We start from the raw sequence: 69,794 nt of genomic DNA, 5'->3' as shown, positions 1-69,794 counted from the left end.
TAAGTACTCGCATCGAGCTTCCCTTTCGCCCTAGAGCCTGACAGGATGAGCTCTTACTGGGACTCGTGAAGAACCCTGCTTATTTATAGAAAACTGCTTCTCTTCCACGATCCCTGACTCCAGCGACTAGGGGCCCCACACAAACGGTTTTATGCAGGTAGCTTCAAGGCAGCATGAATGGTGCTTTAAAAAGGAGAATGCAAGGCTTGGGTTATCAGGCCCCCACTTCCAGGCAACACGCTGACTACCGCCTTGTGATTCGTAGCTCGCCAAAAGAGACTCTAGCTACACACAGGTCCCTTCCCTGAATCCACTTTTCTTCACGGGGTGTTCTGCCTGTAGCTAACTCGCTCACCCAAGGAATGCACTAGGGAGGCTATCGGGCCTCAGCCTCTTAGGAAAGCCTGCAGTGTAAGAGGCAGAGCTCTGCCCCAGTGGCAGTAGGAACGCAAGCCGGGTTCCTCCTGCAGGTATGGGGTCTTCAGGTTAGAGTGCCTAGAAGGAATGCCAAGCAGTTTCGGTTTCCCCGTACAGCTCAGTCGAGGACAGTGAGGCAGATTTGCATGGCATGTGGGACGCCAGAGAACAGTTTTCCTGGAGACGTTGGAGCGCTGGGGAAAGCGACCTCTCCCCCGGTAGAGTGCCGTGTGTTGCCCTGCACTCGGCAAACACAGAGTGAGCGGGAAGGGCTTTGGGCCCGGGCACTTTCTTTTCAGGCCGGGTGAGCCTGCCGGTCCTCAGTGTCCTTGTCGGGAACACGGCGCCCCGCGAGGGTCTTACCTGTCTTGAAAAGCGTACGAAGGTGAAATAAAGCAGAACTGCGACTAAGACCTCGTGGAAACCGCTCGAAATTTCCGCCTCAGCAGGGCTATTAGAAAGCCTTACCTGGAGGTAAGTACTCGCATCGAGCTTCCCTTTCGCCCTAGAGCCTGACAGGATGAGCTCTTACTGGGACTCGTGAAGCACCCTGCTTATTTATAGAAAACTGCTTCTCTTCCACGATCCCTGACTCCAGCGACTAGGGGCCCCACACAAACGGTTTTATGCAGGTAGCTTCAAGGCAGCATGAATGGTGCTTTAAAAATGAGAATGCAAGGCTTGGCTTATCAGGTCCCCACTTCCAGGCAACACGCTGACTACCGCCATGTGATTCGTAGCTCGCCAAAAGAGACTCTAGCTACACACAGGTCCCTTCCCTGAATCCACTTTTCTTCACCGGGTGTTCTGCCTGTAGCTAACTCGCTCACCCAAGGGATGCACTAGGGAGGCTATCGGGCCTCAGCCTCTTGGGAAAGCCTGCAGTGTAAGAGGCAGAGCTCTGCTCTAGTGGCAGTAGGAACGCAAGCCCGCTTTCTCCTGCAGGTATGGGGTCTTCAGGTATGAGTGCCTAGAAGGAATGCCAAGCAGTTTCGGTTTCCCCGTACAGCTCAGTCGAGGATAGTGAGGCAGATTTGCATGGCATGTGGGACGCCAGAGAACAGTTTTCCTGGAGACGTTGGAGCGCTGGGGAAAGCGACCTCTCCCCCGGAAGAGTGCCGTGTGTTGCCCTGCACTCGGCAAACACAGTGTGAACGGGAAGGGCTTTGGGCCCCGGCACTTTCTTTTCAGGCCGGGGGAGCCTGCCGGTCCTCAGTGTCCTTGTCGGGAACAGGGCGCCCCGCGAGTGTCTTACCTGTCTTGAAAAGCGTACGAAGGTGAAATAAAGCAGAACTGCGACTAAGACCTCGTGGAAACCGCTCGAAATTTCCGCCTCAGCAGGGCTATTAGAAAGCCTTACCTGGAGGTAAGTACTCGCATCGAGCTTCCCTTTCGCCCTAGAGCGTGACAGGATGAGCTCTTACTGGGACTCGGGAAGCACCCTGCTTATTTATAGAAAACTGCTTCTCTTCCACGATCCCTGACTCCAGCGACTAGGGGCCCCACACAAACGGTTTTACGCAGGTAGCTTCAAGGCAGCATGAATGGTGCTTTAAAAATGAGAATGCAAGGCTTGGGTTATCAGTCCCCCACTTCCAGGCAACACGCTGACTACCGCCTTGTGATTCGTAGCTCGCCAAAAGAGACTCTAGCTACACACAGTTCCCTTCCCTGAATCCACTTTTCTTCACCGGGTGTTCTGCCTGTAGCTAACTCGCTCACCCAAGGAATGCACTAGGGAGGCTATCGGGCCTCAGCCTCTTAGGAAAGCTAACAGTGAAAGAGGCAGAGCTCTGCCCCAGTGGCAGTAGGAACGCAAGCCGGGTTTCTCCTGCAGGTATGGGGTCTTCAGGTTAGAGTGCCTAGAAGGAATGCCAAGCAGTTTCGGTTTCCCCGTACGGCTCAGTCGAGGACAGTGAGGCAGATTTGCATGGCATGTGGGACGCCAGAGAACAGTTTTCCTGGAGACGTTGGAGCGCTGGGGAAAGCGACCTCTCCCCCGGAAGAGTGACGTGTGTTGCCCTGCACTCGGCAAACACAGAGTGAGCGGGAAGGGCTTTGGGCCCGGGCACTTTCTTTTCAGGCCGGGTGAGCCTGCCGGTCCTCAGTGTCCTTGTCGGGAACAGGGCGCCCCGCGAGGGTCTTAAGAGTCTTGAAAAGCGCACGAAGGTGAAAATAAAGCAGAACTGCGAGTAAAGCCTCGTGGAAACCGCTTGAAGCTTCTGCCTTAGCAGGGCTAATAGAAGGCCTTACCTGGAAGTACGTACTCCAATCGAGCTTCCCTTTCGCCCTAGAGCGTGACAGGATGAGCTCTTACCGGGACTCAGGAAGCACCCTGCTTATTTATAGAAAACTGCTTCTCTTCCACGATCCCTGACTCCAGCGACTAGGGGCCCCACACAAACGGTTTTATGCAGGTAGCTTCAAGGCAGCATGAATGGTGCTTTAAAAAGGAGAATGCAAGGCTTGGGTCATCAGGCCCCCACTTCCAGTCAACACGCTGACTACCGCCTTGTGATTCGTAGCTCGTCAAAAGAGACTCTAGCTACACACAGGTCCCTTCCCTGAATCCACTTTTCTTCACGGGATGTTCTGCCTGTAGCTAACTCGCTCACCCAAGGAATGCACTAGGGAGGCTTTCGGGCCTCAGCCTCTTCGGAAAGCCTGCACTGTAACAGGCAGAGCTCTGCTCTATTGACAGTAGGAACGCAAGCCCGCTTTCTCCTGCAGGTATGGGGTCTTCAGGTATGAGTGCCTAGAAGGAATGCCAAGCAGTTTCGGTTTCCCCGTACAGCTCAGTCGAGGGCAGTGAGGCAGATTTGCATGGCATGTGGGACGCCAGAGAACAGTTTTCCTGGAGACGTTGGAGCGCTGGGGAAAGCGAGCTCTCCCCCGGTAGAGTGCCGTGTGTTGCCCTGCACTCGGCAAACACAGAGTGAGCGGGAAGGGCTATGGGCCCGGGCACTTTCTTTTCAGGCCGGGGGAGCCTGCCGGTCCTCAGTGTCCTTGTCGGGAACAGGGCGCCCCGCGAGTGTCTTACCTGTCTTGAAAAGCGTACGAAGGTGAAATAAAGCAGAACTGCGACTAAGACCTCGTGGAAACCGCTCGAAATTTCCGCCTCAGCAGGGCTATTAGAAAGCCTTACCTGGAGGTAAGTACTCGCATCGAGCTTCCCTTTCGCCCTAGAGCGTGACAGGATGAGCTCTTACTGGGACTCGGGAAGCACCCTGCTTATTTATAGAAAACTGCTTCTCTTCCACGATCCCTGACTCCAGCGACTAGGGGCCCCACACAAACGGTTTTACGCAGGTAGCTTCAAGGCAGCATGAATGGTGCTTTAAAAATGAGAATGCAAGGCTTGGGTTATCAGTCCCCCACTTCCAGGCAACACGCTGACTACCGCCTTGTGATTCGTAGCTCGCCAAAAGAGACTCTAGCTACACACAGTTCCCTTCCCTGAATCCACTTTTCTTCACCGGGTGTTCTGCCTGTAGCTAACTCGCTCACCCAAGGAATGCACTAGGGAGGCTATCGGGCCTCAGCCTCTTAGGAAAGCTAACAGTGAAAGAGGCAGAGCTCTGCCCCAGTGGCAGTAGGAACGCAAGCCGGGTTTCTCCTGCAGGTATGGGGTCTTCAGGTTAGAGTGCCTAGAAGGAATGCCAAGCAGTTTCGGTTTCCCCGTACGGCTCAGTCGAGGACAGTGAGGCAGATTTGCATGGCATGTGGGACGCCAGAGAACAGTTTTCCTGGAGACGTTGGAGCGCTGGGGAAAGCGACCTCTCCCCCGGAAGAGTGCCGTGTGTTGCCCTGCACTCGGCAAACACAGAGTGAGCGGGAAGGGCTTTGGGCCCGGGCACTTTCTTTTCAGGCCGGGTGAGCCTGCCGGTCCTCAGTGTCCTTGTCGGGAACAGGGCGCCCCGCGAGGGTCTTAAGAGTCTTGAAAAGCGCACGAAGGTGAAAATAAAGCAGAACTGCGAGTAAAGCCTCGTGGAAACCGCTTGAAGCTTCTGCCTTAGCAGGGCTAATAGAAGGCCTTACCTGGAAGTACGTACTCCAATCGAGCTTCCCTTTCGCCCTAGAGCGTGACAGGATGAGCTCTTACCGGGACTCAGGAAGCACCCTGCTTATTTATAGAAAACTGCTTCTCTTCCACGATCCCTGACTCCAGCGACTAGGGGCCCCACACAAACGGTTTTATGCAGGTAGCTTCAAGGCAGCATGAATGGTGCTTTAAAAAGGAGAATGCAAGGCTTGGGTCATCAGGCCCCCACTTCCAGTCAACACGCTGACTACCGCCTTGTGATTCGTAGCTCGTCAAAAGAGACTCTAGCTACACACAGGTCCCTTCCCTGAATCCACTTTTCTTCACGGGATGTTCTGCCTGTAGCTAACTCGCTCACCCAAGGAATGCACTAGGGAGGCTTTCGGGCCTCAGCCTCTTCGGAAAGCCTGCACTGTAACAGGCAGAGCTCTGCTCTAGTGACAGTAGGAACGCAAGCCCGCTTTCTCCTGCAGGTATGGGGTCTTCAGGTATGAGTGCCTAGAAGGAATGCCAAGCAGTTTCGGTTTCCCCGTACAGCTCAGTCGAGGGCAGTGAGGCAGATTTGCATGGCATGTGGGACGCCAGAGAACAGTTTTCCTGGAGACGTTGGAGCGCTGGGGAAAGCGAGCTCTCCCCCGGGAGAGTGCCGTGTGTTGCCCTGCACTCGGCAAACACAGAGTGAGCGGGAAGGGCTTTGGGCCCGGGCACTTTCTTTTCAGGCCGGGGGAGCCTGCCGGTCCTCAGTGTCCTTGTCGGGAACAGGGCGCCCCGCGAGTGTCTTACCTGTCTTGAAAAGCGTACGAAGGTGAAATAAAGCAGAACTGCGACTAAGACCTCGTGGAAACCGCTCGAAATTTCCGCCTCAGCAGGGCTATTAGAAAGCCTTACCTGGAGGTAAGTACTCGCATCGAGCTTCCCTTTCGCCCTAGAGCGTGACAGGATGAGCTCTTACTGGGACTCGGGAAGCACCCTGCTTATTTATAGAAAACTGCTTCTCTTCCACGATCCCTGACTCCAGCGACTAGGGGCCCCACACAAACGGTTTTACGCAGGTAGCTTCAAGGCAGCATGAATGGTGCTTTAAAAATGAGAATGCAAGGCTTGGGTTATCAGTCCCCCACTTCCAGGCAACACGCTGACTACCGCCTTGTGATTCGTAGCTCGCCAAAAGAGACTCTAGCTACACACAGTTCCCTTCCCTGAATCCACTTTTCTTCACCGGGTGTTCTGCCTGTAGCTAACTCGCTCACCCAAGGAATGCACTAGGGAGGCTATCGGGCCTCAGCCTCTTAGGAAAGCTAACAGTGAAAGAGGCAGAGCTCTGCCCCAGTGGCAGTAGGAACGCAAGCCGGGTTTCTCCTGCAGGTATGGGGTCTTCAGGTTAGAGTGCCTAGAAGGAATGCCAAGCAGTTTCGGTTTCCCCGTACGGCTCAGTCGAGGACAGTGAGGCAGATTTGCATGGCATGTGGGACGCCAGAGAACAGTTTTCCTGGAGACGTTGGAGCGCTGGGGAAAGCGACCTCTCCCCCGGAAGAGTGCCGTGTGTTGCCCTGCACTCGGCAAACACAGAGTGAGCGGGAAGGGCTTTGGGCCCGGGCACTTTCTTTTCAGGCCGGGGGAGCCTGCCGGTCCTCAGTGTCCTTGTCGGGAACAGGGCGCCCCGCGAGGGTCTTAAGAGTCTTGAAAAGCGCACGAAGGTGAAAATAAAGCAGAACTGCGAGTAAAGCCTCGTGGAAACCGCTTGAAGCTTCTGCCTTAGCAGGGCTATTAGAAGGCCTTACCTGGAAGTATGTACTCCAATCGAGCTTCCCTTTCGCCCTAGAGCGTGACAGGATGAGCTCTTACCGGGACTCAGGAAGCACCCTGCTTATTTATAGAAAACTGCTTCTCTTCCACGATCCCTGACTCCAGCGACTAGGGGCCCCACACAAACGGTTTTATGCAGGTAGCTTCAAGGCAGCATGAATGGTGCTTTAAAAAGGAGAATGCAAGGCTTGGGTCATCAGGCCCCACTTCCAGTCAACACGCTGACTACCGCCTTGTGATTCATAGCTCGTCAAAAGAGACTCTAGCTACACACAGGTCCCTTCCCTGAATCCACTTTTCTTCACGGGATGTTCTGCCTGTAGCTAACTCGCTCACCCAAGGAATGCACTAGGGAGGCTTTCGGGCCTCAGCCTCTTCGGAAAGCCTGCACTGTAACAGGCAGAGCTCTGCTCTAGTGACAGTAGGAACGCAAGCCCGCTTTCTCCTGCAGGTATGGGGTCTTCAGGTATGAGTGCCTAGAAGGAATGCCAAGCAGTTTCGGTTTCCCCGTACAGCTCAGTCGAGGGCAGTGAGGCAGATTTGCATGGCATGTGGGACGCCAGAGAACAGTTTTCCTGGAGACGTTGGAGCGCTGGGGAAAGCGACCTCTCCCCCGGAAGAGTGCCGTGTGTTGCCCTGCACTCGGCAAACACAGTGTGAACGGGAAGGGCTTTGGGCCCCGGCACTTTCTTTTCAGGCCGGGGGAGCCTGCCGGTCCTCAGTGTCCTTGTCGGGAACAGGGCGCCCCGCGAGTGTCTTACCTGTCTTGAAAAGCGTACGAAGGTGAAATAAAGCAGAACTGCGACTAAGACCTCGTGGAAACCGCTCGAAATTTCCGCCTCAGCAGGGCTATTAGAAAGCCTTACCTGGAGGTAAGAACTCGCATCGAGCTTCCCTTTCGCCCTAGAGCGTGACAGGATGAGCTCTTACTGGGACTCGGGAAGCACCCTGCTTATTTATAGAAAACTGCTTCTCTTCCACGATCCCTGACTCCAGCGACTAGGGGCCCCACACAAACGGTTTTACGCAGGTAGCTTCAAGGCAGCATGAATGGTGCTTTAAAAATGAGAATGCAAGGCTTGGGTTATCAGGCCCCCACTTCCAGGCAACACGCTGACTACCGCCTTGTGATTCGTAGCTCGCCAAAAGGGACTCTAGCTACACACAGGTCCCTTCCCTGAATCCACTTTTCTTCACGGGGTGTTCTGCCTGTAGCTAACTCGCTCACCCAAGGAATGCACTAGGGAGGCTATCGGGCCTCAGCCTCTTAGGAAAGCCTGCAGTGTAAGAGGCAGAGCTCTGCCCCAGTGGCAGTAGGAACGCAAGCCGGGTTCCTCCTGCAGGTATGGGGTCTTCAGGTTAGAGTGCCTAGAAGGAATGCCAAGCAGTTTCGGTTTCCCCGTACAGCTCAGTCGAGGACAGTGAGGCAGATTTGCATGGCATGTGGGACGCCAGAGAACAGTTTTCCTGGAGACGTTGGAGCGCTGGGGAAAGCGACCTCTCCCCCGGTAGAGTGCCGTGTGTTGCCCTGCACTCGGCAAACACAGAGTGAGCGGGAAGGGCTTTGGGCCCGGGCACTTTCTTTTCAGGCCGGGTGAGCCTGCCGGTCCTCAGTGTCCTTGTCGGGAACACGGCGCCCCGCGAGGGTCTTACCTGTCTTGAAAAGCGTACGAAGGTGAAATAAAGCAGAACTGCGACTAAGACCTCGTGGAAACCGCTCGAAATTTCCGCCTCAGCAGGGCTATTAGAAAGCCTTACCTGGAGGTAAGTACTCGCATCGAGCTTCCCTTTCGCCCTAGAGCCTGACAGGATGAGCTCTTACTGGGACTCGTGAAGCACCCTGCTTATTTATAGAAAACTGCTTCTCTTCCACGATCCCTGACTCCAGCGACTAGGGGCCCCACACAAACGGTTTTATGCAGGTAGCTTCAAGGCAGCATGAATGGTGCTTTAAAAATGAGAATGCAAGGCTTGGGTTATCAGGTCCCCACTTCCAGGCAACACGCTGACTACCGCCATGTGATTCGTAGCTCGCCAAAAGAGACTCTAGCTACACACAGGTCCCTTCCCTGAATCCACTTTTCTTCACCGGGTGTTCTGCCTGTAGCTAACTCGCTCACCCAAGGGATGCACTAGGGAGGCTATCGGGCCTCAGCCTCTTGGGAAAGCCTGCAGTGTAAGAGGCAGAGCTCTGCTCTAGTGGCAGTAGGAACGCAAGCCCGCTTTCTCCTGCAGGTATGGGGTCTTCAGGTATGAGTGCCTAGAAGGAATGCCAAGCAGTTTCGGTTTCCCCGTACAGCTCAGTCGAGGATAGTGAGGCAGATTTGCATGGCATGTGGGACGCCAGAGAACAGTTTTCCTGGAGACGTTGGAGCGCTGGGGAAAGCGACCTCTCCCCCGGAAGAGTGCCGTGTGTTGCCCTGCACTCGGCAAACACAGTGTGAACGGGAAGGGCTTTGGGCCCCGGCACTTTCTTTTCAGGCCGGGGGAGCCTGCCGGTCCTCAGTGTCCTTGTCGGGAACAGGGCGCCCCGCGAGTGTCTTACCTGTCTTGAAAAGCGTACGAAGGTGAAATAAAGCAGAACTGCGACTAAGACCTCGTGGAAACCGCTCGAAATTTCCGCCTCAGCAGGGCTATTAGAAAGCCTTACCTGGAGGTAAGTACTCGCATCGAGCTTCCCTTTCGCCCTAGAGCGTGACAGGATGAGCTCTTACTGGGACTCGGGAAGCACCCTGCTTATTTATAGAAAACTGCTTCTCTTCCACGATCCCTGACTCCAGCGACTAGGGGCCCCACACAAACGGTTTTACGCAGGTAGCTTCAAGGCAGCATGAATGGTGCTTTAAAAATGAGAATGCAAGGCTTGGGTTATCAGTCCCCCACTTCCAGGCAACACGCTGACTACCGCCTTGTGATTCGTAGCTCGCCAAAAGAGACTCTAGCTACACACAGTTCCCTTCCCTGAATCCACTTTTCTTCACCGGGTGTTCTGCCTGTAGCTAACTCGCTCACCCAAGGAATGCACTAGGGAGGCTATCGGGCCTCAGCCTCTTAGGAAAGCTAACAGTGAAAGAGGCAGAGCTCTGCCCCAGTGGCAGTAGGAACGCAAGCCGGGTTTCTCCTGCAGGTATGGGGTCTTCAGGTTAGAGTGCCTAGAAGGAATGCCAAGCAGTTTCGGTTTCCCCGTACGGCTCAGTCGAGGACAGTGAGGCAGATTTGCATGGCATGTGGGACGCCAGAGAACAGTTTTCCTGGAGACGTTGGAGCGCTGGGGAAAGCGACCTCTCCCCCGGAAGAGTGACGTGTGTTGCCCTGCACTCGGCAAACACAGAGTGAGCGGGAAGGGCTTTGGGCCCGGGCACTTTCTTTTCAGGCCGGGTGAGCCTGCCGGTCCTCAGTGTCCTTGTCGGGAACAGGGCGCCCCGCGAGTGTCTTAAGAGTCTTGAAAAGCGCACGAAGGTGAAAATAAAGCAGAACTGCGAGTAAAGCCTCGTGGAAACCGCTTGAAGCTTCTGCCTTAGCAGGGCTAATAGAAGGCCTTACCTGGAAGTACGTACTCCAATCGAGCTTCCCTTTCGCCCTAGAGCGTGACAGGATGAGCTCTTACCGGGACTCAGGAAGCACCCTGCTTATTTATAGAAAACTGCTTCTCTTCCACGATCCCTGACTCCAGCGACTAGGGGCCCCACACAAACGGTTTTATGCAGGTAGCTTCAAGGCAGCATGAATGGTGCTTTAAAAAGGAGAATGCAAGGCTTGGGTCATCAGGCCCCCACTTCCAGTCAACACGCTGACTACCGCCTTGTGATTCGTAGCTCGTCAAAAGAGACTCTAGCTACACACAGGTCCCTTCCCTGAATCCACTTTTCTTCACGGGATGTTCTGCCTGTAGCTAACTCGCTCACCCAAGGAATGCACTAGGGAGGCTTTCGGGCCTCAGCCTCTTCGGAAAGCCTGCACTGTAACAGGCAGAGCTCTGCTCTATTGACAGTAGGAACGCAAGCCCGCTTTCTCCTGCAGGTATGGGGTCTTCAGGTATGAGTGCCTAGAAGGAATGCCAAGCAGTTTCGGTTTCCCCGTACAGCTCAGTCGAGGGCAGTGAGGCAGATTTGCATGGCATGTGGGACGCCAGAGAACAGTTTTCCTGGAGACGTTGGAGCGCTGGGGAAAGCGAGCTCTCCCCCGGGAGAGTGCCGTGTGTTGCCCTGCACTCGGCAAACACAGAGTGAGCGGGAAGGGCTTTGGGCCCGGGCACTTTCTTTTCAGGCCGGGGGAGCCTGCCGGTCCTCAGTGTCCTTGTCGGGAACAGGGCGCCCCGCGAGTGTCTTACCTGTCTTGAAAAGCGTACGAAGGTGAAATAAAGCAGAACTGCGACTAAGACCTCGTGGAAACCGCTCGAAATTTCCGCCTCAGCAGGGCTATTAGAAAGCCTTACCTGGAGGTAAGTACTCGCATCGAGCTTCCCTTTCGCCCTAGAGCGTGACAGGATGAGCTCTTACTGGGACTCGGGAAGCACCCTGCTTATTTATAGAAAACTGCTTCTCTTCCACGATCCCTGACTCCAGCGACTAGGGGCCCCACACAAACGGTTTTACGCAGGTAGCTTCAAGGCAGCATGAATGGTGCTTTAAAAATGAGAATGCAAGGCTTGGGTTATCAGTCCCCCACTTCCAGGCAACACGCTGACTACCGCCTTGTGATTCGTAGCTCGCCAAAAGAGACTCTAGCTACACACAGTTCCCTTCCCTGAATCCACTTTTCTTCACCGGGTGTTCTGCCTGTAGCTAACTCGCTCACCCAAGGAATGCACTAGGGAGGCTATCGGGCCTCAGCCTCTTAGGAAAGCTAACAGTGAAAGAGGCAGAGCTCTGCCCCAGTGGCAGTAGGAACGCAAGCCGGGTTTCTCCTGCAGGTATGGGGTCTTCAGGTATGAGTGCCTAGAAGGAATGCCAAGCAGTTTCGGTTTCCCCGTACAGCTCAGTCGAGGGCAGTGAGGCAGATTTGCATGGCATGTGGGACGCCAGAGAACAGTTTTCCTGGAGACGTTGGAGCGCTGGGGAAAGCGAGCTCTCCCCCGGGAGAGTGCCGTGTGTTGCCCTGCACTCGGCAAACACAGAGTGAGCGGGAAGGGCTTTGGGCCCGGGCACTTTCTTTTCAGGCCGGGGGAGCCTGCCGGTCCTCAGTGTCCTTGTCGGGAACAGGGCGCCCCGCGAGTGTCTTACCTGTCTTGAAAAGCGTACGAAGGTGAAATAAAGCAGAACTGCGACTAAGACCTCGTGGAAACCGCTCGAAATTTCCGCCTCAGCAGGGCTATTAGAAAGCCTTACCTGGAGGTAAGTACTCGCATCGAGCTTCCCTTTCGCCCTAGAGCGTGACAGGATGAGCTCTTACTGGGACTCGGGAAGCACCCTGCTTATTTATAGAAAACTGCTTCTCTTCCACGATCCCTGACTCCAGCGACTAGGGGCCCCACACAAACGGTTTTACGCAGGTAGCTTCAAGGCAGCATGAATGGTGCTTTAAAAATGAGAATGCAAGGCTTGGGTTATCAGTCCCCCACTTCCAGGCAACACGCTGACTACCGCCTTGTGATTCGTAGCTCGCCAAAAGAGACTCTAGCTACACACAGTTCCCTTCCCTGAATCCACTTTTCTTCACCGGGTGTTCTGCCTGTAGCTAACTCGCTCACCCAAGGAATGCACTAGGGAGGCTATCGGGCCTCAGCCTCTTAGGAAAGCTAACAGTGAAAGAGGCAGAGCTCTGCCCCAGTGGCAGTAGGAACGCAAGCCGGGTTTCTCCTGCAGGTATGGGGTCTTCAGGTTAGAGTGCCTAGAAGGAATGCCAAGCAGTTTCGGTTTCCCCGTACGGCTCAGTCGAGGACAGTGAGGCAGATTTGCATGGCATGTGGGACGCCAGAGAACAGTTTTCCTGGAGACGTTGGAGCGCTGGGGAAAGCGACCTCTCCCCCGGAAGAGTGCCGTGTGTTGCCCTGCACTCGGCAAACACAGAGTGAGCGGGAAGGGCTTTGGGCCCGGGCACTTTCTTTTCAGGCCGGGTGAGCCTGCCGGTCCTCAGTGTCCTTGTCGGGAACAGGGCGCCCCGCGAGGGTCTTAAGAGTCTTGAAAAGCGCACGAAGGTGAAAATAAAGCAGAACTGCGAGTAAAGCCTCGTGGAAACCGCTTGAAGCTTCTGCCTTAGCAGGGCTAATAGAAGGCCTTACCTGGAAGTACGTACTCCAATCGAGCTTCCCTTTCGCCCTAGAGCGTGACAGGATGAGCTCTTACCGGGACTCAGGAAGCACCCTGCTTATTTATAGAAAACTGCTTCTCTTCCACGATCCCTGACTCCAGCGACTAGGGGCCCCACACAAACGGTTTTATGCAGGTAGCTTCAAGGCAGCATGAATGGTGCTTTAAAAAGGAGAATGCAAGGCTTGGGTCATCAGGCCCCCACTTCCAGTCAACACGCTGACTACCGCCTTGTGATTCGTAGCTCGTCAAAAGAGACTCTAGCTACACACAGGTCCCTTCCCTGAATCCACTTTTCTTCACGGGATGTTCTGCCTGTAGCTAACTCGCTCACCCAAGGAATGCACTAGGGAGGCTTTCGGGCCTCAGCCTCTTCGGAAAGCCTGCACTGTAACAGGCAGAGCTCTGCTCTAGTGACAGTAGGAACGCAAGCCCGCTTTCTCCTGCAGGTATGGGGTCTTCAGGTATGAGTGCCTAGAAGGAATGCCAAGCAGTTTCGGTTTCCCCGTACAGCTCAGTCGAGGGCAGTGAGGCAGATTTGCATGGCATGTGGGACGCCAGAGAACAGTTTTCCTGGAGACGTTGGAGCGCTGGGGAAAGCGAGCTCTCCCCCGGGAGAGTGCCGTGTGTTGCCCTGCACTCGGCAAACACAGAGTGAGCGGGAAGGGCTTTGGGCCCGGGCACTTTCTTTTCAGGCCGGGGGAGCCTGCCGGTCCTCAGTGTCCTTGTCGGGAACAGGGCGCCCCGCGAGTGTCTTACCTGTCTTGAAAAGCGTACGAAGGTGAAATAAAGCAGAACTGCGACTAAGACCTCGTGGAAACCGCTCGAAATTTCCGCCTCAGCAGGGCTATTAGAAAGCCTTACCTGGAGGTAAGTACTCGCATCGAGCTTCCCTTTCGCCCTAGAGCGTGACAGGATGAGCTCTTACTGGGACTCGGGAAGCACCCTGCTTATTTATAGAAAACTGCTTCTCTTCCACGATCCCTGACTCCAGCGACTAGGGGCCCCACACAAACGGTTTTACGCAGGTAGCTTCAAGGCAGCATGAATGGTGCTTTAAAAATGAGAATGCAAGGCTTGGGTTATCAGTCCCCCACTTCCAGGCAACACGCTGACTACCGCCTTGTGATTCGTAGCTCGCCAAAAGAGACTCTAGCTACACACAGTTCCCTTCCCTGAATCCACTTTTCTTCACCGGGTGTTCTGCCTGTAGCTAACTCGCTCACCCAAGGAATGCACTAGGGAGGCTATCGGGCCTCAGCCTCTTAGGAAAGCTAACAGTGAAAGAGGCAGAGCTCTGCCCCAGTGGCAGTAGGAACGCAAGCCGGGTTTCTCCTGCAGGTATGGGGTCTTCAGGTTAGAGTGCCTAGAAGGAATGCCAAGCAGTTTCGGTTTCCCCGTACGGCTCAGTCGAGGACAGTGAGGCAGATTTGCATGGCATGTGGGACGCCAGAGAACAGTTTTCCTGGAGACGTTGGAGCGCTGGGGAAAGCGACCTCTCCCCCGGAAGAGTGCCGTGTGTTGCCCTGCACTCGGCAAACACAGAGTGAGCGGGAAGGGCTTTGGGCCCGGGCACTTTCTTTTCAGGCCGGGTGAGCCTGCCGGTCCTCAGTGTCCTTGTCGGGAACAGGGCGCCCCGCGAGGGTCTTAAGAGTCTTGAAAAGCGCACGAAGGTGAAAATAAAGCAGAACTGCGAGTAAAGCCTCGTGGAAACCGCTTGAAGCTTCTGCCTTAGCAGGGCTATTAGAAGGCCTTACCTGGAAGTATGTACTCCAATCGAGCTTCCCTTTCGCCCTAGAGCGTGACAGGATGAGCTCTTACCGGGACTCAGGAAGCACCCTGCTTATTTATAGAAAACTGCTTCTCTTCCACGATCCCTGACTCCAGCGACTAGGGGCCCCACACAAACGGTTTTATGCAGGTAGCTTCAAGGCAGCATGAATGGTGCTTTAAAAAGGAGAATGCAAGGCTTGGGTCATCAGGCCCCACTTCCAGTCAACACGCTGACTACCGCCTTGTGATTCATAGCTCGTCAAAAGAGACTCTAGCTACACACAGGTCCCTTCCCTGAATCCACTTTTCTTCACGGGATGTTCTGCCTGTAGCTAACTCGCTCACCCAAGGAATGCACTAGGGAGGCTTTCGGGCCTCAGCCTCTTCGGAAAGCCTGCACTGTAACAGGCAGAGCTCTGCTCTAGTGACAGTAGGAACGCAAGCCCGCTTTCTCCTGCAGGTATGGGGTCTTCAGGTATGAGTGCCTAGAAGGAATGCCAAGCAGTTTCGGTTTCCCCGTACAGCTCAGTCGAGGGCAGTGAGGCAGATTTGCATGGCATGTGGGACGCCAGAGAACAGTTTTCCTGGAGACGTTGGAGCGCTGGGGAAAGCGACCTCTCCCCCGGAAGAGTGCCGTGTGTTGCCCTGCACTCGGCAAACACAGTGTGAACGGGAAGGGCTTTGGGCCCCGGCACTTTCTTTTCAGGCCGGGGGAGCCTGCCGGTCCTCAGTGTCCTTGTCGGGAACAGGGCGCCCCGCGAGTGTCTTACCTGTCTTGAAAAGCGTACGAAGGTGAAATAAAGCAGAACTGCGACTAAGACCTCGTGGAAACCGCTCGAAATTTCCGCCTCAGCAGGGCTATTAGAAAGCCTTACCTGGAGGTAAGAACTCGCATCGAGCTTCCCTTTCGCCCTAGAGCGTGACAGGATGAGCTCTTACTGGGACTCGGGAAGCACCCTGCTTATTTATAGAAAACTGCTTCTCTTCCACGATCCCTGACTCCAGCGACTAGGGGCCCCACACAAACGGTTTTACGCAGGTAGCTTCAAGGCAGCATGAATGGTGCTTTAAAAATGAGAATGCAAGGCTTGGGTTATCAGGCCCCCACTTCCAGGCAACACGCTGACTACCGCCTTGTGATTCGTAGCTCGCCAAAAGGGACTCTAGCTACACACAGGTCCCTTCCCTGAATCCACTTTTCTTCACGGGGTGTTCTGCCTGTAGCTAACTCGCTCACCCAAGGAATGCACTAGGGAGGCTATCGGGCCTCAGCCTCTTAGGAAAGCCTGCAGTGTAAGAGGCAGAGCTCTGCCCCAGTGGCAGTAGGAACGCAAGCCGGGTTTCTCCTGCAGGTATGGGGTCTTCAGGTTAGCGTGCATAGAAGGAATGCCAAGCAGTTTCGGTTTCCCCGTACAGCTCAGTCGAGGACAGTGAGGCAGATTTGCATGGCATGTGGGACGCCAGAGAACAGTTTTCCTGGAGACGTTGGAGCGCTGGGGAAAGCGACCTCTCCCCCGGAAGAGTGCCGTGTGTTGCCCTGCACTCGGCAAACACAGAGTGAGCGGGAAGGGCTTTGGGCCCGGGCACTTTCTTTTCAGGCCGGGTGAGCCTGCCGGTCCTCAGTGTCCTTGTCGGGAACAGGGCGCCCCGCGAGGGTCTTACCTGTCTTGAAAAGCGTACGAAGGTGAAATAAAGCAGAACTGCGACTAAGACCTCGTGGAAACCGCTCGAAATTTCCGCCTCAGCAGGGCTATTAGAAAGCCTTACCTGGAGGTAAGTACTCGCATCGAGCTTCCCTTTCGCCCTAGAGCCTGACAGGATGAGCTCTTACTGGGACTCGTGAAGAACCCTGCTTATTTATAGAAAACTGCTTCTCTTCCACGATCCCTGACTCCAGCGACTAGGGGCCCCACACAAACGGTTTTATGCAGGTAGCTTCAAGGCAGCATGAATGGTGCTTTAAAAAGGAGAATGCAAGGCTTGGGTTATCAGGCCCCCACTTCCAGGCAACACGCTGACTACCGCCTTGTGATTCGTAGCTCGCCAAAAGAGACTCTAGCTACACACAGGTCCCTTCCCTGAATCCACTTTTCTTCACGGGGTGTTCTGCCTGTAGCTAACTCGCTCACCCAAGGAATGCACTAGGGAGGCTATCGGGCCTCAGCCTCTTAGGAAAGCCTGCAGTGTAAGAGGCAGAGCTCTGCCCCAGTGGCAGTAGGAACGCAAGCCGGGTTCCTCCTGCAGGTATGGGGTCTTCAGGTTAGAGTGCCTAGAAGGAATGCCAAGCAGTTTCGGTTTCCCCGTACAGCTCAGTCGAGGACAGTGAGGCAGATTTGCATGGCATGTGGGACGCCAGAGAACAGTTTTCCTGGAGACGTTGGAGCGCTGGGGAAAGCGACCTCTCCCCCGGTAGAGTGCCGTGTGTTGCCCTGCACTCGGCAAACACAGAGTGAGCGGGAAGGGCTTTGGGCCCGGGCACTTTGTTTTCAGGCCGGTTGAGCCTGCCGGTCCTCAGTGTCCTTGTCGGGAACAGGGCGCCCCGCGAGGGTCTTACCTGTCTTGAAAAGCGTACGAAGGTGAAATAAAGCAGAACTGCGACTAAGACCTCGTGGAAACCGCTCGAAATTTCCGCCTCAGCAGGGCTATTAGAAAGCCTTACCTGGAGGTAAGTACTCGCTTCGAGCTTCCCTTTCGCCCTAGAGCGGGACAGGATGAGCTCTTACTGGGACTCGTGAAGCACCCTGCTTATTTATAGAAAACTGCTTCTCTTCCACGATCCCTGACTCCAGCGACTAGGGGCCCCACACAAACGGTTTTATGCAGGTAGCTTCAAGGCAGCATGAATGGTGCTTTAAAAATGAGAATGCAAGGCTTGGGTTATCAGGCCCCCACTTCCAGGCAACACGCTGACTACCGCCTTGTGATTCGTAGCTCGCCAAAAGAGACTCTAGCTACACACAGGTCCCTTCCCTGAATCCACTTTTCTTCACGGGGTGTTCTGCCTGTAGCTAACTCGCTCACCCAAGGAATGCACTAGGGAGGCTATCGGGCCTCAGCCTCTTAGGAAAGCCTGCAGTGTAAGAGGCAGAGCTCTGCCCTAGTGGCAGTAGGAAGGCAAGCCGGGTTTCTCCTGCAGGTATGGGGTCTTCAGGTTAGCGTGCCTAGAAGGAATGCCAAGCAGTTTCGGTTTCCCCGTACAGCTCAGTCGAGGACAGTGAGGCAGATTTGCATGGCATGTGGGACGCCAGAGAACAGTTTTCCTGGAGACGTTGGAGCGCTGGGGAAAGCGACCTCTCCCCCGGAAGAGTGCCGTGTGTTGCCCTGCACTCGGCAAACACAGAGTGAGCGGGAAGGGCTTTGGGCCCGGGCACTTTCTTTTCAGGCCGGGTGAGCCTGCCGGTCCTCAGTGTCCTTGTCGGGAACACGGCGCCCCGCGAGGGTCTTACCTGTCTTGAAAAGCGTACGAAGGTGAAATAAAGCAGAACTGCGACTAAGACCTCGTGGAAACCGCTCGAAATTTCCGCCTCAGCAGGGCTATTAGAAAGCCTTACCTGGAGGTAAGTACTCGCATCGAGCTTCCCTTTCGCCCTAGAGCCTGACAGGATGAGCTCTTACTGGGACTCGTGAAGCACCCTGCTTATTTATAGAAAACTGCTTCTCTTCCACGATCCCTGACTCCAGCGACTAGGGGCCCCACACAAACGGTTTTATGCAGGTAGCTTCAAGGCAGCATGAATGGTGCTTTAAAAATGAGAATGCAAGGCTTGGGTTATCAGGTCCCCACTTCCAGGCAACACGCTGACTACCGCCATGTGATTCGTAGCTCGCCAAAAGAGACTCTAGCTACACACAGGTCCCTTCCCTGAATCCACTTTTCTTCACCGGGTGTTCTGCCTGTAGCTAACTCGCTCACCCAAGGGATGCACTAGGGAGGCTATCGGGCCTCAGCCTCTTGGGAAAGCCTGCAGTGTAAGAGGCAGAGCTCTGCTCTAGTGGCAGTAGGAACGCAAGCCCGCTTTCTCCTGCAGGTATGGGGTCTTCAGGTATGAGTGCCTAGAAGGAATGCCAAGCAGTTTCGGTTTCCCCGTACAGCTCAGTCGAGGATAGTGAGGCAGATTTGCATGGCATGTGGGACGCCAGAGAACAGTTTTCCTGGAGACGTTGGAGCGCTGGGGAAAGCGACCTCTCCCCTGGAAGAGTGCCGTGTGTTGCCGTGCACTCGGCAAACACAGAGTGAGCGGGAAGGGCTTTCGGCCCGGGCACTTTCTTTTCAGGCCGGGGGAGCCTGCCGGTCCTCAGTGTCCTTGTCGGGAACAGGGCGCCCCGCGAGGGTCTTACCTGTCTTGAAAAGCGTACGAAGGTGAAATAAAGCAGAACTGCGACTAAGACCTCGTGGAAACCGCTCGAAATTTCCGCCTCAGCAGGGCTATTAGAAAGCCTTACCTGGAGGTAAGTACTCGCATCGAGCTTCCCTTTCGCCCTAGAGCGTGACAGGATGAGCTCTTACTGGGACTCGGGAAGCACCCTGCTTATTTATAGAAAACTGCTTCTCTTCCACGATCCCTGACTCCAGCGACTAGGGGCCCCACACAAACGGTTTTATGCAGGTAGCTTCAAGGCAGCATGAATGGTGCTTTAAAAGTGAGAATGCAAGGCTTGGGTTATCAGGCCCCCACTTCCAGGCAACACGCTGACTACCGCCTTGTGATTCGTAGCTCGCCAAAAGAGACTCTAGCTACACACAGGTCCCCACTTCCAGGCAACACGCTGACTACCGCCTTGTGATTCGTAGCTCGCCAAAAGAGACTCTAGCTACACACAGGTCCCTTCCCTGAATCCACTTTTCTTCACCGAGTGTTCTGCCTGTAGCTAACTCGCTCACCCAAGGAATGCACTAGGGATGCTATCGGGCCTCAGCCTCTTAGGAAAGCCTGCAGTGTAAGAGGCAGAGCTCTGCCCTAGTGGCAGTAGGAACGCAAGCCGGGTTTCTCCTGCAGGTATGGGGTCTTCAGGTATGAGTGCCTAGAAGGAATGCCAAGCAGTTTCGGTTTCCCCGTACAGCTCAGTCGAGGACAGTGAGGCAGATTTGCATGGCATGTGGGACGCCAGAGAACAGTTTTCCTGGAGACGTTGGAGCGCTGGGGAAAGCGACCTCTCCCCCGGAAGAGTGCCGTGTGTTGCCCTGCACTCGGCAAACACAGTGTGAGCGGGAAGGGCTTTCGGCCCCGGCCCTTTCTTTTCAGGCAGGGGGAGCCTGCCGGTCCTCAGTGTCCTTGTCGGGAACAGGGCGCCCCGCGAGGGTCTTACCTGTCTTGAAAAGCGTACGAAGGTGAAATAAAGCAGAACTGCGACTAAGACCTCGTGGAAACCGCTCGAAATTTCCGCCTCAGCAGGGTTATTAGAAAGCCTTACCTGGAGGTAAGTACTAGCATCGAGCTTCCCTTTCGCCCTAGAGCGTGACAGGATGAGCTCTTACTGGGACTCGGGAAGCACCCTGCTTATTTATAGAAAACTGCTTCTCTTCCACGATCCCTGACTCCAGCGACTAGGGGCCCCACACAAACGGTTTTATGCAGGTAGCTTCAAGGCAGCATGAATGGTGCTTTAAAAATGAGAATGCAAGGCTTGGGTTATCAGGCCCCCACTTCCAGGCAACACGCTGACTACCGCCTTGTGATTCGTAGCTCGCCAAAAGAGACTCTAGCTACACACAGGTCCCTTCCCTTTATCCACTTTTCTTCACGGGGTGTTCTGCCTGTAGCTAACACGCTCAACCAAGGAATGCACTAGGGAGGCTATCGGGCCTCAGCCTCTTAGGAAAGCCTGCAGTGTAAGAGGCAGAGCTCTGCCCTAGTGGCAGTAGGAACGCAAGCCGGGTTTCTCCTGCAGGTATGGGGTCTTCAGGTTAGAGTGCCTAGAAGGAATGCCAAGCAGTTTCGGTTTCCCCGTACAGCTCAGTCGAGGACAGTGAGGCAGATTTGCATGGCATGTGGGACGCCAGAGAACAGTTTTCCTGGAGACGTTGGAGCGCTGGGGAAAGCGACCTCTCCCCCGGAAGAGTGCCGTGTGTTGCCCTGCAGTCGGCAAACTCAGTGTGAGCGGGAAGGGCTTTCGGCCCCGGCACTTTCTTTTCAGGCCGGGGGAGCCTGCCGGTCCTCAGTGTCCTTGTCGGGAACAGGGCGCCCCGCGAGGGTCTTAAGAGTCTTGAAAAGCGCACGAAGGTGAAAATAAAGCAGAACTGCGAGTAAAGCCTCGTGGAAACCGCTTGAAGCTTCTGCCTTAGCAGGGCTATTAGAAGGCCTTTCCTGGAGGTATGTACTCCAATCGAGCTTCCCTTTCGCCCTAGAGCGTGACAGGATGAGCTCTTACCGGGACTCAGGAAGCACCCTGCTTATTTATAGAAAACTGCTTCTCTTCCACGATCCCTGACTCCAGCGACTAGGGACCCGTCACAAACGGTTTTATGCAGGTAGCTTCAAGGCAGCATGAATGGTGCTTTAAAAAGGAGAATGCAAGGCTTGGGTCATCAGGCCCCCACTTCCAGTCAACACGCTGACTACCGGCTTGTGATTCGTAGCTGGTCAAAAGAGACTCTAGCTACACACAGGTCCCTTCCCTGAATCCACTTTTCTTCACGGGGTGTTCTGCCTGTAGCTAACTCGCTCACCCAAGGAATGCACTAGGGAGGCTTTCGGGCCTCAGCCTCTTCGGAAAGCCTGCACTGTAACAGGCAGAGCTCTGCTCTAGTGAGAGTAGGAACGCAAGGCCGCTTTCTCCTGCAGGTATGGGGTCTTCAGGTATGAGTGCCTAGAAGGAATGCCAAGCAGTTTCGGTTTCCCCGTACAGCTCAGTCGAGGGCAGTGAGGCAGATTTGCATGGCATGTGGGACGCCAGAGAACAGTTTTCCTGGAGACGTTGGAGCGCTGGGGAAAGCGACCTCTCCCCCGGAAGAGTGCCGTGTGTTGCCCTGCACTCGGCAAACAGAGTGTGAAAGGGAAGGGCTTTGGGCCCCGGCACTTTCTTTTCAGGCCGGGGGAGCCTGCCGGTCCTCAGTGTCCTTGTCGGGAACAGGGCGCCCCGCGAGTGTCTTACCTGTCTTGAAAAGCGTACGAAGGTGAAATAAAGCAGAACTGCGACTAAGACCTCGTGGAAACCTCTCGAAATTTCCGCCTCAGCAGGGCTATTAGAAAGCCTTACCTGGAGGTAAGAACTCGCATCGAGCTTCCCTTTCGCCCTAGAGCGTGACAGGATGAGCTCTTACTGGGACTCGTGAAGCACCCTGCTTATTTATAGAAAACTGCTTCTCTTCCACGATCCCTGACTCCAGCGACTAGGGGCCCCACACAAACGCTTTTACGCAGGTAGCTTCAAGGCAGCATGAATGGTGCTTTAAAAATGAGAATGCAAGGCTTGGGTTATCAGGCCCCCACTTCCAGGCAACACGCTGACTACCGCCTTGTGATTCGTAGCTCGCCAAAAGGGACTCTAGCTACACACAGGTCCCTTCCCTGAATCCACTTTTCTTCACCGGGTGTTCTGCCTGTAGCTAACTCGCTCACCCAAGGAATGCACTAGGGAGGCTATCGGGCCTCAGCCTCTTAGGAAAGCCTGCAGTGTAAGAGGCAGAGCTCTGCCCCAGTGGCAGTAGGAACGCAAGCCGGGTTTCTCCTGCAGGTATGGGGTCTTCAGGTTAGAGTGCCTAGAAGGAATGCCAAGCAGTTTCGGTTTCCCCGTACAGCTCAGTCGAGGACAGTGAGGCAGATTTGCATGGCATGTGGGACGCCAGAGAAGAGTTTTCCTGGAGACGTTGGAGCGCTGGGGAAAGCGACCTCTCCCCCGGAAGAGTGCCGTGTGTTGCCCTGCACTCGGCAAACACAGAGTGAGCGGGAAGGGCTTTGGGCCCGGGCACTTTCTTTTCAGGCCGGGTGAGCCTGCCGATCCTCAGTGTCCTTGTGGGGAACAGGGCGCCCCGCGAGGGTCTTAAGAGTCTTGAAAAGCGCACGAAGGTGAAAATAAAGCAGAACTGCGAGTAAAGCCTCGTGGAAACCGCTTGAAGCTTCTGCCTTAGCAGGGCTAATAGAAGGCCTTACCTGGAAGTACGTACTCCAATCGAGCTTCCCTTTCGCCCTAGAGCGTGACAGGATGAGCTCTTACCGGGACTCAGGAAGCACCCTGCTTATTTATAGAAAACTGCTTCTCTTCCACGATCCCTGACTCCAGCGACTAGGGGCCCCACACAAACGGTTTTATGCAGGTAGCTTCAAGGCAGCATGAATGGTGCTTTAAAAAGGAGAATGCAAGGCTTGGGTCATCAGGCCCCCACTTCCAGTCAACACGCTGACTACCGCCTTGTGATTCGTAGCTCGTCAAAAGAGACTCTAGCTACACACAGGTCCCTTCCCTGAATCCACTTTTCTTCACGGGATGTTCTGCCTGTAGCTAACTCGCTCACCCAAGGAATGCACTAGGGAGGCTTTCGGGCCTCAGCCTCTTCGGAAAGCCTGCACTGTAACAGGCAGAGCTCTGCTCTAGTGACAGTAGGAACGCAAGCCCGCTTTCTCCTGCAGGTATGGGGTCTTCAGGTATGAGTGCCTAGAAGGAATGCCAAGCAGTTTCGGTTTCCCCATACAGCTCAGTCGAGGGCAGTGAGGCAGATTTGCATGGCATGTGGGACGCCAGAGAACAGTTTTCCTGGAGACGTTGGAGCGCTGGGGAAAGCGACCTCTCCCCCGGAAGAGTGCCGTGTGTTGCCCTGCACTCGGAAACACAGAGTGAGCGGGAAGGGCTTTGGGCCCGGGCACTTTCTTTTCAGGCCGGGGGAGCCTGCCGGTCCTCAGTGTCCTTGTCGGGAACAGGGCGCCCCGCGAGGGTCTTAAGAGTCTTGAAAAGCGCACGAAGGTGAAAATAAAGCAGAACTGCGAGTAAAGCCTCGTGGAAACCGCTTGAAGCTTCTGCCTTAGCAGGGCTATTAGAAGGCCTTACCTGGAAGTATGTACTCCAATCGAGCTTCCCTTTCGCCCTAGAGCGTGACAGGATGAGCTCTTACCGGGACTCAGGAACCACCCTGCTTATTTATAGAAAACTGCTTCTCTTCCACGATCCCTGACTCCAGCGACTAGGGGCCCCACACAAACGGTTTTATGCAGGTAGCTTCAAGGCAGCATGAATGGTGCTTTAAAAATGAGAATGCAAGGCTTGGGTCATCAGGCCCCACTTCCAGTCAACACGCTGACTACCGCCTTGTGATTCGTAGCTCGTCAAAAGAGACTCTAGCTACACACAGGTCCCTTCCCTGAATCCACTTTTCTTCACGGGATGTTCTGCCTGTAGCTAACTCGCTCACCCAAGGAATGCACTAGGGAGGCTTTCGGGCCTCAGCCTCTTCGGAAAGCCTGCACTGTAACAGGCAGAGCTCTGCTCTAGTGACAGTAGGAACGCAAGCCCGCTTTCTCCTGCAGGTATGGGGTCTTCAGGTATGAGTGCCTAGAAGGAATGCCAAGCAGTTTCGGTTTCCCCGTACAGCTCAGTCGAGGGCAGTGAGGCAGATTTGCATGGCATGTGGGACGCCAGAGAACAGTTTTCCTGGAGACGTTGGAGCGCTGGGGAAAGCGACCTCTCCCCCGGAAGAGTGCCGTGTGTTGCCCTGCACTCGGCAAACACAGTGTGAACGGGAAGGGCTTTGGGCCCCGGCACTTTCTTTTCAGGCCGGGGGAGCCTGCCGGTCCTCAGTGTCCTTGTCGGGAACAGGGCGCCCCGCGAGTGTCTTACCTGTCTTGAAAAGCGTACGAAGGTGAAATAAAGCAGAACTGCGACTAAGACCTCGTGGAAACCGCTCGAAATTTCCGCCTCAGCAGGGCTATTAGAAAGCCTTACCTGGAGGTAAGTACTCGCATCGAGCTTCCCTTTCGCCCTAGAGCGTGACAGGATGAGCTCTTACTGGGACTCGGGAAGCACCCTGCTTATTTATAGAAAACTGCTTCTCTTCCACGATCCCTGACTCCAGCGACTAGGGGCCCCACACAAACGGTTTTACGCAGGTAGCTTCAAGGCAGCATGAATGGTGCTTTAAAAATGAGAATGCAAGGCTTGGGTTATCAGTCCCCCACTTCCAGGCAACACGCTGACTACCGCCTTGTGATTCGTAGCTCGCCAAAAGAGACTCTAGCTACACACAGTTCCCTTCCCTGAATCCACTTTTCTTCACCGGGTGTTCTGCCTGTAGCTAACTCGCTCACCCAAGGAATGCACTAGGGAGGCTATCGGGCCTCAGCCTCTTAGGAAAGCTAACAGTGAAAGAGGCAGAGCTCTGCCCCAGTGGCAGTAGGAACGCAAGCCGGGTTTCTCCTGCAGGTATGGGGTCTTCAGGTTAGAGTGCCTAGAAGGAATGCCAAGCAGTTTCGGTTTCCCCGTACGGCTCAGTCGAGGACAGTGAGGCAGATTTGCATGGCATGTGGGACGCCAGAGAACAGTTTTCCTGGAGACGTTGGAGCGCTGGGGAAAGCGACCTCTCCCCCGGAAGAGTGCCGTGTGTTGCCCTGCACTCGGCAAACACAGAGTGAGCGGGAAGGGCTTTGGGCCCGGGCACTTTCTTTTCAGGCCGGGTGAGCCTGCCGGTCCTCAGTGTCCTTGTCGGGAACAGGGCGCCCCGCGAGGGTCTTAAGAGTCTTGAAAAGCGCACGAAGGTGAAAATAAAGCAGAACTGCGAGTAAAGCCTCGTGGAAACCGCTTGAAGCTTCTGCCTTAGCAGGGCTAATAGAAGGCCTTACCTGGAAGTACGTACTCCAATCGAGCTTCCCTTTCGCCCTAGAGCGTGACAGGATGAGCTCTTACCGGGACTCAGGAAGCACCCTGCTTATTTATAGAAAACTGCTTCTCTTCCACGATCCCTGACTCCAGCGACTAGGGGCCCCACACAAACGGTTTTATGCAGGTAGCTTCAAGGCAGCATGAATGGTGCTTTAAAAAGGAGAATGCAAGGCTTGGGTCATCAGGCCCCCACTTCCAGTCAACACGCTGACTACCGCCTTGTGATTCGTAGCTCGTCAAAAGAGACTCTAGCTACACACAGGTCCCTTCCCTGAATCCACTTTTCTTCACGGGATGTTCTGCCTGTAGCTAACTCGCTCACCCAAGGAATGCACTAGGGAGGCTTTCGGGCCTCAGCCTCTTCGGAAAGCCTGCACTGTAACAGGCAGAGCTCTGCTCTAGTGACAGTAGGAACGCAAGCCCGCTTTCTCCTGCAGGTATGGGGTCTTCAGGTATGAGTGCCTAGAAGGAATGCCAAGCAGTTTCGGTTTCCCCATACAGCTCAGTCGAGGGCAGTGAGGCAGATTTGCATGGCATGTGGGACGCCAGAGAACAGTTTTCCTGGAGACGTTGGAGCGCTGGGGAAAGCGACCTCTCCCCCGGAAGAGTGCCGTGTGTTGCCCTGCATTCGGCAAACACAGAGTGAGCGGGAAGGGCTTTGGGCCCGGGCACTTTCTTTTCAGGCCGGGGGAGCCTGCCGGTCCTCAGTGTCCTTGTCGGGAACAGGGCGCCCCGCGAGGGTCTTAAGAGTCTTGAAAAGCGCACGAAGGTGAAAATAAAGCAGAACTGCGAGTAAAGCCTCGTGGAAACCGCTTGAAGCTTCTGCCTTAGCAGGGCTATTAGAAGGCCTTACCTGGAAGTATGTACTCCAATCGAGCTTCCCTTTCGCCCTAGAGCGTGACAGGATGAGCTCTTACCGGGACTCAGGAACCACCCTGCTTATTTATAGAAAACTGCTTCTCTTCCACGATCCCTGACTCCAGCGACTAGGGGCCCCACACAAACGGTTTTATGCAGGTAGCTTCAAGGCAGCATGAATGGTGCTTTAAAAATGAGAATGAAAGGCTTGGGTCATCAGGCCCCACTTCCAGTCAACACGCTGACTACCGCCTTGTGATTCGTAGCTCGTCAAAAGAGACTCTAGCTACACACAGGTCCCTTCCCTGAATCCACTTTTCTTCACGGGATGTTCTGCCTGTAGCTAACTCGCTCACCCAAGGAATGCACTAGGGAGGCTTTCGGGCCTCAGCCTCTTCGGAAAGCCTGCACTGTAACAGGCAGAGCTCTGCTCTAGTGACAGTAGGAACGCAAGCCCGCTTTCTCCTGCAGGTATGGGGTCTTCAGGTATGAGTGCCTAGAAGGAATGCCAAGCAGTTTCGGTTTCCCCGTACAGCTCAGTCGAGGGCAGTGAGGCAGATTTGCATGGCATGTGGGACGCCAGAGAACAGTTTTCCTGGAGACGTTGGAGCGCTGGGGAAAGCGACCTCTCCCCCGGAAGAGTGCCGTGTGTTGCCCTGCACTCGGCAAACACAGTGTGAACGGGAAGGGCTTTGGGCCCCGGCACTTTCTTTTCAGGCCGGGGGAGCCTGCCGGTCCTCAGTGTCCTTGTCGGGAACAGGGCGCCCCGCGAGTGTCTTACCTGTCTTGAAAAGCGTACGAAGGTGAAATAAAGCAGAACTGCGACTAAGACCTCGTGGAAACCGCTCGAAATTTCCGCCTCAGCAGGGCTATTAGAAAGCCTTACCTGGAGGTAAGTACTCGCATCGAGCTTCCCTTTCGCCCTAGAGCGTGACAGGATGAGCTCTTACTGGGACTCGGGAAGCACCCTGCTTATTTATAGAAAACTGCTTCTCTTCCACGATCCCTGACTCCAGCGACTAGGGGCCCCACACAAACGGTTTTACGCAGGTAGCTTCAAGGCAGCATGAATGGTGCTTTAAAAATGAGAATGCAAGGCTTGGGTTATCAGTCCCCCACTTCCAGGCAACACGCTGACTACCGCCTTGTGATTCGTAGCTCGCCAAAAGAGACTCTAGCTACACACAGTTCCCTTCCCTGAATCCACTTTTCTTCACCGGGTGTTCTGCCTGTAGCTAACTCGCTCACCCAAGGAATGCACTAGGGAGGCTATCGGGCCTCAGCCTCTTAGGAAAGCTAACAGTGAAAGAGGCAGAGCTCTGCCCCAGTGGCAGTAGGAACGCAAGCCGGGTTTCTCCTGCAGGTATGGGGTCTTCAGGTTAGAGTGCCTAGAAGGAATGCCAAGCAGTTTCGGTTTCCCCGTACGGCTCAGTCGAGGACAGTGAGGCAGATTTGCATGGCATGTGGGACGCCAGAGAACAGTTTTCCTGGAGACGTTGGAGCGCTGGGGAAAGCGACCTCTCCCCCGGAAGAGTGCCGTGTGTTGCCCTGCACTCGGCAAACACAGAGTGAGCGGGAAGGGCTTTGGGCCCGGGCACTTTCTTTTCAGGCCGGGGGAGCCTGCCGGTCCTCAGTGTCCTTGTCGGGAACAGGGCGCCCCGCGAGGGTCTTAAGAGTCTTGAAAAGCGCACGAAGGTGAAAATAAAGCAGAACTGCGAGTAAAGCCTCGTGGAAACCGCTTGAAGCTTCTGCCTTAGCAGGGCTATTAGAAGGCCTTACCTGGAAGTATGTACTCCAATCGAGCTTCCCTTTCGCCCTAGAGCGTGACAGGATGAGCTCTTACCGGGACTCAGGAAGCACCCTGCTTATTTATAGAAAACTGCTTCTCTTCCACGATCCCTGACTCCAGCGACTAGGGGCCCCACACAAACGGTTTTATGCAGGTAGCTTCAAGGCAGCATGAATGGTGCTATAAAAAGGAGAATGCAAGGCTTGGGTCATCAGGCCCCACTTCCAGTCAACACGCTGACTACCGCCTTGTGATTCATAGCTCGTCAAAAGAGACTCTAGCTACACACATGTCCCTTCCCTGAATCCACTTTTCTTCACGGGATGTTCTGCCTGTAGCTAACTCGCTCACCCAAGGAATGCACTAGGGAGGCTTTCGGGCCTCAGCCTCTTCGGAAAGCCTGCACTGTAACAGGCAGAGCTCTGCTCTAGTGACAGTAGGAACGCAAGCCCGCTTTCTCCTGCAGGTATGGGGTCTTCAGGTATGAGTGCCTAGAAGGAATGCCAAGCAGTTTCGGTTTCCCCGTACAGCTCAGTCGAGGACAGTGAGGCAGATTTGCATGGCATGTGGGACGCCAGAGAACAGTTTTCCTGGAGACGTTGGAGCGCTGGGGAAAGCGACCTCTCCCCCGGAAGAGTGCCGTGTGTTGCCCTGCACTCGGCAAACACAGTGTGAACGGGAAGGGCTTTGGGCCCCGGCACTTTCTTTTCAGGCCGGGGGAGCCTGCCGGTCCTCAGTGTCCTTGTCGGGAACAGGGCGCCCCGCGAGGGTCTTACCTGTCTTGAAAAGCGTACGAAGGTGAAATAAAGCAGAACTGCGACTAAGACCTCGTGGAAACCGCTCGAAATTTCCGCCTCAGCAGGGCTATTAGAAAGCCTTACCTGGAGGTAAGAACTCGCATCGAGCTTCCCTTTCGCCCTAGAGCGTGACAGGATGAGCTCTTACTGGGACTCGGGAAGCACCCTGCTTATTTATAGAAAACTGCTTCTCTTCCACGATCCCTGACTCCAGCGACTAGGGGCCCCACACAAACGCTTTTACGCAGGTAGCTTCAAGGCAGCATGAATGGTGCTTTAAAAATGAGAATGCAAGGCTTGGGTTATCAGGCCCCCACTTCCAGGCAACACGCTGACTACCGCCTTGTGATTCGTAGCTCGCCAAAAGGGACTCTAGCTACACACAGGTCCCTTCCCTGAATCCACTTTTCTTCACCGGGTGTTCTGCCTGTAGCTAACTCGCTCACCCAAGGAATGCACTAGGGAGGCTATCGGGCCTCAGCCTCTTAGGAAAGCCTGCAGTGTAAGAGGCAGAGCTCTGCCCCAGTGGCAGTAGGAACGCAAGCCGGGTTTCTCCTGCAGGTATGGGGTCTTCAGGTTAGAGTGCCTAGAAGGAATGCCAAGCAGTTTCGGTTTCCCCGTACAGCTCAGTCGAGGACAGTGAGGCAGATTTGCATGGCATGTGGGACGCCAGAGAAGAGTTTTCCTGGAGACGTTGGAGCGCTGGGGAAAGCGACCTCTCCCCCGGAAGAGTGCCGTGTGTTGCCCTGCATTCGGCAAACACAGAGTGAGCGGGAAGGGCTTTGGGCCCGGGCACTTTCTTTTCAGGCCGGGGGAGCCTGCCGATCCTCAGTGTCCTTGTGGGGATCAGGGCGCCCCGCGAGGGTCTTAAGAGTCTTGAAAAGCGCACGAAGGTGAAAATAAAGCAGAACTGCGAGTAAAGCCTCGTGGAAACCGCTTGAAGCTTCTGCCTTAGCAGGGCTATTAGAAGGCCTTACCTGGAAGTACGTACTCCAATCGAGCTTCCCTTTCGCCCTAGAGCGTGACAGGATGAGCTCTTACCGGGACTCAGGAAGCACCCTGCTTATTTATAGAAAACTGCTTCTCTTCCACGATCCCTGACTCCAGCGACTAGGGGCCCCACACAAACGGTTTTATGCAGGTAGCTTCAAGGCAGCATGAATGGTGCTTTAAAAAGGAGAATGCAAGGCTTGGGTCATCAGGCCCCCACTTCCAGTCAACACGCTGACTACCGCCTTGTGATTCGTAGCTCGTCAAAAGAGACTCTAGCTACACACAGGTCCCTTCCCTGAATCCACTTTTCTTCACGGGATGTTCTGCCTGTAGCTAACTCGCTCACCCAAGGAATGCACTAGGGAGGCTTTCGGGCCTCAGCCTCTTCGGAAAGCCTGCACTGTAACAGGCAGAGCTCTGCTCTAGTGACAGTAGGAACGCAAGCCCGCTTTCTCCTGCAGGTATGGGGTCTTCAGGTATGAGTGCCTAGAAGGAATGCCAAGCAGTTTCGGTTTCCCCGTACAGCTCAATCGAGGGCAGTGAGGCAGATTTGCATGGCATGTGGGACGCCAGAGAACAGTTTTCCTGGAGACGTTGGAGCGCTGGGGAAAGCGACCTCTCCCCCGGAAGAGTGCCGTGTGTTGCCCTGCACTCGGCAAACACAGTGTGAACGGGAAGGGCTTTGGGCCCCGGCACTTTCTTTTCAGGCCGGGGGAGCCTGCCGGTCCTCAGTGTCCTTGTCGGGAACAGGGCGCCCCGCGAGTGTCTTACCTGTCTTGAAAAGCGTACGAAGGTGAAATAAAGCAGAACTGCGACTAAGACCTCGTGGAAACCGCTCGAAATTTCCGCCTCAGCAGGGCTATTAGAAAGCCTTACCTGGAGGTAAGAACTCGCATCGAGCTTCCCTTTCGCCCTAGAGCGTGACAGGATGAGCTCTTACTGGGACTCGGGAAGCACCCTGCTTATTTATAGAAAACTGCTTCTCTTCCACGATCCCTGACTCCAGCGACTAGGGGCCCCACACAAACGGTTTTACGCAGGTAGCTTCAAGGCAGCATGAATGGTGCTTTAAAAATGAGAATGCAAGGCTTGGGTTATCAGGCCCCCACTTCCAGGCAACACGCTGACTACCGCCTTGTGATTCGTAGCTCGCCAAAAGGGACTCTAGCTACACACAGGTCCCTTCCCTGAATCCACTTTTCTTCACGGGGTGTTCTGCCTGTAGCTAACTCGCTCACCCAAGGAATGCACTAGGGAGGCTATCGGGCCTCAGCCTCTTAGGAAAGCCTGCAGTGTAAGAGGCAGAGCTCTGCCCCAGTGGCAGTAGGAACGCAAGCCGGGTTTCTCCTGCAGGTATGGGGTCTTCAGGTTAGCGTGCCTAGAAGGAATGCCAAGCAGTTTCGGTTTCCCCGTACAGCTCAGTCGAGGACAGTGAGGCAGATTTGCATGGCATGTGGGACGCCAGAGAAGAGTTTTCCTGGAGACGTTGGAGCGCTGGGGAAAGCGACCTCTCCCCCGGAAGAGTGCCGTGTGTTGCCCTGCACTCGGCAAACACAGAGTGAGCGGGAAGGGCTTTGGGCCCGGGCACTTTCTTTTCAGGCCGGGTGAGCCTGCCGGTCCTCAGTGTCCTTGTCGGGAACAGGGCGCCCCGCGAGGGTCTTACCTGTCTTGAAAAGCGTACGAAGGTGAAATAAAGCAGAACTGCGACTAAGACGTCGTGGAAACCGCTCGAAATTTCCGCCTCAGCAGGGCTATTAGAAAGCCTTACCTGGAGGTAAGTACTCGCATCGAGCTTCCCTTTCGCCCTAGAGCCTGACAGGATGAGCTCTTACTGGGACTCGTGAAGAACCCTGCTTATTTATAGAAAACTGCTTCTCTTCCACGATCCCTGACTCCAGCGACTAGGGGCCCCTCACAAACGGTTTTATGCAGGTAGCTTCAAGGCAGCATGAATGGTGCTTTAAAAAGGAGAATGCAAGGCTTGGGTTATCAGGCCCCCACTTCCAGGCAACACGCTGACTACCGCCTTGTGATTCGTAGCTCGCCAAAAGAGACTCTAGCTACACACAGGTCCCTTCCCTGAATCCACTTTTCTTCACGGGGTGTTCTGCCTGTAGCTAACTCGCTCACCCAAGGAATGCACTAGGGAGGCTATCGGGCCTCAGCCTCTTAGGAAAGCCTGCAGTGTAAGAGGCAGAGCTCTGCCCCAGTGGCAGTAGGAACGCAAGCCGGGTTCCTCCTGCAGGTATGGGGTCTTCAGGTTAGAGTGCCTAGAAGGAATGCCAAGCAGTTTCGGTTTCCCCGTACAGCTCAGTCGAGGACAGTGAGGCAGATTTGCATGGCATGTGGGACGCCAGAGAACAGTTTTCCTGGAGACGTTGGAGCGCTGGGGAAAGCGACCTCTCCCCCGGTAGAGTGCCGTGTGTTGCCCTGCACTCGGCAAACACAGAGTGAGCGGGAAGGGCTTTCGGCCCGGGCACTTTCTTTTCAGGCCGGGGGAGCCTGCCGGTCCTCAGTGTCCTTGTCGGGAACAGGGCGCCCCGCGAGGGTCTTACCTGTCTTGAAAAGCGTACGAAGGTGAAATAAAGCAGAACTGCGACTAAGACCTCGTGGAAACCGCTCGAAATTTCCGCCTCAGCAGGGCTATTAGAAAGCCTTACCTGGAGGTAAGTACTCGCATCGAGCTTCCCTTTCGCCCTAGAGCGTGACAGGATGAGCTCTTACTGGGACTCGGGAAGCACCCTGCTTATTTATAGAAAACTGCTTCTCTTCCACGATCCCTGACTCCAGCGACTAGGGGCCCCACACAAACGGTTTTATGCAGGTAGCTTCAAGGCAGCATGAATGGTGCTTTAAAAGTGAGAATGCAAGGCTTGGGTTATCAGGCCCCCACTTCCAGGCAACACGCTGACTACCGCCTTGTGATTCGTAGCTCGCCAAAAGAGACTCTAGCTACACACAGGTCCCCACTTCCAGGCAACACGCTGACTACCGCCTTGTGATTCGTAGCTCGCCAAAAGAGACTCTAGCTACACACAGGTCCCTTCCCTGAATCCACTTTTCTTCACCGAGTGTTCTGCCTGTAGCTAACTCGCTCACCCAAGGAATGCACTAGGGATGCTATCGGGCCTCAGCCTCTTAGGAAAGCCTGCAGTGTAAGAGGCAGAGCTCTGCCCTAGTGGCAGTAGGAACGCAAGCCGGGTTTCTCCTGCAGGTATGGGGTCTTCAGGTATGAGTGCCTAGAAGGAATGCCAAGCAGTTTCGGTTTCCCCGTACAGCTCAGTCGAGGACAGTGAGGCAGATTTGCATGGCATGTGGGACGCCAGAGAACAGTTTTCCTGGAGACGTTGGAGCGCTGGGGAAAGCGACCTCTCCCCCGGAAGAGTGCCGTGTGTTGCCCTGCACTCGGCAAACACAGTGTGAGCGGGAAGGGCTTTCGGCCCCGGCCCTTTCTTTTCAGGCAGGGGGAGCCTGCCGGTCCTCAGTGTCCTTGTCGGGAACAGGGCGCCCCGCGAGGGTCTTACCTGTCTTGAAAAGCGTACGAAGGTGAAATAAAGCAGAACTGCGACTAAGACCTCGTGGAAACCGCTCGAAATTTCCGCCTCAGCAGGGTTATTAGAAAGCCTTACCTGGAGGTAAGTACTAGCATCGAGCTTCCCTTTCGCCCTAGAGCGTGACAGGATGAGCTCTTACTGGGACTCGGGAAGCACCCTGCTTATTTATAGAAAACTGCTTCTCTTCCACGATCCCTGACTCCAGCGACTAGGGGCCCCACACAAACGGTTTTATGCAGGTAGCTTCAAGGCAGCATGAATGGTGCTTTAAAAATGAGAATGCAAGGCTTGGGTTATCAGGCCCCCACTTCCAGGCAACACGCTGACTACCGCCTTGTGATTCGTAGCTCGCCAAAAGAGACTCTAGCTACACACAGGTCCCTTCCCTTTATCCACTTTTCTTCACGGGGTGTTCTGCCTGTAGCTAACACGCTCAACCAAGGAATGCACTAGGGAGGCTATCGGGCCTCAGCCTCTTAGGAAAGCCTGCAGTGTAAGAGGCAGAGCTCTGCCCTAGTGGCAGTAGGAACGCAAGCCGGGTTTCTCCTGCAGGTATGGGGTCTTCAGGTTAGAGTGCCTAGAAGGAATGCCAAGCAGTTTCGGTTTCCCCGTACAGCTCAGTCGAGGACAGTGAGGCAGATTTGCATGGCATGTGGGACGCCAGAGAACAGTTTTCCTGGAGACGTTGGAGCGCTGGGGAAAGCGACCTCTCCCCCGGAAGAGTGCCGTGTGTTGCCCTGCACTCGGAAACACAGAGTGAGCGGGAAGGGCTTTGGGCCCGGGCACTTTCTTTTCAGGCCGGGGGAGCCTGCCGGTCCTCAGTGTCCTTGTCGGGAACACGGCGCCCCGCGAGGGTCTTACCTGTCTTGAAAAGCGTACGAAGGTGAAATAAACAGAACTGCGACTAAGACCTCGTGGAAACCGCTCGAAATTTCCGCCTCAGAAGGGCTATTAGAAAGCCTTACCTGGAGGTAAGTACTCGCATCGAGCTTCCCTTTCGCCCTAGAGCCTGACAGGATGAGCTCTTCCTGGGACTCGTGAAGCACCCTGCTTATTTATAGAAAACTGCTTCTCTTCCACGATCCCTGACTCCAGCGACTAGGGGCCCCACACAAACGGTTTTATGCAGGTAGCTTCAAGGCAGCATGAATGGTGCTTTAAAAATGAGAATGCAAGGCTTGGGTTATCAGGCCCCCACTTCCAGGCAACATGCTGACTACCGCCTTGTGATTCGTAGCTCGCCAAAAGAGACTCTAGCTACACACAGGTCCCTTCCCTGAATCCACTTTTCTTCACGGGGTGTTCTGCCTGTAGCTAACACGCTCACCCAAGGAATGCACTAGGGAGGCTATCGGGCCTCAGCCTCTTAGGAGAGCCTGCAGTGTAAGAGGCAGAGCTCTGCCCTAGTGGCAGTAGGAACGCAAGCCGGGTTTCTCCTGCAGGTATGGGGTCTTCAGGTTAGAGTGCCTAGAAGGAATGCCAAGCAGTTTCGGTTTTCCCGAACAGCTCATTCGAGGACAGTGAGGCAGATTTGCATGGCATGTGGGACGCCAGAGAACAGTTTTCCTGGAGACGTTGGAGCGCTGGGGAAAGCGACCTCTCCCCCGGAAGAGTGCCGTGTGTTGCCCTGCAGTCGGCAAACTCAGTGTGAGCGGGAAGGGCTTTCGGCCCCGGCACTTTCTTTTCAGGCCGGGGGAGCCTGCCGGTCCTCAGTTTCCTTGTCGGGAACAGGGCGCCCCGCGAGGGTCTTAAGAGTCTTGAAAAGCGCACGAAGGTGAAAATAAAGCAGAACTGCGAGTAAAGCCTCGTGGAAACCGCTTGAAGCTTCTGCCTTAGCAGGGCTATTAGAAGGCCTTTCCTGGAGGTATGTACTCCAATCGAGCTTCCCTTTCGCCCTAGAGCGTGACAGGATGAGCTCTTACCGGGACTCAGGAAGCACCCTGCTTATTTATAGAAAACTGCTTCTCTTCCACGATCCCTGACTCCAGCGACTAGGGACCCGTCACAAACGGTTTTATGCAGGTAGCTTCAAGGCAGCATGAATGGTGCTTTAAAAAGGAGAATGCAAGGCTTGGGTCATCAGGCCCCCACTTCCAGTCAACACGCTGACTACCGGCTTGTGATTCGTAGCTGGTCAAAAGAGACTCTAGCTACACACAGGTCCCTTCCCTGAATCCACTTTTCTTCACGGGGTGTTCTGCCTGTAGCTAACTCGCTCACCCAAGGAATGCACTAGGGAGGCTTTCGGGCCTCAGCCTCTTCGGAAAGCCTGCACTGTAACAGGCAGAGCTCTGCTCTAGTGACAGTAGGAACGCAAGCCCGCTTTCTCCTGCAGGTATGGGGTCTTCAGGTATGAGTGCCTAGAAGGAATGCCAAGCAGTTTCGGTTTCCCCATACAGCTCAGTCGAGGGCAGTGAGGCAGATTTGCATGGCATGTGGGACGCCAGAGAACAGTTTTCCTGGAGACGTTGGAGCGCTGGGGAAAGCGACCTCTCCCCCGGAAGAGTGCCGTGTGTTGCCCTGCACTCGGCAAACACAGAGTGAGCGGGAAGGGCTTTGGGCCCGGGCACTTTCTTTTCAGGCCGGGGGAGCCTGCCGGTCCTCAGTGTCCTTGTCGGGAACAGGGCGCCCCGCGAGGGTCTTAAGAGTCTTGAAAAGCGCACGAAGGTGAAAATAAAGCAGAACTGCGAGTAAAGCCTCGTGGAAACCGCTTGAAGCTTCTGCCTTAGCAGGGCTATTAGAAGGCCTTACCTGGAAGTATGTACTCCAATCGAGCTTCCCTTTCGCCCTAGAGCGTGACAGGATGAGCTCTTACCGGGACTCAGGAAGCACCCTGCTTATTTATAGAAAACTGCTTCTCTTCCACGATCCCTGACTCCAGCGACTAGGGGCCCCACACAAACGGTTTTATGCAGGTAGCTTCAAGGCAGCATGAATGGTGCTTTAAAAAGGAGAATGCAAGGCTTGGGTCATCAGGCCCCACTTCCAGTCAACACGCTGACTACCGCCTTGTGATTCATAGCTCGTCAAAAGAGACTCTAGCTACACACAGGTCCCTTCCCTGAATCCACTTTTCTTCACGGGATGTTCTGCCTGTAGCTAACTCGCTCACCCAAGGAATGCACTAGGGAGGCTTTCGGGCCTCAGCCTCTTCGGAAAGCCTGCACTGTAACAGGCAGAGCTCTGCTCTAGTGACAGTAGGAACGCAAGCCCGCTTTCTCCTGCAGGTATGGGGTCTTCAGGTATGAGTGCCTAGAAGGAATGCCAAGCAGTTTCGGTTTCCCCGTACAGCTCAGTCGAGGACAGTGAGGCAGATTTGCATGGCATGTGGGACGCCAGAGAACAGTTTTCCTGGAGACGTTGGAGCGCTGGGGAAAGCGACCTCTCCCCCGGAAGAGTGCCGTGTGTTGCCCTGCACTCGGCAAACACAGTGTGAACGGGAAGGGCTTTGGGCCCCGGCACTTTCTTTTCAGGCCGGGGGAGCCTGCCGGTCCTCAGTGTCCTTGTTGGGAACAGGGCGCCCCGCGAGGGTCTTACCTGTCTTGAAAAGCGTACGAAGGTGAAATAAAGCAGAACTGCGACTAAGACCTCGTGGAAACCGCTCGAAATTTCCGCCTCAGCAGGGCTATTAGAAAGCCTTACCTGGAGGTAAGAACTCGCATCGAGCTTCCCTTTCGCCCTAGAGCGTGACAGGATGAGCTCTTACTGGGACTCGGGAAGCACCCTGCTTATTTATAGAAAACTGCTTCTCTTCCACGATCCCTGACTCCAGCGACTAGGGGCCCCACACAAACGCTTTTACGCAGGTAGCTTCAAGGCAGCATGAATGGTGCTTTAAAAATGAGAATGCAAGGCTTGGGTTATCAGGCCCCCACTTCCAGGCAACACGCTGACTACCGCCTTGTGATTCGTAGCTCGCCAAAAGGGACTCTAGCTACACACAGGTCCCTTCCCTGAATCCACTTTTCTTCACCGGGTGTTCTGCCTGTAGCTAACTCGCTCACCCAAGGAATGCACTAGGGAGGCTATCGGGCCTCAGCCTCTTAGGAAAGCCTGCAGTGTAAGAGGCAGAGCTCTGCCCCAGTGGCAGTAGGAACGCAAGCCGGGTTTCTCCTGCAGGTATGGGGTCTTCAGGTTAGAGTGCCTAGAAGGAATGCCAAGCAGTTTCGGTTTCCCCGTACAGCTCAGTCGAGGACAGTGAGGCAGATTTGCATGGCATGTGGGACGCCAGAGAACAGTTTTCCTGGAGACGTTGGAGCGCTGGGGAAAGCGACCTCTCCCCCGGAAGAGTGCCGTGTGTTGCCCTGCACTCGGCAAACACAGAGTGAGCGGGAAGGGCTTTGGGCCCGGGCACTTTCTTTTCAGGCCGGGGGAGCCTGCCGATCCTCAGTGTCCTTGTGGGGATCAGGGCGCCCTGCGAGGGTCTTAAGAGTCTTGAAAAGCGCACGAAGGTGAAAATAAAGCAGAACTGCGAGTAAAGCCTCGTGGAAACCGCTTGAAGCTTCTGCCTTAGCAGGGCTATTAGAAGGCCTTACCTGGAAGTACGTACTCCAATCGAGCTTCCCTTTCGCCCTAGAGCGTGACAGGATGAGCTCTTACCGGGACTCAGGAAGCACCCTGCTTATTTATAGAAAACTGCTTCTCTTCCACGATCCCTGACTCCAGCGACTAGGGGCCCCACACAAACGGTTTTATGCAGGTAGCTTCAAGGCAGCATGAATGGTGCTTTAAAAAGGAGAATGCAAGGCTTGGGTCATCAGGCCCCCACTTCCAGTCAACACGCTGACTACCGCCTTGTGATTCGTAGCTCGTCAAAAGAGACTCTAGCTACACACAGGTCCCTTCCCTGAATCCACTTTTCTTCACGGGATGTTCTGCCTGTAGCTAACTCGCTCACCCAAGGAATGCACTAGGGAGGCTTTCGGGCCTCAGCCTCTTCGGAAAGCCTGCACTGTAACAGGCAGAGCTCTGCTCTAGTGACAGTAGGAACGCAAGCCCGCTTTCTCCTGCAGGTATGGGGTCTTCAGGTATGAGTGCCTAGAAGGAATGCCAAGCAGTTTCGGTTTCCCCGTACAGCTCAGTCGAGGGCAGTGAGGCAGATTTGCATGGCATGTGGGACGCCAGAGAACAGTTTTCCTGGAGACGTTGGAGCGCTGGGGAAAGCGACCTCTCCCCCGGAAGAGTGCCGTGTGTTGCCCTGCACTCGGAAAACACAGTGTGAACGGGAAGGGCTTTGGGCCCCGGCACTTTCTTTTCAGGCCGGGGGAGCCTGCCGGTCCTCAGTGTCCTTGTCGGGAACAGGGCGCCCCGCGAGTGTCTTACCTGTCTTGAAAAGCGTACGAAGGTGAAATAAAGCAGAACTGCGACTAAGACCTCGTGGAAACCGCTCGAAATTTCCGCCTCAGCAGGGCTATTAGAAAGCCTTACCTGGAGGTAAGAACTCGCATCGAGCTTCCCTTTCGCCCTAGAGCGTGACAGGATGAGCTCTTACTGGGACTCGGGAAGCACCCTGCTTATTTATAGAAAACTGCTTCTCTTCCACGATCCCTGACTCCAGCGACTAGGGGCCCCACACAAACGGTTTTACGCAGGTAGCTTCAAGGCAGCATGAATGGTGCTTTAAAAATGAGAATGCAAGGCTTGGGTTATCAGTCCCCCACTTCCAGTCAACACGCTGACTACCGCCTTGTGATTCGTAGCTCGCCAAAAGGGACTCTAGCTACACACAGGTCCCTTCCCTGAATCCACTTTTCTTCACCGGGTGTTCTGCCTGTAGCTAACTCGCTCACCCAAGGAATGCACTAGGGAGGCTATCGGGCCTCAGCCTCTTAGGAAAGCCTGCAGTGTAAGAGGCAGAGCTCTGCCCCAGTGGCAGTAGGAACGCAAGCCGGGTTTCTCCTGCAGGTATGGGGTCTTCAGGTTAGAGTGCCTAGAAGGAATGCCAAGCAGTTTCGGTTTCCCCGTACAGCTCAGTCGAGGACAGTGAGGCAGATTTGCATGGCATGTGGGACGCCAGAGAAGAGTTTTCCTGGAGACGTTGGAGCGCTGGGGAAAGCGACCTCTCCCCCGGAAGAGTGCCGTGTGTTGCCCTGCACTCGGCAAACACAGAGTGAGCGGGAAGGGCTTTGGGCCCGGGCACTTTCTTTTCAGGCCGGGTGAGCCTGCCGGTCCTCAGTGTCCTTGTCGGGAACAGGGCGCCCCGCGAGGGTCTTAAGAGTCTTGAAAAGCGTACGAAGGTGAAATAAAGCAGAACTGCGACTAAGACCTCGTGGAAACCGCTCGAAATTTCCGCCTCAGCAGGGCTATTAGAAGGCCTTACCTGGAAGTACGTACTCCAATCGAGCTTCCCTTTCGCCCTAGAGCGTGACAGGATGAGCTCTTACCGGGACTCGGGAAGCACCCTGCTTATTTATAGAAAACTGCTTCTCTTCCACGATCCCTGACTCCAGCGACTAGGGGCCCCACACAAACGCTTTTACGCAGGTAGCTTCAAGGCAGCATGAATGGTGCTTTAAAAATGAGAATGCAAGGCTTGGGTCATCAGGCCCCCACTTCCAGGCAACACGCTGACTACCGCCTTGTGATTCGTAGCTCGACAAAAGGGACTCTAGCTACACACAGGTCCCTTCCCTGAATCCACTTTTCTTCACCGGGTGTTCTGCCTGTAGCTAACTCGCTCACCCAAGGAATGCACTAGGGAGGCTTTCGGGCCTCAGCCTCTTAGGAAAGCCTGCAGTGTAAGAGGCAGAGCTCTGCTCTAGTGACAGTAGGAACACAAGCCGGGTTTCTCCTGCAGGTATGGGGTCTTCAGGTTAGAGTGCCTAGAAGGAATGCCAAGCAGTTTCGGTTTCCCCGTACAGCTCAGTCGAGGACAGTGAGGCAGATTTGCATGGCATGTGGGACGCCAGAGAAGAGTTTTCCTGGAGACGTTGGAGCGCTGGGGAAAGCGACCTCTCCCCCGGAAGAGTGCCGTGTGTTGCCCTGCACTCGTCAAACACAGAGTGAGCGGGAAGGGCTTTGGGCCTGGGCACTTTCTTTTCAGGCCGGGGGAGCCTGCCGGTCCTCAGTGTCCTTGTCGGGAACAGGGCGCCCCGCGAGTGTCTTACCTGTCTTGAAAAACGTACGAAGGTGAAATAAAGCAGAACTGCGACTAAGACCTCGTGGAAACCGCTCGAAATTTCCGCCTCAGCAGGGCTATTAGAAAGCCTTACCTGGAGGTAAGAACTCGCATCGAGCTTCCCTTTCGCCCTAGAGCGTGACAGGATGAGCTCTTACTGGGACTCGGGAAGCACCCTGCTTATTTATAGAAAACTGCTTCTCTTCCACGATCCCTGACTCCAGCGACTAGGGGCCCCACACAAACGGTTTTACGCAGGTAGCTTCAAGGCAGCATGAATGGTGCTTTAAAAATGAGAATGCAAGGCTTGGGTTATCAGTCCCCCACTTCCAGGCAACACGCTGACTACCGCCTTGTGATTCGTAGCTCGCCAAAAGGGACTCTAGCTACACACAGGTCCCTTCCCTGAATCCACTTTTCTTCACCGGGTGTTCTGCCTGTAGCTAACTCGCTCACCCAAGGAATGCACTAGGGAGGCTATCGGGCCTCAGCCTCTTAGGAAAGCCTGCAGTGTAAGAGGCAGAGCTCTGCCCCAGTGGCAGTAGGAACGCAAGCAGGGTTTCTCCTGCAGGTATGGGGTCTTCAGGTATGAGTGCCTAGAAGGAATGCCAAGCAGTTTCGGTTTCCCCGTACAGCTCAGTCGAGGACAGTGAGGCAGATTTGCATGGCATGTGGGACGCCAGAGAAGAGTTTTCCTGGAGACGTTGGAGCGCTGGGGAAAGCGACCTCTCCCCCGGAAGAGTGCCGTGTGTTGCCCTGCACTCGGCAAACAAAGAGTGAGCGGGAAGGGCTTTGGGCCCGGGCACTTTCTTTTCAGGCCGGGTGAGCCTGCCGATCCTCAGTGTCCTTGTGGGGAACAGGGCGCCCCGCGAGGGTCTTAAGAGTCTTGAAAAGCGCACGAAGGTGAAAATAAAGCAGAACTGCGAGTAAAGCCTCGTGGAAACCGCTTGAAGCTTCTGCCTCAGCAGGGCTATTAGAAGGCCTTACCTGGAAGTACGTACTCCAATCGAGCTTCCCTTTCGCCCTAGAGCGTGACAGGATGAGCTCTTACCGGGACTCAGGAAGCACCCTGCTTATTTATAGAAAACTGCTTCTCTTCCACGATCCCTGACTCCAGCGACTAGGGGCCCCACACAAACGGTTTTATGCAGGTAGCTTCAAGGCAGCATGAATGGTGCTTTAAAAAGGAGAATGCAAGGCTTGGGTCATCAGGCCCCCACTTCCAGTCAACACGCTGACTACCGCCTTGTGATTCGTAGCTCGTCAAAAGAGACTCTAGCTACACACAGGTCCCTTCCCTGAATCCACTTTTCTTCACGGGATGTTCTGCCTGTAGCTAACTCGCTCACCCAAGGAATGCACTAGGGAGGCTTTCGGGCCTCAGCCTCTTCGGAAAGCCTGCACTGTAACAGGCAGAGCTCTGTTCTAGTGACAGTAGGAACGCAAGCCCGCTTTCTCCTGCAGGTATGGGGTCTTCAGGTATGAGTGCCTAGAAGGAATGCCAAGCAGTTTCGGTTTCCCCGTACAGCTCAGTCGAGGACTGTGAGGCAGATTTGCATGGCATGTTCCTACTGCCACTAGAGCAGAGCTCTGCCTGTTACATTGCAGGCTTTCCCAAGAGGCTGAGGCCCGATAGCCTCCCTAGTGCATTCCTTGGGTGAGCGAGTTAGCTACAGGCAGAACACCCGGTGAAGAAAAGTGGATTCAGGGAAGGGACCTGTGTGTAGCTAGAGTCTCTTTTGACGAGCTATGAATCACAAGGCGGTAGTCAGCGTGTTGACTGGAAGTGGGGCCTGATGACCCAAGCCTTGCATTCTCCTTTTTAAAGCACCATTCATGCTGCCTTGAAGCTACCTGCATAAAACCGTTTGTGTGGGGCCCCTAGTCGCTGGAGTCAGGGATCGTGGAAGAGAAGCAGTTTTCTATAAATAAGCAGGGTGCTTCCCGAGTCCCAGTAAGAGCTCATCCTATCACGCTGTAGGGCGAAAGGGAAGCTCGATGCGAGTACTTACCTCCAGGTAAGGCTTTCTAATATCCCTGCTGAGGCGGAAATTTCGAGCGGTTTCCACGAGGTCTTAGTCGCAGTTCTGCTTTATTTCACCTTCGTACGCTTTTCAATACAGGTAAGACCCTCGCGGGGCGCCCTGTTCCCGACAAGGACACTGAGGACCGGCAGGCTCCCCCGGCCTGAAAAGAAAGTGCCCGGGCCGAAAGCCCTTCCCGCTCACTCTGTGTTTGCCGAGTGCAGGGCAACACACAGCACTCTTCCGGGGGAGAGGTCGCTTTCCCCAGCGCTCCAACGTCTCCAGGAAAACTCTTCTCTGGCGTCCCACATGCCATGCAAATCTGCCTCACTGTCCTCGACTGAGCTGTACGGGGAAACCGAAACTGCTTGGCATTCCTTCTAGGCACTCTAACCTGAAGACCCAATACCTGCAGGAGAAACCCGGCTTGCGTTCCTACTGCCACTAGGGCAGAGCTCTGCCTCTTACACTGCAGGCTTTCCTAAGAGGCTGAGGCCCGATAGCCTCCCTAGTGCATTCCTTGGGTGAGCGAGTTAGCTACAGGCAGAACACTCGGTGAAGAAAAGTGGATTCACGGAAGGGACCTGTGTGTAGCTAGAGTCTCTTTTGGCGAGCTACGAATCACAAGGCGGTAGTCAGCGTGTTGCCTGGAAGTGGGGGCCTGATAACCCAAGCCTTGCATTCTCATTTTTAAAGCACCATTCATGCTGCCTTGAAGCTACCTGCATAAAACCGTTTGTGTGGGGCCCCTAGTCGCTGGAGTCAGGGATCGTGGAAGAGAAGCAGTTTTCTATAAATAAGCAGGGTGCTTCCCGAGTCCCAGTAAGAGCTCAGCCTGTCACGCTCTAGGGCGAAAGGGAAGCTCGATGCGAGTTCTTACCTCCAGGTAAGGCTTTCTAATAGCCCTGCTGAGGCGGAAATTTCGAGCGGTTTCCACGAGGTCTTAGTCGCAGTTCTGCTTTATTTCACCTTCGTACGCTTTTCAAGACAGGTAAGACCCTCGCGGGGCGCCCTGTTCCCGACAAGGACACTGAGGACCGGCAGGCTCACCCGGCCTGAAAAGAAAGTGCCCGGGCCCAAAGCCCTTCCCGCTTACTCTGTGGTTGCCGAGTGCAGGGCAACACACGGCACTCTTCCGGGGGAGAGGTCGCTTTCCCCAGCGCTCCAACGTCTCCAGGAAAACTGTTCTCTGGCGTCCCACATGCCATGCAAATCTGCCTCACTGTCCTCGACTGAGCCTTACGGGGAAACCGAAACTGCTTGGCATTCCTTCTAGGCACTCTAACCTGAAGACCCCATACCTGCAGGAGAAACCCGGCTTGCATTCCTACTGCCAATGGGGCAGAGCTCTGCCTCTTACACTGCAGGCTTTCCTAAGAGGCTGAGGCCCGATAGCCTCCCAAGTGCATTCCTTGGGTGAGCGAGTTAGCTACAGGCAGAACACCCCGTGAAGAAAAGTGGATTCAGGGAAGGGACCTGTGTGTAGCTAGAGTCTCTTTTGGCGAGCTACGAATCACAAGGCGGTAGTCAGCGTGTTGCCTGGAAGTGGGGGCCTGATAACCCAAGCCTTGCATTCTCATTTTTAAAGCACCATTCATGCTGCCTTGAAGCTACCTGCATAAAACCGTTTGTGTGTGGCCCCTAGTCGCTGGAGTCAGGGAATGTGAAAGAGAAGCAGTTTTCTATAAATAAGCAGGGTGCTTCCCGAGTCCCAGTAAGAGCTCAGCCTGTCACGCTCTAGGGCGAAAGGGAAGCTCGATGCGAGTTCTTACCTCAAGGTAAGGCTTTCTAATAGCCCTGCTGAGGCGGAAATTTCGAGCGGTTTCCACGAGGTCTTAGTCGCAGTTCTGCTTTATTTCACCTTCGTACGCTTTTCAAGACAGGTAAGACCCTCGCGGGGCGCCCTGTTCCCGACAAGGACACTGAGGACCGGCAGGCTACCCCGGCCTGAAAAGAAAGTGCCCGGGCCCAAAGCCCTTCCCGCTCACTCTGTGTTTGCCGAGTGCAGGGCAACACACGGCACTCTTCCGGGGGAGAGGTCGCTTTCCCCAGCGCTCCAACGTCTCCAAGAAAACTCTTCTCTGGCGTCCCACATGCCATGCAAATCTGCCTCACTGTCCTCGACTGAGCTGTACGGGGAAACCGAAACTGCTTGGCATTCCTTCTAGGCACTCTAACCTGAAGACCCCATACCTGCAGGAGAAACCCGGCTTGCGTTCCTACTGCCACTAGGGCAGAGCTCTGCCTCTTACACTGCAGGCTTTCCTAAGAGGCTGAGGCCCGATAGCCTCCCTAGTGCATTCCTTGGGTGAGCGAGTTAGCTACAGGCAGATCACTCGGTGAAGAAAAGTGGATTCACGGAAGGGACCTGTGTGTAGCTAGAGTCTCTTTTGGCGAGCTACGAATCACAAGGCGGTAGTCAGCGTGTTGCCTGGAAGTGGGGGCCTGATAACCCAAGCCTTGCATTCTCATTTTTAAAGCACCATTCATGCTGCCTTGAAGCTACCTGCATAAAACCGTTTGTGTGGGGCCCCTAGTCGCTGGAGTCAGGGATCGTGGAAGAGAAGCAGTTTTCTATAAATAAGCAGGGTGCTTCCCGAGTCCCAGTAAGAGCTCATCCTGTCACGCTCTAGGGCGAAAGGGAAGCTCGATGCGAGTTCTTACCTCCAGGTAAGGCTTTCTAATAGCCCTGCTGAGGCGGAAATTTCGAGCGGTTTCCACGAGGTCTTAGTCGCAGTTCTGCTTTATTTCACCTTCGTACGCTTTTCAAGACAGGTAAGACCCTCGCGGGGCGCCCTGTTCCCGACAAGGACACTGAGGACCGGCAGGCTCTCCCGGCCTGAAAAGAAAGTGCCCGGGCCCAAAGCCCTTCCCGCTTACTCTGTGTTTGCCGAGTGCAGGGCAACACACGGCACTCTTCCGGGGGAGAGGTCGCTTTCCCCAGCGCTCCAACGTCTCCAGGAAAACTGTTCTCTGGCGTCCCACATGCCATGCAAATCTGCCTCACTGTCCTCGACTGAGCCTTACGGGGAAACCGAAACTGCTTGGCATTCCTTCTAGGCACTCTAACCTGAAGACCCCATACCTGCAGGAGAAACCCGGCTTGCATTCCTACTGCCAATGGGGCAGAGCTCTGCCTCTTACACTGCAGGCTTTCCTAAGAGGCTGAGGCCCGATAGCCTCCCAAGTGCATTCCTTGGGTGAGCGAGTTAGCTACAGGCAGAACACCCCGTGAAGAAAAGTGGATTCAGGGAAGGGACCTGTGTGTAGCTAGAGTCTCTTTTGGCGAGCTACGAATCACAAGGCGGTAGTCAGCGTGTTGCCTGGAAGTGGGGGCCTGATAACCCAAGCCTTGCATTCTCATTTTTAAAGCACCATTCATGCGGCCTTGAAGCTACCTGCATAAAACCGTTTGTGTGGGGCCCCTAGTCGCTGGAGTCAGGGATCGTGGAAGAGAAGCAGTTTTCTGTAAATAAGCAGGGTGTTTCCCGAGTCCCAGTAAGAGCTCATCCTGTCACGCTCTAGGGCGAAAGGGAAGCTCGATGCGAGTTCTTACCTCCAGGTAAGGCTTTCTAATAGCCCTGCTGAGGCGGAAATTTCGAGCGGTTTCCACGAGGTCTTAGTCGCAGTTCTGCTTTATTTCACCTTCGTACGCTTTTCAAGACAGGTAAGACCCTCGCGGGGCGCCCTGTTCCCGACAAGGACACTGAGGACCGGCAGGCTCCCCCGGCCTGAAAAGAAAGTGCCGGGGCCCAAAGCCCTTCCCGCTCACACTGTGTTTGCCGAGTGCAGGGCAACACAGGGCACTCTTCCGGGGGAGAGGTCGCTTTCCCCAGCGCTCCAACGTCTCCAGGAAAACTGTTCTCTGGCGTCCCACATGCCATGCAAATCTGCCTCACTGTCCTCGACTGAGCTGTACGGGGAAACCGAAACTGCTTGGCATTCCTTCTAGGCACTCTAACCTGAAGACCCCATACCTGGAGGAGAAACCCGGCTTGCGTTCCTACTGCCACTGGAGCAGAGCTCTGCCTCTTACACTGCAGGCTTTCCCAAGAGGCTGAGGCCCGATAGCCTCCCTAGTGCATTCCTTGGGTGAGCGAGTTAGCTACAGGCAGAACACCCGGTGAAGAAAAGTGGATTCAGGGAAGGGACCTGTGTGTAGCTAGAGTCTCTTTTGATGAGCTACGAATCACAAGGCGGTAGTCAGCGTGTTGCCTGGAAGTGGGGGCCTGATAACCCAAGCCTTGCATTCTCATTTTTAAAGCACCATTCATGCTGCCTTGAAGCTACGTGCATAAAACGGTTTGTGTGGGGCCCCTAGTCGCTGGAGTCAGGGATCGTGGAAGAGAAGCAGTTTTCTATAAATAAGCAGGGTGCTTCACGAGTCCCAGTAAGAGCTCAGCCTGTCACGCTCTAGGGCGAAAGGGAAGCTCGATGCGAGTACTTACCTCCAGGTAAGGCTTTCTAATAGCCCTGCTGAGGCGGAAATTTCGAGCGGTTTCCACGAGGTCTTAGTCGCAGTTCTGCTTTATTTCACCTTCGTACGCTTTTCAAGACAGGTAAGACCCTCGCGGGGCGCCCTGTTCCCGACAAGGACACTGAGGACCGGCAGGCTCCCCCGGCCTGAAAAGAAAGTGCCGGGGCCCAAAGCCCTTCCCGCTCACACTGTGTTTGCCGAGTGCAGGGCAACACACGGCACTCTTCCGGGGGAGAGGTCGCTTTCCCCAGCGCTCCAACGTCTCCAGGAAAACTGTTCTCTGGCGTCCCACATGCCATGCAAATCTGCCTCACTGTCCTCGACTGAGCTGTACGGGGAAACCGAAACTGCTTGGCATTCCTTCTAGGCACTCTAACCTGAAGACCCCATACCTGGAGGAGAAACCCGGCTTGCGTTCCTACTGCCACTAGAGCAGAGCTGTGCCTCTTACACTGCAGGCTTTCCCAAGAGGCTGAGGCCCGATAGCCTCCCTAGTGCATTCCTTGGGTGAGCGAGTTAGCTACAGGCAGAACACCCGGTGAAGAAAAGTGGATTCAGGGAAGGGACCTGTGTGTAGCTAGAGTCTCTTTTGATGAGCTACGAATCACAAGGCGGTAGTCAGCGTGTTGCCTGGAAGTGGGGGCCTGATAACCCAAGCCTTGCATTCTCCGTTTTAAAGCACCATTCATGCTGCCTTGAAGCTACCTGCATAAAACCGTTTGTGTGGGGCCCCTAGTCGCTGGAGTCAGGGATCGTGGAAGAGAAGCAGTTTTCTGTAAATAAGCAGGGTGCTTCACGAGTCCCAGTAAGAGCTCATCCTGTCACGCTCTAGGGCGAAAGGGAAGCTCGATGCGAGTACTTACCTCCAGGTAAGGCTTTCTAATAGCCCTGCTGAGGCGGAAATTTCGAGCGGTTTCCACGAGGTCTTAGTCGCAGTTCTGCTTTATTTCACCTTCGTACGCTTTTCAAGACAGGTAAGACCCTCGCGGGGCGCCCTGTTCCCGACAAGGACACTGAGGACCGGCAGGCTCAACCGGCCTGAAAAGAAAGTGCCCGGGCCCAAAGCCCTTCCCGCTCACTCTGTGTTTGCCGAGTGCAGGGCAACACACGGCACTCTTCCGGGGGAGAGGTCGCTTTCCCCAGCGCTCCAACGTCTCCAGGAAAACTCTTCTCTGGCGTCCCACATGCCATGCAAATCTGCCTCACTGTCCTCGACTGAGCTGTACGGGGAAACCGAAACTGCTTGGCATTCCTTCTAGGCACTCTAACCTGAAGACCCCATACCTGCAGGAGAAACCCGGCTTGCGTTCCTACTGCCACTAGGGCAGAGCTCTGCCTCTTACACTGCAGGCTTTCCTAAGAGGCTGAGGCCCGATAGCCTCCCTAGTGCATTCCTTGGGTGAGCGAGTTAGCTACAGGCAGAACACCCCGTGAAGAAAAGTGGATTCAGGGAAGGGACCTGTGTGTAGCTAGAGTCTCTTTTGGCGAGCTACGAATCACGAGGCGGTAGTCAGCGTGTTGCCTGGAAGGGGGGGCCTGATAACCCAAGCCTTGCCTTCTCATTTTTAAAGCACCATTCATGCTGCCTTGAAGCTACCTGCATAAAACCGTTTGTGTGGGTCCCCTAGTCGCTGGAGTCAGGGATCGTGGAAGAGAAGCAGTTTTCTATAAATAAGCAGGGTGCTTCCTGAGTCCCGGTAAGAGCTCATCCTGTCACGCTCTAGGGCGAAAGTGAAGCTCGATTGGAGTACATACCTCCAGGTAAGGCCTTCTAATAGCCCTGCTAAGGCAGAAGCTTCAAGCGGTTTCCACGAGGCTTTACTCGCAGTTCTGCTTTATTTTCACCTTCGTGCGCTTTTCAAGACTCTTAAGACCCTCGCGGGGCGCCCTGTTCCCGACAAGGACACTGAGGATCGGCAGGCTCCGCCGGCCTGAAAAGAAAGTGCCCGGGCCCAAAGCCCTTCCCGCTCACTCTGTGTTTGCCGAGTGCAGGGCAACACACGGCACTCTACCGGGGGAGAGGTCGCTTTCCCCAGCGCTCCAACGTCTCCAGGAAAACTGTTCTCTGGCGTCCCACATGCCATGCAAATCTGCCTCACTGTCCTCGACTGAGCTGTACGGGGAAACTGAAACTGCTTGGCATTCCTTCTAGGCACTCTAACCTGAAGACCCCATACCTGCAGGAGAAACCCGGCTTGCGTTCCTACTGCCACTAGGGCAGAGCTCTGCCTCTTACACTGCAGGCTTTCCTAAGAGGCTGAGGCCCGATAGCCTCCCTAGTGCATTCCTTGGGTGAGCGAGTTAGCTACAGGCAGAACACCCCGTGAAGAAAAGTGGATTCAGGGAAGGGACCTGTGTGTAGCTAGAGTCTCTTTTGGCGAGCTACGAATCACAAGGCGGTAGTCAGCGTGTTGCCTGGAAGTGGGGGCCTGATAACCCAAGCCTTGCATTCTCATTTTTAAAGCACCATTCATGCTGCCTTGAAGCTACCTGCATAAAACCGTTTGTGTGGGGCCCCTAGTCGCTGGAGTCAGGGATCGTGGAAGAGAAGCAGTTTTCTATAAATAAGCAGGGTGCTTCCCGAGTCCCAGTAAGAGCTCATCCTGTCACGCTCTAGGGCGAAAGGGAAGCTCGATGCGAGTACTTACCTCCAGGTAAGGCTTTCTAATAGCCCTGCTGAGGCGGAAATTTCGAGCGGTTTCCACGAGGTCTTAGTCGCAGTTCTGCTTTATTTCACCTTCGTACGCTTTTCAAGACAGGTAAGACCCTCGCGGGGCGCCCTGTTCCCGACAAGGACACTGAGGACCGGCAGGCTCACCCGGCCTGAAAAGAAAGTGCCGGGGCCCAAAGCCCTTCCCGCTCACTCTGTGTTTGCCGATTGCAGGGCAACACACGGCACTCTTCCGGGGGAGAGGTCGCTTTCCCCAGCGCTCCAACGTCTCCAGGAAAACTGTTCTCTGGCGTCCCACATGCCATGCAAATCTGCCTCACTGTCCTCGACTGAGCTGTACGGGGAAACCGAAACTGCTTGGCATTCCTTCTAGGCACTCTAACCTGAAGACCCCATACCTGCAGGAGAAACCCGGCTTGCGTTCCTACTGCCACTGGGGCAGAGCTCTGCCTCTTACACTGCAGGCTTTCCTAAGAGGCTGAGGCCCGATAGCCTCCCTAGTGCATTCCTTGGGTGAGCGAGTTAGCTACAGGCAGAACACCCCGTGAAGAAAAGTGGATTCAGGGAAGGGACCTGTGTGTAGCTAGAGTCTCTTTTGGCGAGCTACGAATCACAAGGCGGTAGTCAGCGTGTTGCCTGGAAGTGGGGGCCTGATAACCCAAGCCTTGCATTCTCCTTTTTAAAGCACCATTCATGCTGCCTTGAAGCTACCTGCATAAAACCGTTTGTGTGGGGCCCCTAGTCGCTGGAGTCAGGGATCGTAGAAGAGAAGCAGTTTTCTATAAATAAGCAGGGTGCTTCCCGAGTCCCAGTAAGAGCTCATCCTGTCACGCTCTAGGGCGAAAGGGAAGCTCGATGCGAGTACTTACCTCCAGGTAAGGCTTTCTAATAGCCCTGCTGAGGCGGAAATTTCGAGCGGTTTCCACGAGGTCTTAGTCGCAGTTCTGCTTTATTTCACCTTCGTACGCTTTTCAAGACAGGTAAGACCCTCGCGGGGCGCCCTGTTCCCGACAAGGACACTGAGGACCGGCAGGCTCAACCGGCCTGAAAAGAAAGTGCCGGGGCCGAAAGCCCTTCCCGCTCACACTGTGTTTGCCGAGTGCAGGGCAACACACGGCACTCTACCGGGGGAGAGGTCGCTTTCCCCAGCGCTCCAACGTCTCCAGGAAAACTGTTCTCTGGCGTCCCACATGCCATGCAAATCTGCCTCACTGTCCTCGACTGAGCTGTACGGGGAAACCGAAACTGCTTGGCATTCCTTCTAGGCACTCTAACCTGAAGACCCAATACCTGCAGGAGAAACCCGGCTTGCGGTCCTACTGCCACTAGGGCAGATCTCTGCCTCTTACACTGCAGGCTTTCCTAAGAGGCTGAGGCCCGATAGCCTCCCTAGTGCATTCCTTGGGTGAGCGAGTTAGCTACAGGCAGAACACCCGGTGAAGAAAAGTGGATTCAGGGAAGGGACCTGTGTGTAGCTAGAGTCTCTTTTGGCGAGCTACGAATCACAAGGCGGTAGTCAGCGTGTTGCCTGGAAGGGGGGGCCTGATAACCCAAGCCTTGCATTCTCATTTTTAAAGCACCATTCATGCTGCCTTGAAGCTACGTGCATAAAACGGTTTGTGTGGGGCCCCTAGTCGCTGGAGTCAGGGATCGTGGAAGAGAAGCAGTTTTCTATAAATAAGCAGGGTGCTTCACGAGTCCCAGTAAGAGCTCATCCTGTCAGGCTCTTGGGCGAAAGGGAAGCTCGATGCAAGTTCTTACCTCCAGGTAAGGCTTTCTAATAGCCCTGCTGAGGCGGAAATTTCGAGCGGTTTCCACGAGGTCTTAGTCGCAGTTCTGCTTTATTTCACCTTCGTACGCTTTTCAAGACAGGTAAGACCCTCGCGGGGCGCCCTGTTCCCGACAAGGACACTGAGGACCGGCAGGCTCCCCCGGCCTGAAAAGAAAGTGCCGGGGCCGAAAGCCCTTCCCGCTCACACTGTGTTTGCCGAGTGCAGGGCAACACACGGCACTCTTCCGGGGGAGAGGTCGCTTTCCCCAGCGCTCCAACGTCTCCAGGAAAACTGTTCTCTGGCGTCCCACATGCCATGCAAATCTGCCTCACTGTCCTCGACTGAGCTGTACGGGGAAACCGAAACTGCTTGGCATTCCTTCTAGGCACTCTAACCTGAAGACCCCATACCTGGAGGAGAAACCCGGCTTGCGTTCCTACTGCCACTGGAGCAGAGCTCTGCCTCTTACACTGCAGGCTTTCCCAAGAGGCTGAGGCCCGATAGCCTCCCTAGTGCATTCCTTGGGTGAGCGAGTTAGCTACAGGCAGAACACCCGGTGAAGAAAAGTGGATTCAGGGAAGGGACCTGTGTGTAGCTAGAGTCTCTTTTGATGAGCTACGAATCACAAGGCGGTAGTCAGCGTGTTGCCTGGAAGTGGGGGCCTGATAACCCAAGCCTTGCATTCTCATTTTTAAAGCACCATTCATGCTGCCTTGAAGCTACGTGCATAAAACGGTTTGTGTGGGGCCCCTAGTCGCTGGAGTCAGGGATCGTGGAAGAGAAGCAGTTTTCTATAAATAAGCAGGGTGCTTCACGAGTCCCAGTAAGAGCTCAGCCTGTCACGCTCTAGGGCGAAAGGGAAGCTCGATGCGAGTACTTACCTCCAGGTAAGGCTTTCTAATAGCCCTGCTGAGGCGGAAATTTCGAGCGGTTTCCACGAGGTCTTAGTCGCAGTTCTGCTTTATTTCACCTTCGTACGCTTTTCAAGACAGGTAAGACCCTCGCGGGGCGCCCTGTTCCCGACAAGGACACTGAGGACCGGCAGGCTCCCCAGGCCTGAAAAGAAAGTGCCGGGGCCCAAAGCCCTTCCCGCTCACACTGTGTTTGCCGAGTGCAGGGCAACACACGGCACTCTTCCGGGGGAGAGGTCGCTTTCCCCAGCGCTCCAACGTCTCCAGGAAAACTGTTCTCTGGCGTCCCACATGCCATGCAAATCTGCCTCACTGTCGTCGACTGAGCTGTACGGGGAAACCGAAACTGCTTGGCATTCCTTCTAGGCACTCTAACCTGAAGACCCCATACCTGGAGGAGAAACCCGGCTTGCGTTCCTACTGCCACTAGAGCAGAGCTGTGCCTCTTACACTGCAGGCTTTCCCAAGAGGCTGAGGCCCGATAGCCTCCCTAGTGCATTCCTTGGGTGAGCGAGTTAGCTACAGGCAGAACACCCGGTGAAGAAAAGTGGATTCAGGGAAGGGACCTGTGTGTAGCTAGAGTCTCTTTTGATGAGCTACGAATCACAAGGCGGTAGTCAGCGTGTTGCCTGGAAGAGGGGGCCTGATAACCCAAGCCTTGCATTCTCCTTTTTAAAGCACCATTCATGCTGCCTTGAAGCTACCTGCATAAAACCGTTTGTGTGGGGCCCCTAGTCGCTGGAGTCAGGGATCGTGGAAGAGAAGCAGTTTTCTGTAAATAAGCAGGGTGCTTCACGAGTCCCAGTAAGAGCTCATCCTGTCACGCTCTAGGGCGAAAGGGAAGCTCGATGCGAGTACTTACCTCCAGGTAAGGCTTTCTAATAGCCCTGCTGAGGCGGAAATTTCGAGCGGTTTCCACGAGGTCTTAGTCGCAGTTCTGCTTTATTTCACCTTCGTACGCTTTTCAAGACAGGTAAGACCCTCGCGGGGCGCCCTGTTCCCGACAAGGACACTGAGGACCGGCAGGCTCAACCGGCCTGAAAAGAAAGTGCCCGGGCCCAAAGCCCTTCCCGCTCACTCTGTGTTTGCCGAGTGCAGGGCAACACACGGCACTCTTCCGGGGGAGAGGTCGCTTTCCCCAGCGCTCCAACGTCTCCAGGAAAACTCTTCTCTGGCGTCCCACATGCCATGCAAATCTGCCTCACTGTCCTCGACTGAGCTGTACGGGGAAACCGAAACTGCTTGGCATTCCTTCTAGGCACTCTAACCTGAAGACCCCATACCTGCAGGAGAAACCCGGCTTGCGTTCCTACTGCCACTAAGGCAGAGCTCTGCCTCTTACACTGCAGGCTTTCCTAAGAGGCTGAGGCCCGATAGCCTCCCTAGCGCATTCCTTGGGTGAGCGAGTTAGCTACAGGCAGAACACCCCGTGAAGAAAAGTGGATTCAGGGAAGGGACCTGTGTGTAGCTAGAGTCTCTTTTGGCGAGCTACGAATCACGAGGCGGTAGTCAGCGTGTTGCCTGGAAGGGGGGGCCTGATAACCCAAGCCTTGCCTTCTCATTTTTAAAGCACCATTCATGCTGCCTTGAAGCTACCTGCATAAAACCGTTTGTGTGGGTCCCCTAGTCGCTGGAGTCAGGGATAGTGGAAGAGAAGCAGTTTTCTATAAATAAGCAGGGTGCTTCCTGAGTCCCGGTAAGAGCTCATCCTGTCACGCTCTAGGGCGAAAGGGAAGCTCGATTGGAGTACATACCTCCAGGTAAGGCCTTCTAATAGCCCTGCTAAGGCAGAAGCTTCAAGCGGTTTCCACGAGGCTTTACTCGCAGTTCTGCTTTATTTTCACCTTCGTGCGCTTTTCAAGACTCTTAAGACCCTCGCGGGGCGCCCTGTTCCCGAAAAGGACACTGAGGATCGGCAGGCTCCCCCGGCCTGAAAAGAAAGTGCCCGGGCCCAAAGCCCTTCCCGCTCACTCTGTGTTTGCCGAGTGCAGGGCAACACACGGCACTCTACCGGGGGAGAGGTCGCTTTCCCCAGCGCTCCAACGTCTCCAGGAAAACTGTTCTCTGGCGTCCCACATGCCATGCAAATCTGCCTCACTGTCCTCGACTGAGCTGTACGGGGAAACTGAAACTGCTTGGCATTCCTTCTAGGCACTCTAACCTGAAGACCCCATACCTGCAGGAGAAACCCGGCTTGCGTTCCTACTGCCACTAGGGCAGAGCTCTGCCTCTTACACTGCAGGCTTTCCTAAGAGGCTGAGGCCCGATAGCCTCCCTAGTGCATTCCTTGGGTGAGCGAGTTAGCTACAGGCAGAACACCCCGTGAAGAAAAGTGGATTCAGGGAAGGGACCTGTGTGTAGCTAGAGTCTCTTTTGGCGAGCTACGAATCACAAGGCGGTAGTCAGCGTGTTGCCTGGAAGTGGGGGCCTGATAACCCAAGCCTTGCATTCTCATTTTTAAAGCACCATTCATGCTGCCTTGAAGCTACCTGCATAAAACCGTTTGTGTGGGGCCCCTAGTCGCTGGAGTCAGGGATCGTGGAAGAGAAGCAGTTTTCTATAAATAAGCAGGGTGCTTCCCGAGTCCCAGTAAGAGCTCATCCTGTCACGCTCTAGGGCGAAAGGGAAGCTCGATGCGAGTACTTACCTCCAGGTAAGGCTTTCTAATAGCCCTGCTGAGGCGGAAATTTCGAGCGGTTTCCACGAGGTCTTAGTCGCAGTTCTGCTTTATTTCACCTTCGTACGCTTTTCAAGACAGGTAAGACCCTCGCGGGGCGCCCTGTTCCCGACAAGGACACTGAGGACCGGCAGGCTCACCCGGCCTGAAAAGAAAGTGCCCGGGCCCAAAGCCCTTCCCGCTCACTCTGTGTTTGCCGATTGCAGGGCAACACACGGCACTCTTCCGGGGGAGAGGTCGCTTTCCCCAGCGCTCCAACGTCTCCAGGAAAACTGTTCTCTGGCGTCCCACATGCCATGCAAATCTGCCTCACTGTCCTCGACTGAGCTGTACGGGGAAACCGAAACTGCTTGGCATTCCTTCTAGGCACTCTAACCTGAAGACCCCATACCTGCAGGAGAAACCCGGCTTGCGTTCTTACTGCCACTGGGGCAGAGCTCTGCCTCTTACACTGCAGGCTTTCCTAAGAGGCTGAGGCCCGATAGCCTCCCTAGTGCATTCCTTGGGTGAGCGACTTAGCTACAGGCAGAACACCCCGTGAAGAAAAGTGGATTCAGGGAAGGGACCTGTGTGTAGCTAGAGTCTCTTTTGGCGAGCTACGAATCACAAGGCGGTAGTCAGCGTGTTGCCTGGAAGTGGGGGCCTGATAACCCAAGCCTTGCATTCTCCTTTTTAAAGCACCATTCATGCTGCCTTGAAGCTACCTGCATAAAACCGTTTGTGTGGGGCCCCTAGTCGCTGGAGTCAGGGATCGTAGAAGAGAAGCAGTTTTCTATAAATAAGCAGGGTGCTTCCCGAGTCCCAGTAAGAGCTCATCCTGTCACGCTCTAGGGCGAAAGGGAAGCTCGATGCGAGTACTTACCTCCAGGTAAGGCTTTCTAATAGCCCTGCTGAGGCGGAAATTTCGAGCGGTTTCCACGAGGTCTTAGTCGCAGTTCTGCTTTATTTCACCTTCGTACGCTTTTCAAGACAGGTAAGACCCTCGCCGGGCGCCCTGTTCCCGACAAGGACACTGAGGACCGGCAGGCTCAACCGGCCTGAAAAGAAAGTGCCGGGGCCGAAAGCCCTTCCCGCTCACACTGTGTTTGCCGAGTGCAGGGCAACACACGGCACTCTACCGGTGGAGAGGTCGCTTTCCCCAGCGCTCCAACGTCTCCAGGAAAACTGTTCTCTGGCGTCCCACATGCCATGCAAATCTGCCTCACTGTCCTCGACTGAGCTGTACGGGGAAACCGAAACTGCTTGGCATTCCTTCTAGGCACTCTAACCTGAAGACCCAATACCTGCAGGAGAAACCCGGCTTGCGTTCCTACTGCCACTAGGGCAGATCTCTGCCTCTTACACTGCAGGCTTTCCTAAGAGGCTGAGGCCCGATAGCCTCCCTAGTGCATTCCTTGGGTGAGCGAGTTAGCTACAGGCAGAACACCCGGTGAAGAAAAGTGGATTCAGGGAAGGGACCTGTGTGTAGCTAGAGTCTCTTTTGGCGAGCTACGAATCACAAGGCGGTAGTCAGCGTGTTGCCTGGAAGGGGGGGCCTGATAACCCAAGCCTTGCATTCTCATTTTTAAAGCACCATTCATGCTGCCTTGAAGCTACCTGCATAAAACCGTTTGTGTGGGGCCCCTAGTCGCTGGAGTCAGGGATCGTGGAAGAGAAGCAGTTTTCTATAAATAAGCAGGGTGCTTCCCGAGTCCCAGTAAGAGCTCATCCTGTCACGCTCTAGGGCGAAAGGGAAGCTCGATGCGAGTACTTACCTCCAGGTAAGGCTTTCTAATAGCCCTGCTGAGGCGGAAATTTCGAGCGGTTTCCACGAGGTCTTAGTCGCAGTTCTGCTTTATTTCACCTTCGTACGCTTTTCAAGACAGGTAAGACCCTCGCGGGGCGCCCTGTTCCCGACAAGGACACTGAGGACCGGCAGGCTCAACCGGCCTGAAAAGAAAGTGCCCGGGCCCAAAGCCCTTCCCGCTCACTCTGTGTTTGCCGAGTGCAGGGCAACACACGGCACTCTTCCGGGGGAGAGGTCGCTTTCCCCAGCGCTCCAACGTCTCCAGGAAAACTGTTCTCTGGTGTCCCACATGCCATGCAAATCTGCCTCACTGTCCTCGACTGAGCTGTACGGGGAAACCGAAACTGCTTGGCATTCCTTCTAGGCACTCTAACCTGAAGACCCCATACCTGCAGGAGAAACCCGGCTTGCGTTCCTACTGCCACTGGGGCAGAGCTCTGCCTCTTACACTGCAGGCTTTCCTAAGAGGCTGAGGCCCGATAGCCTCCCTAGTGCATTCCTTGGGTGAGCGAGTTAGCTACAGGCAGAACACTCGGTGAAGAAAAGAGGATTCAGGGAAGGGACCTGTGTGTAGCTAGAGTCTCTTTTGGCGAGCTACGAATCACAAGGCGGTAGTCAGTGTGTTGCCTGGAAGTGGGGGCCTGATAACCCAAGCCTTGCATTCTCATTTTTAAAGCACCATTCATGCTGCCTTGAAGCTACCTGCATAAAACCGTTTGTGTGGGTCCCCTAGTTGCTGGAGTCAGGGATCGTGGAAGAGAAGCAGTTTTCTATAAATGAGCATGGTGCTTCCTGAGTCCCGGTAAGAGCTCATCCTGTCACGCTCTAGGGCGAAAGGGAAGCTCGATTGGAGTACATACCTCCAGGTAAGGCCTTCTAATAGCCCTGCTAAGGCAGAAGCTTCAAGCGGTTTCCACGAGGCTTTACTCGCAGTTCTGCTTTATTTTCACCTTCGTGCGCTTTTCAAGACTCTTAAGACCCTCGCGGTGCGCCCTGTTCCCGACAAGGACACTGAGGACCGGCAGGCTCCCCCGGCCTGAAAAGAAAGTGCCCGGGCCCAAAGCCCTTCCCGCTCACTCTGTGTTTGCCGAGTGCAGGGCAACACACGGCACTCTACCGGGGAAGAGGTCGCTTTCCCCAGCGCTCCAACGTCTCCAGGAAAACTGTTCTCTGGCGTCCCACATGCCATGCAAATCTGCCTCACTGTCCTCGACTGAGCTGTACGGGGAAACTGAAACTGCTTGGCATTCCTTCTAGGCACTCTAACCTGAAGACCCCATACCTGCAGGAGAAACCCGGCTTGCGTTCCTACTGCCACTAGGGCAGAGCTCTGCCTCTTACACTGCAGGCTTTCCTAAGAGGCTGAGGCCCGATAGCCTCCCTAGTGCATTCCTTGGGTGAGCGAGTTAGCTACAGGCAGAACACCCGGTGAAGAAAAGTGGATTCAGGGAAGGGACCTGTGTGTAGCTAGAGTCTCTTTTGGCGAGCTACGAATCACAAGGCGGTAGTCAGCGTGTTGCCTGGAAGTGGGGGCCTGATGACCCAAGCCTTGCATTCTCATTTTTAAAGCACCATTCATGCTGCCTTGAAGCTACCTGCATAAAACCGTTTGTGTGGGGCCCCTAGTCGCTGGAGTCAGGGATCGTGGAAGAGAAGCAGTTTTCTATAAATAAGCAGGGTGCTTCCCGAGTCCCAGTAAGAGCTGATCCTGTCCCGCTCTAGGGCGAAAGGGAAGCTCGATGCGAGTACTTACCTCCAGGTAAGGCTTTCTAATAGCCCTGCTGAGGCGGAAATTTCGAGCGGTTTCCACGAGGTCTTAGTCGCAGTTCTGCTTTATTTCACCTTCGTACGCTTTTCAATACAGGTAAGACCCTCGCGGGGCGCCCTGTTCCCGACAAGGACACTGAGGACCGGCAGGCTCCCCCGGCCTGAAAAGAAAGTGCCCGGGCCCAAAGCCCTTCCCGCTCACTCTGTGTTTGCCGAGTGCAGGGCAACACACGGCACTCTTCCGGGGGAGAGGTCGCTTTCCCCAGCGCTCCAACGTCTCCAGGAAAACTGTTCTCTGGCGTCCCACATGCCATGCAAATCTGCCTCACTGTCCTCGACTGAGCTGTACGGGGAAACCGAAACTGCTTGGCATTCCTTCTAGGCACTCTAACCTGAAGACCCCATACCTGCAGGAGAAACCCGGCTTGCGTTCCTACTGCCACTAGGGCAGAGCTCTGCCTCTTACACTGCAGGCTTTCCTAAGAGGCTGAGGCCCGATAGCCTCCCTAGTGCATTCCTTGGGTGAGCGAGTTAGCTACAGGCAGAACACCCGGTGAAGAAAAGTGGATTCAGGGAAGGGACCTGTGTGTAGCTAGAGACTCTTTTGGCGAGCTACGAATCACAAGGCGGTAGTCAGCGTGTTGCCTGGAAGTGGGGGACTGATAACCCAAGCCTTGCATTCTCATTTTTAAAGCACCATTCATGCTGCCTTGAAGCTACCTGCGTAAAACCGTTTGTGTGGGGCCCCTAGTCGCTGGAGTCAGGGATCGTGGAAGAGAAGCAGTTTTCTATAAATAAGCAGGGTGCTTCCCGAGTCCCAGTAAGAGCTCATCCTGTCACGCTCTAGGGCGAAAGGGAAGCTCGATGCGAGTTCTTACCTCCAGGTAAGGCTTTCTAATAGCCCTGCTGAGGCGGAAGCTTCGAGCGGTTTCCACGAGGTCTTAGTCGCAGTTCTGCTTTATTTCACCTTCGTACGCTTTTCAAGACAGGTAAGACCCTCGCGGGGCGCCCTGTTCCCGAGAAGGACACTGAGGACTGGCAGGCTCCCCCGGCCTGAAAAGAAAGTGGCCGGGCCGAAAGCCCTTCCCGCTCACTCTGTGTTTGCCGAGTGCAGGGCAACACACGGCACTCTTCCGGGGGAGAGGTCGCTTTCCCCAGCGCTCCAACGTCTCCAGGAAAACTGTTCTCTGGCGTCCCACATGCCATGCAAATCTGCCTCACTGTCCTCGACTGAGCTGTACGGGGAAACCGAAACTGCTTGGCATTCCTTCTAGGCACTCATACCTGAAGACCCCATACCTGCAGGAGAAAGCGGGCTTGCGTTCCTACTGCCACTAGAGCAGAGCTCTGCCTCTTACACTGCAGGCTTTCCCAAGAAGCTGAGGCCCGATAGCCTCCCTAGTGCATTCCTTGGGTGAGCGAGTTAGCTACAGGCAGAACACCCGGTGAAGAAAAGTGGATTCAGGGAAGGGACCTGTGTGTAGCTAGAGTCTCTTTTGATGAGCTACGAATCACAAGGCGGTAGTCAGCGTGTTGCCTGGAAGAGGGGGCCTGATAACCCAAGCCTTGCATTCTCATTTTTAAAGCACCATTCATGCTGCCTTGAAGCTACCTGCATAAAACCGTTTGTGTGGGGCCCCTAGTCGCTGGAGTCAGGGATCGTGGAAGAGAAGCAGTTTTCTATAAATAAGCAGGGTGCTTCCCGAGTCCCAGTAAGAGCTCATCCTGTCACGCTCTAGGGCGAAAGGGAAGCTCGATGCGAGTTCTTACCTCCAGGTAAGGCTTTCTAATAGCCCTGCTGAGGCGGAAATTTCGAGCGGTTTCCACGAGGTCTTAGTCGCAGTTCTGCTTTATTTCACCTTCGTACGCTTTTCAAGACAGGTAAGACACTCGCGGGGCGCCCTGTTCCCGACAAGGACACTGAGGACCGGCAGGCTCCCCCGGCCTGAAAAGAAAGTGCCCGGGCCCAAAGCCCTTCCCGCTCACTCTGTGTTTGCCGAGTGCAGGGCAACACACGGCACTCTTCCGGGGGAGAGGTCGCTTTCCCCAGCGCTCCAACGTCTCCAGGAAAACTGTTCTCTGGCGTCCCACATGCCATGCAAATCTGCCTCACTGTCCTCGACTGAGCTGTACGGGGAAACCGAAACTGCTTGGCATTCCTTCTAGGCACTCTAACCTGAAGACCCCATACCTGCAGGAGAAACCCGGCTTGCGTTCCTACTGTCACTAGGGCAGAGCTCTGCCTCTTAAACTGCAGGCTTTCCTAAGAGGCTGAGGCCCGATAGCCTCCCTAGTGCATTCCTTGGGTGAGCGAGTTAGCTACAGGCAGAACACCCCGTGAAGAAAAGTGGATTCAGGGAAGGGACCTGTGTGTAGCTAGAGTCTCTTTTGGCGAGCTACGAATCACAAGGCGGTAGTCAGCGTGTTGCCTGGAAGTGGGGGCCTGATAACCCAAGCCTTGCATTCTCATTTTTAAAGCACCATTCATGCTGCTTTGAAGCTACCTGCATAAAACCGTTTGTGTGGGGCCCCTAGTCGCTGGAGTCAGGGATCGTGGAAGAGAAGCAGTTTTCTATAAATAAGCAGGGTGCTTCCCGAGTCCCAGTAAGAGCTCATCCTGTCACGCTCTAGGGCGAAAGGGAAGCTCGATGCGAGTACTTACCTCCAGGTAAGGCTTTCTAATAGCCCTGCTGAGGCGGAAATTTCGAGCGGTTTCCACGAGGTCTTAGTCGCAGTTCTGCTTTATTTCACCTTCGTACGCTTTTCAAGACAGGTAAGACCCTCGCGGGGCGCCCTGTTCCCGACAAGGCCACTGAGGACCGGCAGGCTCACCCGGCCTGAAAAGAAAGTGCCCGGGCCCAAAGCCCTTCCCGCACACTCTGTGTTTGCCGAGTGCAGGGCAACACACGGCACTCTTCCGGGGGAGAGGTCGCTTTCCCCAGCGCTCCAACGTCTCCAGGAAAACTCTTCTCTGGCGTCCCACATGCCATGCAAATCTGCCTCACTGTCCTCGACTGAGCTGTACGGGGAAACCGAAACTGCTTGGCATTCCTTCTAGGCACTCTAACCTGAAGACCCCATACCTGCAGGAGAAACCCGGCTTGCGTTCCTACTGCCACTAAGGCAGAGCTCTGCCTCTTACACTGCAGGCTTTCCTAAGAGGCTGAGGCCCGATAGCCTCCCTAGTGCATTCCTTGGGTGAGCGAGTTAGCTACAGGCAGAACACCCCGTGAAGAAAAGTGGATTCAGGGAAGGGACCTGTGTGTAGCTAGAGTCTCTTTTGGCGAGCTACGAATCACGAGGCGGTAGTCAGCGTGTTGCCTGGAAGGGGGGGCCTGATAACCCAAGCCTTGCCTTCTCATTTTTAAAGCACCATTCATGCTGCCTTGAAGCTACCTGCATAAAACCGTTTGTGTGGGTCCCCTAGTCGCTGGAGTCAGGGATCGTGGAAGAGAAGCAGTTTTCTATAAATAAGCAGGGTGCTTCCTGAGTCCCGGTAAGAGCTCATCCTGTCACGCTCTAGGGCGAAAGGGAAGCTCGATTGGAGTACATACCTCCAGGTAAGGCCTTCTAATAGCCCTGCTAAGGCAGAAGCTTCAAGCGGTTTCCACGAGGCTTTACTCGCAGTTCTGCTTTATTTTCACCTTCGTGCGCTTTTCAAGACTCTTAAGACCCTCGCGGGGCGCCCTGTTCCCGACAAGGACACTGAGGATCGGCAGGCTCCCCCGGCCTGAAAAGAAAGTGCCCGGGCCCAAAGCCCTTCCCGCTCACTCTGTGTTTGCCGAGTGCAGGGCAACACACGGCACTCTACCGGGGGAGAGGTCGCTTTCCCCAGCGCTCCAACGTCTCCAGGAAAACTGTTCTCTGGCGTCCCACATGCCATGCAAATCTGCCTCACTGTCCTCGACTGAGCTGTACGGGGAAACTGAAACTGCTTGGCATTCCTTCTAGGCACTCTAACCTGAAGACCCCATACCTGCAGGAGAAACCCGGCTTGCGTTCCTACTGCCACTAGGGCAGAGCTCTGCCTCTTACACTGCAGGCTTTCCTAAGAGGCTGAGGCCCGATAGCCTCCCTAGTGCATTCCTTGGGTGAGCGAGTTAGCTACAGGCAGAACACCCCGTGAAGAAAAGTGGATTCAGGGAAGGGACCTGTGTGTAGCTAGAGTCTCTTTTGGCGAGCTACGAATCACAAGGCGGTAGTCAGCGTGTTGCCTGGAAGTGGGGGCCTGATAACCCAAGCCTTGCATTCTCATTTTTAAAGCACCATTCATGCTGCCTTGAAGCTACCTGCATAAAACCGTTTGTGTGGGGCCCCTAGTCGCTGGAGTCAGGGATCGTGGAAGAGAAGCAGTTTTCTATAAATAAGCAGGGTGCTTCCCGAGTCCCAGTAAGAGCTCATCCTGTCACGCTCTAGGGCGAAAGGGAAGCTCGATGCGAGTACTTACCTCCAGGTAAGGCTTTCTAATAGCCCTGCTGAGGCGGAAATTTCGAGCGGTTTCCACGAGGTCTTAGTCGCAGTTCTGCTTTATTTCACCTTCGTACGCTTTTCAAGACAGGTAAGACCCTCGCGGGGCGCCCTGTTCCCGACAAGGACACTGAGGACCGGCAGGCTCACCCGGCCTGAAAAGAAAGTGCCCGGGCCCAAAGCCCTTCCCGCTCACTCTGTGTTTGCCGATTGCAGGGCAAAACACGGCACTCTTCCGGGGGAGAGGTCGCTTTCCCCAGCGCTCCAACGTCTCCAGGAAAACTGTTCTCTGGCGTCCCACATGCCATGCAAATCTGCCTCACTGTCCTCGACTGAGCTGTACGGGGAAACCGAAACTGCTTGGCATTCCTTCTAGGCACTCTAACCTGAAGACCCCATACCTGCAGGAGAAACCCGTCTTGCGTTCCTACTGAGACTGGGGCAGAGCTCTGCCTCTTACACTGCAGGCTTTCCTAAGAGGCTGAGGCCCGATAGCCTCCCTAGTGCATTCCTTGGGTGAGCGAGTTAGCTACAGGCAGAACACCCCGTGAAGAAAAGTGGATTCAGGGAAGGGACCTGTGTGTAGCTAGAGTCTCTTTTGGCGAGCTACGAATCACAAGGCGGTAGTCAGCGTGTTGCCTGGAAGTGGGGGCCTGATAACCCAAGCCTTGCATTCTCCTTTTTAAAGCACCATTCATGCTGCCTTGAAGCTACCTGCATAAAACCGTTTGTGTGGGGCCCCTAGTCGCTGGAGTCAGGGATCGTAGAAGAGAAGCAGTTTTCTATAAATAAGCAGGGTGCTTCCCGAGTCCCAGTAAGAGCTCATCCTGTCACGCTCTAGGGCGAAAGGGAAGCTCGATGCGAGTACTTACCTCCAGGTAAGGCTTTCTAATAGCCCTGCTGAGGCGGAAATTTCGAGCGGTTTCCACGAGGTCTTAGTCGCAGTTCTGCTTTATTTCACCTTCGTACGCTTTTCAAGACAGGTAAGACCCTCGCCGGGCGCCCTGTTCCCGACAAGGACACTGAGGACCGGCAGGCTCAACCGGCCTGAAAAGAAAGTGCCGGGGCCGAAAGCCCTTCCCGCTCACACTGTGTTTGCCGAGTGCAGGGCAACACACGGCACTCTACCGGGGGAGAGGTCGCTTTCCCCAGCGCTCCAACGTCTCCAGGAAAACTGTTCTCTGGCGTCCCACATGCCATGCAAATCTGCCTCACTGTCCTCGACTGAGCTGTACGGGGAAACCGAAACTGCTTGGCATTCCTTCTAGGCACTCTAACCTGAAGACCCAATACCTGCAGGAGAAACCCGGCTTGCGTTCCTACTGCCACTAGGGCAGATCTCTGCCTCTTACACTGCAGGCTTTCCTAAGAGGCTGAGGCCCGATAGCCTCCCTAGTGCATTCCTTGGGTGAGCGAGTTAGCTACAGGCAGAACACCCGGTGAAGAAAAGTGGATTCAGGGAAGGGACCTGTGTGTAGCTAGAGTCTCTTTTGGCGAGCTACGAATCACAAGGCGGTAGTCAGCGTGTTGCCTGGAAGGGGGGGCCTGATAACCCAAGCCTTGCATTCTCATTTTTAAAGCACCATTCATGCTGCCTTGAAGCTACCTGCATAAAACCGTTTGTGTGGGGCCCCTAGTCGCTGGAGTCAGGGATCGTGGAAGAGAAGCAGTTTTCTATAAATAAGCAGGGTGCTTCCCGAGTCCCAGTAAGAGCTCATCCTGTCACGCTCTAGGGCGAAAGGGAAGCTCGATGCGAGTACTTACCTCCAGGTAAGGCTTTCTAATAGCCCTGCTGAGGCGGAAATTTCGAGCGGTTTCCACGAGGTCTTAGTCGCAGTTCTGCTTTATTTCACCTTCGTACGCTTTTCAAGACAGGTAAGACCCTCGCGGGGCGCCCTGTTCCCGACAAGGACACTGAGGACCGGCAGGCTCAACCGGCCTGAAAAGAAAGTGCCCGGGCCCAAAGCCCTTCCCGCTCACTCTGTGTTTGCCGAGTGCAGGGCAACACACGGCACTCTTCCGGGGGAGAGGTCGCTTTCCCCAGCGCTCCAACGTCTCCAGGAAAACTCTTCTCTGGCGTCCCACATGCCATGCAAATCTGCCTCACTGTCCTCGACTGAGCTGTACGGGGAAACCGAAACTGCTTGGCATTCCTTCTAGGCACTCTAACCTGAAGACCCCATACCTGCAGGAGAAACCCGGCTTGCGTTCCTACTGCCAGTGGGGCAGAGCTCTGCCTCTTACACTGCAGGGTTTCCTAAGAGGCTGAGGCCCGATAGCCTCCCTAGTGCATTCCTTGGGTGAGCGAGTTAGCTACAGGCAGAACACCCCGTGAAGAAAAGTGGATTCAGGGAAGGGACCTGTGTGTAGCTAGAGTCTCTTTTGGCGAGCTACGAATCACAAGGCGGTAGTCAGCGTGTTGCCTGGAAGAGGGGGCCTGATAACCCAAGCCTTGCATTCTCATTTTTAAAGCACCATTCATGCTGCCTTGAAGCTACCTGCATAAAACCGTTTGTGTGGGGCCCCTAGTCGCTGGAGTCAGGGATCGTGGAAGAGAAGCAGTTTTCTATAAATAAGCAGGGTGCTTCCCGAGTCCCAGTAAGAGCTCATCCTGTCACGCTCTAGGGCGAAAGGGAAGCTCGATGCGAGTTCTTACCTCCAGGTAAGGCTTTCTAATAGCCCTGCTGAGGCGGAAATTTCGAGCGGTTTCCACGAGGTCTTAGTCGCAGTTCTGCTTTATTTCACCTTCGTACGCTTTTCAAGACAGGTAAGACCCTCGCGGGGCGCCCTGTTCCCGACAAGGACACTGAGGACCGGCAGGCTCCCCCGGCCTAAAAAGAAAGTGCCGGGGCCGAAAGCCCTTCCCGCTCACACTGTGTTTGCCGAGTGCAGGGCAACACACGGCACTCTTCCGGGGGAGAGGTCGCTTTCCCCAGCGCTCCAACGTCTCCAGGAAAACTCTTCTCTGGCGTCCCACATGCCATGCAAATCTGCCTCACTGTCCTCGACTGAGCTGTACGGGGAAACCGAAACTGCTTGGCATTCCTTCTAGGCACTCTAACCTGAAGACCCCATACCTGCAGGAGAAACCCGGCTTGCGTTCCTACTGCCAGTGGGGCAGAGCTCTGCCTCTTACACTGCAGGGTTTCCTAAGAGGCTGAGGCCCGATAGCCTCCCTAGTGCATTCCTTGGGTGAGCGAGTTAGCTACAGGCAGAACACCCCGTGAAGAAAAGTGGATTCAGGGAAGGGACCTGTGTGTAGCTAGAGTCTCTTTTGGCGAGCTACGAATCACAAGGCGGTAGTCAGCGTGTTGCCTGGAAGTGGGGGCCTGATAACCCAAGCCTTGCATTCTCATTTTTAAAGCACCATTCATGCTGCCTTGAAGCTACCTGCATAAAACCGTTTGTGTGGGGCCCCTAGTCGCTGGAGTCAGGGATCGTGGAAGAGAAGCAGTTTTCTATAAATAAGCAGGGTGCTTCCCGAGTCCCGGTAAGAGCTCATCCTGTCACGCTCTAGGGCGAAAGGGAAGCTCGATTGGAGTACATACCTCCAGGTAAGGCCTTCTAATAGCCCTGCTAAGGCAGAAGCTTCAAGCGGTTTCCACGAGGCTTTACTCGCAGTTCTGCTTTATTTTCACCTTCGTGCGCTTTTCAAGACTCTTAAGACCCTCGCGGGGCGGCGCCCTGTTCCCGACAAGGACACTGAGGACCGGCAGGCTCCCCCGGCCTGAAAAGAAAGTGCCCGGGCCCAATGCCCTTCCCGCTCACTCTGTGTTTGCCGAGTGCAGGGCAACACACGGCACTCTTCCGTGGGAGAGGTCGCTTTCCCCAGCGCTCCAACGTCTCCAGGAAAACTGTTCTCTGGCGTCCCACATGCCATGCAAATCTGCCTCACTGTCCTCGACTGAGCTGTACGGGGAAACCGAAACTGCTTGGCATTCCTTCTAGGCACTCTAACCTGAAGACCCAATACCTGCAGGAGAAACCCGGCTTTCATTCCTACTGCCAATGGGGCAGAGCTCTGCCTCTTACACTGCAGGCTTTCCTAAGAGGCTGAGGCCCGATAGCCTCCCTAGTGCATTCCTTGGGTGAGCGAGTTAGCTACAGGCAGAACACCCCGTGAAGAAAAGTGGATTCAGGGAAGGGACCTGTGTGTAGCTAGAGTCTCTTTTGGCGAGCTACGAATCACAAGGCGGTAGTCAGCGTGTTGCCTGGAAGTGGGGGCCTGATAACCCAAGCCTTGCATTCTCATTTTTAAAGCACCATTCATGCTGCCTTGAAGCTACCTGCATAAAACCGTTTGTGTGGGGCCCCTAGTCGCTGGAGTCAGGGATCGTGGAAGAGAAGCAGTTTTCTGTAAATAAGCAGGGTGTTTCCCGAGTCCCAGTAAGAGCTCATCCTGCCAGGCTCTAGGGCGAAAGGGAAGCTCGATGCGAGTACTTACCTCCACGTAAGGCTTTCTAATAGCCCTGCTGAGGCGGAAATTTCGAGCGGTTTCCACGAGGTCTTAGTCGCAGTTCTGCTTTATTTCACCTTCGTACGCTTTTCAAGACAGGTAAGACCCTCGCGGGGCGCCCTGTTCCCGACAAGGACACTGAGGACCGGCAGGCTCACCCGGCCTGAAAAGAAAGTGCCCAGGCCCAAAGCCCTTCCCGCTCACTCTGTGTTTGCCGAGTGCAGGGCAACACACGGCACTCTTCCGGGGGAGAGGTCGCTTTCCCCAGCGCTCCAACGTCTCCAGGAAAACTCTTCTCTGGCGTCCCACATGCCATGCAAATCTGCCTCACTGTCCTCGACTGAGCTGTACGGGGAAACCGAAACTGCTTGGCATTCCTTCTAGGCACTCTAACCTGAAGACCCCATACCTGCAGGAGAAACCCGGCTTGCGTTCCTACTGCCAGTGGGGCAGAGCTCTGCCTCTTACACTGCAGGGTTTCCTAAGAGGCTGAGGCCCGATAGCCTCCCTAGTGCATTCCTTGGGTGAGCGAGTTAGCTACAGGCAGAACACCCCGTGAAGAAAAGTGGATTCAGGGAAGGGACCTGTGTGTAGCTAGAGTCTCTTTTGGCGAGCTACGAATCACAAGGCGGTAGTCAGCGTGTTGCCTGGAAGAGGGGGCCTGATAACCCAAGCCTTGCATTCTCATTTTTAAAGCACCATTCATGCTGCCTTGAAGCTACCTGCATAAAACCGTTTGTGTGGGGCCCCTAGTCGCTGGAGTCAGGGATCGTGGAAGAGAAGCAGTTTTCTATAAATAAGCAGGGTGCTTCCCGAGTCCCAGTAAGAGCTCATCCTGTCACGCTCTAGGGCGAAAGGGAAGCTCGATGCGAGTTCTTACCTCCAGGTAAGGCTTTCTAATAGCCCTGCTGAGGCGGAAATTTCGAGCGGTTTCCACGAGGTCTTAGTCGCAGTTCTGCTTTATTTCACCTTCGTACGCTTTTCAAGACAGGTAAGACCCTCGCGGGGCGCCCTGTTCCCGACAAGGACACTGAGGACCGGCAGGCTCCCCCGGCCTAAAAAGAAAGTGCCGGGGCCGAAAGCCCTTCCCGCTCACACTGTGTTTGCCGAGTGCAGGGCAACACACGGCACTCTTCCGGGGGAGAGGTCGCTTTCCCCAGCGCTCCAACGTCTCCAGGAAAACTGTTCTCTGGCGTCCCACATGCCATGCAAATCTGCCTCACTGTCCTCGACTGAGCTGTACGGGGAAACCGAAACTGCTTGGCATTCCTTCTAGGCACTCTAACCTGAAGACCCCATACCTGCAGGAGAAACCCGGCTTGCGTTCCTACTGCCACTAGGGCAGAGCTCTGCCTCTTACACTGCAGGCTTTCCCAAGAGGCTGAGGCCCGATAGCCTCCCTAGTGCATTCCTTGGGTGAGCGAGTTAGCTACAGGCAGAACATCCCGTGAAGAAAAGTGGATTCAGGGAAGGGACCTGTGTGTAGCTAGAGTCTCTTTTGGCGAGCTACGAATCACAAGGCGGTAGTCAGCGTGTTGCCTGGAAGGGGGGGCCTGATAACCCAAGCCTTGCATTCTCCTTTTTAAAGCACCATTCATGCTGCCTTGAAGCTACCTGCATAAAACCGTTTGTGTGGGGCCCCTAGTCGCTGGAGTCAGGGATCGTGGAAGAGAAGCAGTTTTCTATAAATAAGCAGGGTGCTTCCCGAGTCCCAGTAAGAGCTCATCCTGTCTCGCTCTAGGGCGAAAGGGAAGCTCGATGCGAGTACTTACCTCCAGGTAAGGCTTTCTAATAGCCCTGCTGAGGCGGAAATTTCGAGCGGTTTCCACGAGGTCTTAGTCGCAGTTCTGCTTTATTTCACCTTCGTACGCTTTTCAAGACAGGTAAGACCCTCGCGGGGCGCCCTGTTCCCGACAAGGACACTGAGGACCGGCAGGCTCACCCGGCCTGAAAAGAAAGTGCCCGGGCCCAAAGCCCTTCCCGCTCACTCTGTGTTTGCCGAGTGCAGGGCAACACACGGCACTCTACCGGGGGAGAGGTCGCTTTCCCCAGCGCTCCAACGTCTCCAGGAAAACTGTTCTCTGGCGTCCCACATGCCATGCAAATCTGCCTCACTGTCCTCGACTGAGCTGTACGGGGAAACCGAAACTGCTTGGCATTCCTTCTAGGCACTCTAACCTGAAGACCCCATACCTGCAGGAGAAACCCGGCTTGCGTTCCTACTGCCACTAGGGCAGAGCTCTGCCTCTTACACTGCAGGCTTTCCCAAGAGGCTGAGGCCCGATAGCCTCCCTAGTGCATTCCTTGGGTGAGCGAGTTAGCTACAGGCAGAACACCCCGTGAAGAAAAGTGGATTCAGGGAAGGGACCTGTGTGTAGCTAGAGTCTCTTTTGGCGAGCTACGAATCACATGGCGGTAGTCAGCGTGTTGCCTGGAAGTGGGGGCCTGATAACCCAAGCCTTGCATTCTCCTTTTTAAAGCACCATTCATGCTGCCTTGAAGCTACCTGCATAAAACCGTTTGTGTGGGGCCCCTAGTCGCTGGAGTCAGGGATCGTGGAAGAGAAGCAGTTTTCTATAAATAAGC

The sequence above is a fragment of the Mesoplodon densirostris genome, chromosome 15 (genome assembly GCF_025265405.1).
Source record: "Mesoplodon densirostris isolate mMesDen1 chromosome 15, mMesDen1 primary haplotype, whole genome shotgun sequence".
In the NCBI taxonomy this organism is placed as follows: Eukaryota; Metazoa; Chordata; class Mammalia; order Artiodactyla; family Ziphiidae; genus Mesoplodon; species Mesoplodon densirostris.
This window is presented reverse-complemented; position numbering follows the sequence as displayed.